Below are 72,089 nucleotides of genomic sequence, written 5' to 3'. Positions count from 1 at the left end.
GGCGCGCGTGGCGCGCAGCACACAGTGCGATGGAAGTTCTGTTGCACGGTGAATAGAACTTCCATTGCAGGGTGTCACTGCTGCTGGGGGTGGCGCTGTTTCAAATCGAGATAAATTGAATATGATTGTTCTCAACCTGTTGAACAGTTTGCATTTATATAAACTTGATGAATTTGTCGAACTTTTCAGCAGTTTTGAACCTGAATAAATTGGCTATTAAAAGTCAACCAATCAGATGACAAGGATTTATTCAGGTGTTATATAAAACAAATAATGAATGTTTCACGTTCGTGCAATGGAAAGAATAATTTCATTCGGTGACAGATGAAATTTCCATTGCACTCGGCTTCGCCTCGTGGAATGGAACATTTCATCTGTCACGTCATGAAATTATTCTTACCATTGCACTCACAAACATTCATTATTTGTATAACATTGCATGGCCCTCTAATGCTGCATTGTGATGTGTATTTGGTGCTGGTCTTGTGTCTAACTGGAATATTTAAAGGGAGTGGTGTCCCTTGCCTGATTGTGATTACTGGCCAATGTATTGTAAAATGCCAAAAACAGCGTAGGAATTGGTCATGGAAAACCTAGTTTGTTTTCCTGGAAATGTCATGGAAAAATCGGTGAATATCATATTGAGATTTCTGTGGAACCCCGTTAAAAAATTGTAGGCATCTCTGAAAATCTTGGGCACATGAGGAAAATCAATCACATTTGATTACCTTTTCAACATTATTATTTCATTCCCTGCTCTCCCCACGCGCTTTATGATAAAATGTCTCATACTACTCCTGCATATGGTTATTACTGTGTTGCAGACATGGGCTTATAACTTATTTACAGCTTTTTGCAGGACGCATCTGCTTCAAATAAACAGCTTGATTTACTGCTACATTGTAGTTCCCATTGCATGTGCTACCAGTACTTGGTATAAAGTATTAATAAATTAATGAATAAAGCGCAGAAATTATGCAAATTGTCCGTACAAATAGGCCTAGACCCTCCTTAATGCTTTATTTAGTTCCAGAACCCATGCCCAGTGCTTTTCCTGCTACTAGCCTTATTCTACCGTATTTCACAAAGACGATGTCAGTATAACCAGTCACAAATGCATGCCAGCATTTGCTAATAAGTAGTACAACAAAAGAAGTCTCTGCACAAACTTCTCAGCAAATATAGAACAATCCCTTAAATGCTATCACTTGTATCACAAAGGCCTCCTGCCCGGTTCATACTCGGCGCGAAAGCGAAAGCAAGCGTGACTTTGTGACGTCATGGCAAATATTCGCGCTGCTAATTCGTAAAAGTTGAACATACTTCAACTCCGGCAAATTTCGCAGCGAACATTTCATGACATCAATTCGCTTTGCTTCGCTTCGCTTCGCTTCGCTTCGCTCCGCAATCGCATGAAGTATGAACCGACTTTAAGCAACGCGCTAGCTATTGTTCAGATAGTCAAGGGGGCCGCTTCATGTACAATAGTTGGTGCAATGCTTTCACCATTGATGGGGGCCTCGTGTGCATACAGTGATCATGGATTATTCTATTGGTTGGGAGTAACCTGGCATTGACGTATTTTGTGTCCATGTTTACTGTTAGATTTTAAATTTTGAAATCATACACTAGTCAGTTTTGAAGTCTGGACTCTCTGAGTCTGAATCATCGTCACTGCAGTTTTTACTTGAATCTGGATCACAAAATACGAGATCAAGCTGAACGTGAGTCCACGTTTCAGATCATTGATAAAAGTGCAGAGATGTCAGTGCACTGGGGGCTGGTCCAGCTGGCATATTTTTGTCAGCTGGGTAAACTTTGCTTCCGAGGCATCTGTAAAATAATCCAGATTATCTGGGACATCAAAACCACCCAAGGGAATTCTGCATTAATGTCTGTGTCTGGTTTTATGATGGAAAGTGTTTAAGATGTTGGAGATGGATGAGTGAGTTATAATTTTTTTTTTTGAAAGGGAGGAATATTTGGCTGGCGTTGGATAAATAAAAAGCTGCCTAATTGGCTTGAATGGCTTCGATATTTTCTTGGAAGACAGAAAAGTGAATACAAATGAGCCAAATCTATATTCAAACTGCACCTGTGCAAACAAGATTCCATGATATTTTCTTCAGGATAAATGCGGTTCTATGGGGACGGGGTAACCGAATCTGCACTCTGCAATTGTTCATGTTTTCTAAAAGAATGTGGGAACTTTCGTTCGCACAAAAGTTGGGCCATACAAAATACCGCGAACGGTTTGTCCGGATAGGAAAATCGTCATTTCTTGATGTGCGTATGCATGCACAGCTAGAATAATGAACCGTCTTATTGTTTCTGTTAGTTTTGAACGACTCTCATTAAAACTCCTGATCCAGTGCATTTAGTTCTAAGAGGTGTTACTTGCCCTTTTTGTTTTTGTTTTTTGTTTTGGGTGTGTTTAACACAAGTACTGTTTCGGTTGTTGTAATGGAGTCAATCACAAGTATGGTCATATAAGGGGGGAAGAACAACATTTGACAAATGAATACCATTGCGTAACTGGCTGTGCATCCGAACCGAGTACCCGACCGTTGTTGTCAGGAACCGGTTCCAGATTATGGGATCTGGAAAACGTAACCAACTTTACAAATAACTAAGTAACTTCTCAGACAATGAAAAAGAAAGGTTTTGGATGTCATTTGTGCTGAATTTTCAAAATGAAAACCAGGCAACATGGGAAAACAAACCATGTTTCGCGTTTATGACGCTCGCGAAAGTTGCAGTTTACACCGTAAAGCTACTAGCTCACTGTACACACTTGTATCCAGGGTGACCGTTTTAGCTGATTTTCGGCTAACTTTGACAGAAAATTTGTAAAAAAAAAACGAGTTTGACAGAAAATTTGACAGAATGAATTTTTTGGGCAGATTTCTGGCAGATTTCTGCAAAAATGGTTATTTGACAGAAAAACAGCAAATTTGAACAAAAAAAGTGTACATTTGTTTTAAAAAAGCTTCAATCCTTTCAAACAAACCCATGCATAAAGGGGCAGGTTGGCTGGTCTAGGTGCTGAGGTTTACTGGGAAACGGACTTCGTCGTGGCCGGATCCGCGTTTTGCCCGAAATTTACCAATATCATAACATTTTTATGTGACTATAGATTGTTTATAATGTAATTTGAACCTTAATTAAGGCAATACTACCAATCTGCATGTGAGTTTAAGTGTTTATAGTGTATTTCGAATAATTCTGGGGAATTTGGCAGATTTTTGATAAATCTGACAGATTTTTGATGTGCATTTAGCAGAATTTGGCTCTGACCTTACGGTCACCTTGCTTGTATCTTGCTGTAATGACACACTGATACTAACCGTAAAGGCACGCCCACTACCATTGCCACCGATCATAATCATTGCAATAGCTTTTCACTTGATCTGGGAACAAAATGATTGCAGGCTTGTGATGACTTTGTTACAACTCTGGTTCACATCATACCATTATTTTTGTTTTCATAGGACTCAACTGAGTATAGTGACCAAGGGACTAGCATGCAGACAAAGTCCATGCTGTAGCCAAGTCTGGGGCCAGCAGGGCAGAAAGTCAGCACACAGCATTACAGGGGATAAAGGTGCTAAGTCCCTAAATTTTGAAATTGACGGTAAATTGTGGCAGTTTTGCAAACCCTTACCGACTCCTAATAGAACGCATACCCACTAGAACGCACCCCCACCCTAAGCTTTTGTAGCACCTCCCCACTAATGCAGCTTTGGTTCGCTAAAAAAAAAGCACAGGCAGAGGTTTTGGGGAAGATTCCCTACCAACTTTTAGAAATGTATTATTTTGACATGCTCAAACCTCCCCACCCCCCCCCCCCAAAAAAATTTAAAAAAATAAAAGCGACTATAGATGTACCAGCTGTATGCGTAAAATGTACAGAGAAAACATGGACCACATGCAAATTAATATAGTGTCTTCGGGGATTAGCCCCCCCCCCCCCCCCCAATTCCAAACGCAAAGTTGTCAGGTGGAAAATATTTCCAGTGGGAAAACTTTCAAAATTTGAAATCTTAAAAAAATATTCTGTGCCACTGAAATGCCAAACTGTAGTACGGCAGATAGGTGATGGGATTGTGCCTGTGATGATACAAGCATGGCATTTGGCACACAGTCAGAGTATGTCATGAGAAAGATAGTTTGGCTATTCATAAGGCCATTGCAGAATGGTCCTTTGAAAGAGTTGAATAACAGGCAATGGCAGCCATTTTGAAAATTTTGAAAATTGTTAGTTATTCTACCTATATTTTTGCAAAGGACAAAACTGCGATAGCCAAATATCTTTCTCAAGACGTACTCTGACTGTGGGCCAAATGCCTTGCTTGTATCATCAAAGGCACATGTCCCCCAAATAGTTCCCCTATCTGCCCCACTAAACCGTCTGCAGCCTTGTGTGACAGCTGTCAAAGTTTCATGCAACATGCATTGTCACTGTTGTCCATTTTTACAGAAAGGCTTTTACCGGCCTTCCTTTTTCCATATAGCATATTTTTTGTATACATTTCTAGCTTGTCAACCCGGGTTTTTTTCCATGAAAGAGTCATTAACCAGCAGCATTATTGGGGCCAAATCTTGTGCCATGCATTATTTGCAGTAACAATTTGTTTGAAGTGCCGCTCATTTCTCTGCATTAACGAGCATGGTGTTTTGAAGGGCCTGTCCCTCGTTAACGAGACAGGATTTCACTGGGAGTTGTGTACCATGCAATTTAGCGGGAGCGACGTACTGAAAATACTTAAGTGGTTCCTTGAATTGATGATGATCGCCGTTTCTGCGAGGGACTTTCCCTAATTTGTGGGAAAGGGTGGACCATTTTTGATTAATTCTAGAAATTGTTGCATGGGCTGTTCTGTTTTTGTTCAGTTACAAAAGAAATGGCTCTTTTTGGGCGGGGTTTTTAACAGTTCATAAAAAAAGTGTCTTCTGTTAAAACGATAATATTTTGGCTTTTCTGCAAGCTTGTTATATGTGTTATATACTCAGTACTAATGTAGTGCGAGTCCCCTTTTCTCTTCTGCCTGTGATGTAAAAAAAAAAATGAACTCTGTGCACAAAGTAGTTGAACTACTCAAACGCACCCAATATAACCATTGTGGGGGTACTTTTGCACTCATACTCGACTACTACATGTCCATGTACCTGCATAAACTCACACTCGGGCTCATCACAAATACAACTTCAGCAAATAACAAGTTGGCTTGCTTGTTTCTAAAATATATATTTTTTTAGAAAAAAACGATCCTGACTTCACATCACATCACGAAGAACAAAGGATGCCAAAGACGTTTGGGATTCTTTCATGTTTGGTCGACAGAGTTAGCGTGAATAGATTTTTGGCTGCTGCTTATATTTGTTTCAAGTGCATGGAATTGCAAAAAAAACCTTATTAAAGACACCTTCATTGTGAAGTATTAGTTTTAGAAGCTCATATGTACATGTAGTACACATGTAGTCATGTACATATATGTATGCACAATTGTGTGTACGTGTTCTACATAAGCGTCAAGGACCGAAACACAAAGGGAGAACAACAGATCTCTTCAGTCCTCGGGAGTTGGGTCTTTTGTTGGCAGAGTTGTAATGACTCGAGTCAATGACTCGACTCGAGTCCGACTCGAGTCACATTTTTTGGCGACTCGACTCGACTCGAGTCCCGACGGGTAAATGACTCGACTCGACTCGAGTCACTGCGAGCAAATGACTCGACTCGACTCGAGTCCCTCATCAGAATGACTCGACTCGACTCGAGGAAGGCTAATAAGACTCGAGTCCCAAAATAAAAGCAAAACTTACTTGCGAAAAATATTTGCAATGACTTACGCTGCGCCGTTCGCGTTGCCAGTTTTTGTTCACGTCACGTTAATGTTTGCGAATAATGTACGTTTATATACAGCGGCAGTCTGTTTCCTTCCTCCATAATGAAACAACAAACATACACCGTGTCGCGGACTCCCACCTTGTGGTTCTATAGCATGTAATGCTAAACCCGGAACCAGACTTAAAACGCATTTCTCAATCCGTGGTTTCATCATTGGTTTCGGGCGATTTTGAAGTTCTTGGTGGAACGCTGGCTAGATTCATGTCCCGATTTCACACAAAAAAATGGATACGGACGGGCCCACCTTTAAATAATCAGAAACAGTTTTGTATAATGCAATTAGGTTTTAACGTTGTCAGCGATCAGCGAACAACAAAATCTAGACCCGAAGCCAAACCGGTTATAAGACCGAAGTTTCACATCTTCTTATCTGTGACGTGAGCTAGCAATGGAAACTGTTGGTTGGGTACCATACAGCATACTTTATGTCTTTGGATTTCCGTAATAGACTGGTGCCTTGTATTCTTTCTCTCTTGTGTTTGTTGCTTTTTATTGTAATTTAGTGTTCAAATATTTGTGACTCGAATTGACTCGAGCTAAATACTTGACTCGACTCGACTCGACTCGACCACACTCTGTGACTCGACTCGACTCGACTCGACCTTGTTGACCTAATGACTCGACTCGACTCGAGTCACTTCTTTAAAATGACTCGACTCGACTCGAGTCACAAAAAACAGTGACTCGTTACAACTCTGTTTGTTGGAAACGGTCCTCCGTAGTAAGTTTGTGTGCTTAGTCTAGGGAAGAGTGTTATATTACAGGGACAAAGGGAAACACAAAGCATTGTCCTCGAGTATAGTAAAACAAAAGTGTATGAATAGGTTTATCGTGTAAATCGAGGACACACGCGTGACACGTGCAACATCATCGATGAATAAGCCATTTGCGAGTAACCTATACCCCGTGGGATTTACATTTGAAAAACGTCTGGTACAATGACTTGCTCAGAATGCTTGGCACATTTTAACTTTGAATTCTCCAGACCAAAGACACTGTTGCTAATCACAAGATTCGGGGCAAGCTCTTGCATAGTTACGTAAGAGACGCTCAGCACCAATACATCGTTCACAATGGGTGAGAATGGCACAAAGACACCAGACCATGCCGGAGCTGGGGGTTGCTAGCATAAGGCTTGCCCCGAATCACGTGATATAGTAACAGTCTCTTTGGTCGGGAGAATGCTAGGTTAAAACGTGCAAAGCATTGTATTAAGTCAGCGTTCCAGATTTTATTCAAATTTAACTCGCAAATGGCTTATTGAGGACAGGAACCAAATCGAGGACTCCTTGGTTAGAAAACATGTACAAAACCAATGAGAGCTGTTGTGAAAAAGTTAGAGTATAAACAAAGGAAAAGGGAAGAGGAACAATAGAAAATCCTTAATTTAAACCATAAACAAACGTGCTAGTACATGCTTGTGTGTTAAATTTATTACCCGGTTGCATATAGTGTCAATTATGTATCCTCATCAGAGTCTTGCTGCACATAATTCATGTCATATGCATGGCCTGTTCCTGCTGTCGTTACTGTCACGCCACCCTGTAATAGATTCTTTTTTACTTCCATCGCGATACATGTATCCTTAATTACATAAAGCAATTCCCAGAATGGACTAATTAAGTTGTTGTGCGGGACTGTCCCCAATTACAGCCTTTTTTCTTCCATTCACTTAGTCGGTAATTGGATCATTTATTGTAAGGCGACATGTGTGTACAAAATGTGCAGTATGGCCCTGAAGCAAATTTACGCTTTGGGCATTAAATTGTGTTACAGTAAACGCAAAGGAAAAACAGTGTTCTCTTCTGGTGAACGGGGCATGGGCGTCGCACGACCTAAAGCCAATTACACGCCGAAAAGGGAATCAAAACAAAAAAAAACAAAAGGAAAAAGAGGTGCAAGCCATATTGCTGTTAATTTGATGGGGATGGGGGGGGGGGGGGAGGGCAAATGTTCCCCTGCCCACACTCGGAAAAATGATAAATTGAGAAGATATGTTGGAAAAGGTAAGGACTTTTGGGGAAAATGTGCTTTGCCCCCCCCCCCCTCCCCCTGGAAAAAAATCTTGGCGACGCCCATGTAAAGGGACATTACGGCCTGAAATCCCCCAAAATTTCATGTTTTGGAATGTTTACTTATCCTATTTCAAAGGTCTGGGTGAAAGGGAACAGACCCAATGTCTTACCGTTCCCAAGAAAAGAAAAAAAACCTTGTTGTTTACATCGGACGCAACGGACAGTTTGTAGAATACCCTTAAACTTACTATTTCAAGTCGTGTCTATTCAATGCACCGTACACGTTGTGTGTGTGTGGTACATAATAAACACGGCATCAATACACAAATGATGTTTCTTTACTCGTCCGCAGAATGTGAACCAGTGTGCCGCTGGATCACAACTAGCCTTCAGCGTGCTCAATTTTTCCGAGACCAAATTTTGACCCCCGAAATTCACTATCGCATGGTTCTCGCAAGAATAGCACAGAATGCCCAAATTTTAAAGAATGGTTGCGTAGATGTTTATATTTTACTTTTAACTGCTTGTCGGGGTGCTTCCCGATCTTTAACGATCTTTCACCGAGCAAACAGAATCATCCCGAGGCAGTCAAGAACCATCCCCGATTTACTCAAGAATTGCTCTTCGTGGCGATTCGGCTTAAAATCGGGAATGTGTGAACCTATAGCCTTACACGCTGTCATATAAATCACACAATGAAGGGCTTGGGCGCAGCAATGCAACTGTTCTTCGAAGAGCTGAGTTGAGGGTGGAGCACAAGTGTTTTGAATACAGAATAGCCAAATGAGGCTTATGATGCTGTGGACATGGTTGAGTATCAACAAAAATTATTCCTGAGAGCTCGCAGAGTCCTACATCCTGATTTTGTCCTCTAAAAGTCCTACTTTTGTCCCTTTTTTTTGGGGGGGGGGGGATTTTGATCCAACCGTTCTACTTTTTCACCTGGGTTTGTCTGAAATCCTGTGATTTAATTATGTTTGAATTGGTCAAGGTTGGGGATGGTGATTTTTCCACATCGAAAGCACCTGCTGCCAGCTGCTATCAATTATGCAAAATATTTTCGTCCCTCTGGTCAACTGTCAGCTGTATTGGTTCAAAGACACTGGCAAATATATTGTGATAACTATTTAATTGCAAAGGCAGAATTAGGATTCAGTGCCGGGCATTGGCATTTCAACATTCTATAGACATGCACGATGGAAGAGACGGTGGATTGCCATAGAGATTGGAAATTCTGGTCGGATATTGGGCGACCGTTGGCAAATATTTGTCCAAACAACAGCAAAGGATGCGCTCCATCAAATCTTGTTACGAAGCACATTCTGTGAACTGAAAGATTGCGTCCTGATTTGCATGGGACAATTTGTATTCCTCCATGATGGGACAGTGCATGTATGCATTGTGCTGTTCAATGTGTCTCATTCTCCAATTACTATCTGTCCATGGCGCGTTCCATTGGATCCAATATGGACCCAAGTCCATTTTTCTCTAGAGGGGGACTGAATGGTTTTTTTTGTAACAATTAAAAGCTCAATTTTGTCTCCCCCAAAAGTCTAGGGGGGGGGGGGGGGGGGTTGCAAGGCACAGGCCTCCAGTTGTGACCTGCCCACCAGACCCCTCCCTCCCCCCCCCCCCCAATGCTGCCATACTAGACAAATCTCGGGGTTGATGCGGGGTTGAAAACCTGCGGCATTTCACACTTGAAAATGTTCAACCCTGCGCCAACCCTGCATCAACCCTGAGATTGATTTCACCCCAGGTTGAACTCAACCCTGCTTCAGACCAGGTTTGAGATTTTTAACCGGGGTTGAAGATCTCGCCAAGGTTCAAAACAGTAGTAACCGAGCGAAAAATTAGCTTGGTTTGCACAAAATAAGTGTGAAACGTTGAGGATTGAACATGGGGTTGAAAACTAAAAAAACTCAACCCAGGGCCGCCCTGGGTTTATTCAGGGTTGAGTTCCCGGGTTGAGAGGCTGTTGTGTGAAAAGGCCTAAAGTTATGCCACTGTGCGGAAAACTCCAAAGTTTGCACATTTAGCAGGTATTACATGTTACGTGTATCTCTGAAACATGTTACTCCAGGTCAATGGCCATTCGTGTACTGTGGAATCTTTCTTTCCAATCGCCTTTTGCTGTTCATCAAGCTTTCACCACATAGCTTATGTATCCATCTTCCTGAGCCCACAACATTCATTAAAAAAAAACTAGAAAAAGACAGAGTCAATTTCCTGTAATCATGTAGTTAATCTGACATAAAATGTTCAGGAGTCTAATGTTACCTTAATTTGACACTTTTGAAAGCTTTTCTGATCCGTTCCAGATGGACTGTTTTACGATTGATGATTGATTAGCTGCAATACGATGAATGTCGAAATTACCGGACTAATCTTGCAGATGGATTCATTAGGTCTCTCTTGATTCTTTGAATTTCTCCCCCCGTTGTTTGTTTGTATACATGTACGTGCTTATTATGACCAATTTTATTTCCCCTTTTTTGGAATTATTTGAGTTGTGAAGATTTAAGGTTTTAATCTGTACTTCTAGGAAGTGGGGTCCGCTCATAAGTCCGACGCCTCATAGGTCCGACGCCTCATAAGTCCGACAAAATCGCATCCCCAACCAAATAAAGGTCCATAAGTCCGACGTCTCATAAGTGCGACGCCTCATAAGTCCGTCGCCTCATAGCTCCGATGCCTCGTAGGTCAGACAAATTAAAAGCCTCATTTTTCTGACGTCGGACTAATGAGGCGTCGGACTTATGAGGCGTCAGACCTAGGCGTCAGACCTATGAGGCGGAATAAATAAATGTTATGCCTCATAAGTCTGACGCCTCATAAGTCCGAAATTTCGGACTTATGAGGCGTCGGACTTCTGATACGGCCCCTAGGAAGTTACCAACTTTTCTTTCTTTTAATTCCCTTTGTCTTTAAATTTCAGAAACTATTACCTTAACTGTTTTTCTTTTAGTGAGTTTCATTGCTAATCCTGGCACCTCATAAGATCAGTGCTGATCCACTAAAAAGATATAAAGAATATCGGAACACATTTCAGGGACAAAAAAATCCCTGATTTAAATCCACTAGTACCGACACTGCAGGGACAAAAAAAATCCCTAATTAAAAGTACACTGCATAGGGATATCAGTTATCACATTTTGCAACACGTGTGCCAACTTTGAGATGAGCTAGAAACCAAACCAAAATTATTATACCCCCAATTTTTGGATATTTTGTAGAAAACATGTTTGGGGTTTAATTTTCATCCAAGTCCGTTTCAAGGTCACTTGATCCACAAGGTTAAATTCAAGGTCAAAGTAAAGGTGCAAAGGTCATTATACATGTACTTCAAATAACCCCGACATGAAAAATAATGAGAGGTTTTGTTGCTTGGCCTAGGGCTGTCGGTGTTCGAATAATTTAGTATTCAAATTTTATTCGGTCAAGCGCACTTTCGAATAATCGTCGATTATTCAAAAGTACGCTTGACCGAATATTCAAATATTTGAAACTCGCCGATCAAGTTTTACACACGCCAGCTGCAGCTGCCTTCCTCGCTGGTCAAAAGTTGCATACAAAGTGTGCTGTTCAAATTTAAATGCGGCGATGGTTATAATGGGCCATCAGTACTAGATAACTGTTAAAGGGAAGATACAACATTTGCAAACATCACAAAACGAAATGATCAAATAATCACGAAAAACCTTGCTGGATTGTTAGGGAATGACAGTCTAAAGCATCCTGTAAAAGCGTGGCCCCCTGGTGTGCTGACACTTTCAAGAAAAATTGTATTTTTCCAACGCTGGTCAGCTGACCAGCGTTGGAGAAAACTGGCTTTTTTCAAAAACTGCTACCTTTTCCTAATTAGTTATTCCGCATTTTCTTTACATTTGATTACACACTTGTGAAGGGGTACAAGCCTTCTAGACTGATTCTCTGACCTTATAATTCCCCAAAGTCTATAATTGCTCCGATTCATCTTAAGTGGGGTCAGGGAACCAGACTACAAGAACATGATACGTATAGGTTTCCTTGGTTTTTCCAGCATCTACAAGCCCAAAACGTGAAGCAAGTCATTTTAAAAATGTTTGCTATAACTGTCTCCAAATACATTCATATCTGAAAATTGCAGCAAAAGCAAATGTTGTACATTCCCTTTTATAAGAGACTTTAACCAGCTGAAAGAATGGGACCAATAAATAGGTGTCAGACAAAAAAGATAACGTAGTGGCATATGACAATAAAAAAAATGATTAAAGTAACATCACAGTCGTGTGTGCACGTGCATCATTTTGAATATTCCACCTGGCAAATGCTATTTGAATATTCGGTTGGAGATCGAATATTTGAATATTCGGTATATTGGGGACAGCCCTAGCTTGGTCATAATGATGTTAAATTTGTCCTGATTGCAGCTTACTTTGTAAATCTGATTAATTGGCATAACTGTCATAGTTTGTTACATGTATACCAAGCATATTTTATAAAACTGATAAAAGTCCTTCAACCTCCAATACAGGAAAGGTCACATAACTGCCGACCTTCACAGTTAGGCATAGCTGCTAATTGCAGGAGCCTAAATATAAATATATATATATGTGATATGGACACCAGTCTGTCACTGGCCCCCAGCTGTGAGGCACGCACCCCCCTGATTGGTTGGATTGAAAGGACTTGGGTTGTGTGTAGGCCAGCTGTTTAAGGCAGGAGCATTTCTGGTATGTGACAGCTAAGTGTTTCTGGGTAATTAGCGTCTTAAGACAACATCGAGGCCAGAACTCCGCATCACGGAGGTTGAACTTAGGGTCAGACATTGGGCATTAAAGGCATATATCCCATTTGCATTATCTTTAAAGTAACTTAACAAATTATTATTAAAACCTGGCTTACTTGGATTAAAGATCATCTTGTACCATGGGCATCAATCCTGGGGGTGGGGGGGGGGGGGGGGAGAGACAGGGGGACATGTTCCCCCCCCACACCTTTTTGAAGGATGGGGGACACAATATCAAATGTCCCCCCTCCCCCCCTCCCCGGATTTTTGAACTCGTGTCTCATACAGGACCCTATGTATCACATGTATCTTTTGCTAAGAAAATATTGGTTAAAGTGGTAAGAAATTGCCTCAGATTGTACCACAGCATTTAGAATCCAACATTTTCCAGGGCCCTTATTAGCGGGCCCTGAACCCTACGCCTTTAGCTGAGAATATAATAACTTATCCAGTGATTTCAACCTCGAAAATGATATCTAAATTTGTCTCTTTTGCTAAGAAAATATTGGTCAATAGAGTGGTCAGAAATTGCCTCAGATTGCACCAAAGAGCATCTGGTTTTAGAATCAATTTTTTCGGGGCCCTTAAAAGCAAAAATTCTTATCTTTTGCTAAGAAAATATTGGTTAAAGCGTGGAGGAAAGTGGTCAGAAATTGCCTCAGATCATACCACAGAGAATCTAGAATCCAAATGTTTTTTTTTTCGGGGCCCTTAAGCGGTCCCCGAACCCCACACCGTAAGGGCTTCGTGCTTGACGCTCGCATCAGTTCTGATCAAGGTATGTCCCCCCCTCCCCCCACTTTTGAAAGCGATTGATGCCCCAGTCTGGTACTAAACATCCCATGAAATCATTCCGTCTGGCAATGGCTTGCTGTCGTTTAGAAGAAATCAAGAAATGTAGGTGATTTCCGCCGATCAGCCAATTGACTGATTTTCGGAAATAAACATTCTATCTATAGACAACATTGTATTTTGTGATCAAAAGGCAGCCTTTTGATCACAAAATACGTCTCAGGCGTTAGGCGTCTCAGTAATGGATCACCGGTCATTGACATAAGTTCCGCATGGACACATTTCATGTCTTACAGCGCTAGCTAATGAAAAAATGGAACATTAGGTCTGATTTACGGGCCAGTGATAACGCGGCTATGCCAGCAAACTGTGTAATTCATTTTGCAAGTGTTTACCCCATCAAAATTGATTACTCAAGTCAAGGCATTATTACAAAACATGCGTATTGAACTCCAGAAATGTCAACTTAAGGCCAAAAAAAAAAGTCTCCGGTTTCTGGTATGGAGCTTGCCCAAAAAGTGATGCGGCGACGCGGCTTTTTTTTTTTTTTTACCTGATTTTTTTGCTTCAAATGTGTGCTGATGACTGCAAATGGTGCCCGACTAAACTTAGTGCAAATATATGGGAGTCCAGAGAGGCCACATAAAGCTTATTCTCGAGCATAACCCAATCTAAAAACACGTTAAAATTGTGCAGCAGCAGTATTCCAGTCAAACCAGTGAGTTTGGCGGTTTTGGGACATCATCTTTCATTAAAAAAAAAACTTTTTTATTTTGCCGACGCGCATGGCTACGGCGACGCGCGCGCATACCAGAAACCGGAGACTTTTTTTTTTTGACCTAAGCTGTACAGCTGCATTTCTGGGATTGGCCTTTTCATCACTTTGGCTGGGGATGGTTGAGTTATCAGTGGCATAATCCGTGTCAAAAAGTGGGGGGGGGGGAACCAAAATTCAAAAATAGCCGGCTATGGACATCCAAAAGTTTTTTGGGGGGTGGGGGGTGAGGGTGGGTAGGGCGCTAGGGGCGCTGTTCATGATACAGATGTACATACATACTAACGTGCCATAACATCCAAACGGCACATTTAAAGTTTCATACTTTTCCTCTGTTTTCAGTGCTTTTTAATACATTTTGGTTGTTGAAACGTTCCAAACATACCTCAAAATCTGATTTTTTTTCCCTACAAGAAAGTGGGGGGGGGGGGATAATCAAATGGCCCTCCCTCCTTATCAACAAAAGGAGGGATATATATGCCCCCCCCCCCCCATCCAAATTTATGCCCCTGTGAGTCATTCTATAAATGTAGGGTTCACAGTGTTACATTTTTTGGGTCCCTGTTACCCTGGTGCTTTGTTATGTACCATTCAAGTATCATTAAGAATGACTTCATTCTTAATGATACTTGAAGGTAGTTTGGGCAGTAAAAAAGGTGGACCCAAAATTTTAAGAGAGACCCAGTTACTTTAACTAAATTCACATCCTGTCTGTAACATTTCTTTTCATCTGATATTTCTCTCAGTAATTCTACCCAAAGCTCATTGAATGCCATTCCTCTGAAACGACTGATCCGTTTGAAGATGTGAGTTAAAGTCACTCATGATTTTTGAATGTAATAAAATTGAGACTTTTGTGTGTCAATTTTATTTGCAGAATTCGCGTCTCCAGCTCCGCTGCGTCGGGCTCGTATTTTCCAGGGCGCCTTCCAAGGGGCTCATCTATCTGGCAGTAAGACAAGTAGCATGAGTAGCATCCTGAAACCCTCACCGGTTCCCCGCAGGCCGGTACCCGGCAGCAACAACGCCACAGCCGCCACCAACGCCTCGGAGGACAAAACAAACCACAACACTATCTGGCTCCGAAAGTTGGCCAGCAACGGAAACGCCGTCAATCATTTCCAGGACGATTCAAGCGACGAGGAGGAAGTGTTCGCCTCGGACGCGTTACTGAGACGGAGCAACAGCGAAGCCGACAAGGACGGGTTGGAGAGGCGGCATTTTGAGCTCGCGCCCAGGCCTGGGGGCCGACTCCGATACCGCTCAGATCCCGGCAAGAGCCAATCAAGACAGCCGCTTTCGAACAGACTCAAACAACGGGAGCCTGCACAGCAGGTCATCACTGACCAACACTGGGAGCCGGACGCAAAGGCAAGGAGAGCACTGCTCGGACAGTCAACAATAGTATGACCCATGAAACAGCGCCCTCAGTTGATTTTACGTTACAAGCTGCAGGCAGCATTGCTTATTTTGTTTACATCTTGCCTTTTTAAAGAAAAGCTTTTTAATTGACTCTGGTAGTATTTAATAGAACTAAATGATCATTTTTAACATTATTTATTCTTTAAATTGACAAATGAAATGGAAGTAATCATCTTTTAAAAAAACTTCTTAAAGCCTTGGTCACAAAGTAAAAATCAACCAAGAGATATTAAATGTCCTGATTTGGGCGATCCAGGCAATAATTCAATGTCGATAGTTTTCTACAATATTATTATTATTATTATTATTAATCATTTCTGGTAATGAAACCAAGGATTCCTCAAAAGCGCTCTAGGCACTGTAGCTCGCAAGCCTGAAGAAACCTGTGGAGAGAAGACAATTAGAAGAAGTTACAGTTTTAGAGGTGGGAGGAAAAGCCCAGGAGAATATTCTGGGGAAAACCCACGGAATCAGGCAGGGACTGAAAACCCAATCCACAAATTGGCCCAGGCGGAATTCGAACCCGGGTCACAGTGGTGGAAGGTGACGAAAGTACCGCTACGCCAACTCCCCTTCAACAGTAGGGGGCTTGGGGCTCCCCTCCCCAAGAAAAGAGGGAAATAAAAACCATATGTAAAGGAAAATTCATTGAAGAGAGCACCCAAAGTGATATTGAAATTTAACCATCGCATGGTATTTCATTTTGTAGGATAACGTGCCCCTACTGTAGATAATGGAGAATTTAATGCATTGTACATGTATGCACACAGGCGTGGATCCGGGATGGGGGGGGGGGGGGGGGGGGGTGGGGGTTAGGGGTTGCCCCCCCCCCCCCCCCCCCCCCCCCCCCCCCCCCCCCCCCCCCCCCCCCCCCCCCTCCTGGCCCTCCTGTGTTCCTCCCTTCGGAAAAATAAAAAACTTTCGATCTCAGGCTGTACTCAGTGGTCATACATGGGTCATATGGCTGGTTGCCACAGGCGCCTTTACATGCCTGCGGCTCGACCACGTTATAGCCGCATCCTACGTACGCAATTCAGCTTCTCAGCTGCGAGTGAGGATGAGTAGCCTCACAATTTATTATTACTTTAACTGTGGTAGTTTGTGTACCAAGACCATTCTCATAAAACCAAATTTAAAAAGTGAATATACATGTATCTTTGTTTTCCAGTGGTACTTTTTTACTTGTGCCAAACCCTAACTACCAAACCAACATGAATGTTGCGAAGTATTATTAATATTATGTAAACAATTGTTTTCAAAGTGACAAGTTCAAGATAGTAACTTTGATCTGTTTGTAACTTAACAGAGGCATAAGGAGGGGGGGGGGGCGACTGCCCTTTTCCATTCAAGAGCCCTTTTTTCACCAGCGTTTACCCCCCAATATTTGAAGAGTAGATTTCTTTTGTTAAACAAATGCAATATTTTTTTAAAGTGCCTTTTTATGAAAAAAAAATCCCTTATTTTAAAACAGCCTTTAACGAGTGCCTTTTTTTGGGCAACTGTGCCGCCCTGAAAAGTGCCATCTATTGTCCGATAGTGTGCATGATCATCCGGTTTGAACAGCGCCCTCATTTGAAGATAGTTTAGCCCCCCCCCCCCCGCCCCGTCTACATTTCAGCACGGATATGCGAGTGCCCTTTTCATGAACCCTCCCCCAATAAAAAACAACCTTGCTACGCCTCTGCTAAAACCCACTGTCCTGAAGCCAACAATGATACAGTACTTAATTGGCAATATATTTAGTGCAATGTGCATTTACAAAATGTTGTAATATTTTAAATAAATACCAAACAAAAGCAGGTGTAACATTCTATATAACTTATAGGTTGGACAACATAACTATTGTTTTCTTGTGAAAGATGATGACTCATTACCAAAATTTTCTGTCACTGCTTCTAAAACCTCCATGTTGAGTATTAGAAGATAAAAGATTATTATGAAACTGTTATGGAAATGTGGGAAAAGTGATGTCTTCTTAAAAGAACACTTCCAGCATCACAGACATTAACAATCACACAATGTTGTTTGTACTTTTTGAGTGCAGTGATTAAACCTGGAGGGTTTTTTTCTCTTGAAATCTTAGACATGCATATCCATCATCTAGTAATGGTCAAGTAGATTACTGACTTGGAGTTTTGGATCATTTCTCTGAATTATTAATTAGATATCACGGTTAACTGGCTCTGTCACATACATTACATGTTTCTTCTTAAGAGTAATGATCAGTATTTGCCTTCAATTCTAAGTCCCTATATGAAGAAAATCTTTATCCGAGGAAAAGGAAAATTAACAATCGTGATCATTCATGAGCAATGCCTTTGATACAGGTCAATAAAAATATGTTTACATAAGGACATTTACTTTGTAAAACTCCAGCATATTTTAACTGAAATTCATTGTCAACCCCCCCCCCCCTTTCAAATGTATCAATGTGTTATTGTTCATAATTCTCATAATCTTATTTTTTACGTCTTATGTCATGACCAGTGCTTGGATTCTAGCCCTATTTACACTGTTCAAGAAAATTTATCTTTAAACTTTTCCTTCAAAGAAATTTGACCAAGTAAATATGTTGGTGAGTAACGTATAGAAATATTTTGTGAACTGTAAATGATACACTGTACTCTACATTTTGTGTATATTTGTACATAATGTAAAACACTTTCTGATTATTCCTTCAATCTAAATTATTGGAAAATGTATTAAATCTATTGCCATGCCTGATATATAAAAAACAAAATCAATCATCAAAGCTGATTTTTTATTGTCAATCTCTTCCTTGTTTTTTCTTCCCACTTTGAAAGATGGCTTTGGTTTTCTTTTTCTTTTTAAATATAAATGTAACCATTTTGGGAAATTCATTGGTTAATTGGAATCAAGTTCAACGTTCATGCGTGGACACAAAAATTCTTCCTAAAACCTTGTTGGCGCTCGCAAACCGCAACTTCTGAAAAGTTTTGAATGGACATATTCCACCACTAGATGGCGCCATTTCAATTCGATGTCATGCATGCAGGATTGAGTCCTCTACTTCGGACTAGCCATGCTCCCGAAAGTCTGTTGAGGTGGTCCCTTTGTATACGACGAGGAAGGAAACCCCCAGCTGTAGATGTTGGTAGAAAACTTTCAAACGCAACTGGCCCCGCCGGGAATTGCACCAGGGGCACAGCGGTGTTGGTACAGGTCATGAAATCACCTGGCGTTAATTTTTTTCCAAAGTGAAATAGACTAGTCGAGATGGTATCTTTAAATATGACATGCATGGTGTTAATCAACTGAGGGGATTATGAATTAAAAAAAAATCCACATTTGCAATTACTTGTTTGCCCATTGTTTAAGTATTACACAGCCTTATTTGGGCCTAGGCGAGCACGTGGCCTACTCGCTACTCGCGATCGATCGCGGGCGAAAAGTTTGCCCGAGTCATCTTGCTTGCCGCATGAGGGCGATAGATAACCAAAGATTCGTCCTAAACCCAACCTCGTTTCCATGGTGTCGAGTAGTACGCTCCTACCATTGCCTGCTCTTTCAGAAAATAACCCCTGGAGACGAGGTTGGTTTTGAAACACGACCATCACTTCGCAGTGAAGACCATAACATTAATTTTAAATAATGAAACTGCACAAAAACAACATTCCAAAGGAAATCCAGAGATGCTATAGAATGGGTTTTGTCTTTTCATTCCGAAAAACGTGACTTCAAAGAAATTTAAAAAAGATGCACATTGAAATTTTTAATGAAACATCAGTTTGTATTTTAATGAAACATCAGTACTTCAAAGTACTGTTTCCTTATTTGATGGTTATTCAAAAATGAAGTTTGAGGTGAATAGCTTTAATAAGATTAATTTCAGAATACATATCATTAAGAAATATGAAGTGCATAGTTTTAGTTTCATAATGAAGGTGGTATATTTCGTGGACTTAAGTCTGTCCTATTCCGATCATAATATCCCTGAATCCAAAAAAGTACAGCCAATGATAAAATGAAATCGAGATGTAATTCATTCACTCTGGTCATTCCATTCTTAGTTAATTCTTAAATTGTTTTATTAGTTCAACCTTATACATTTTGTTGCTGAGGCATTATTTTTCTGTTTAGTTGGATCAAGTTAATCCCCACTGAGAACAGCGCGTATGATATTAATATTCCATCAATGAAGCGTTGAATTAGCAAATACAAATTGGCTTATGTTTGCCATCAGTTGTTGTCATACATATTATTTTGATTATTCATAGTTTATTATTATTTCATTAGAATGACACATGGCAGCCAGGGGGCTGAATTACGGTAATGTTACAACCGAGAAAGCACTCCGAGAGCGCAAACCTCCACCTAGGCCAAATAATTCCCCGCCATATTGTCAGTACACCCAAAAGAAATCACATAAATGGTGGAGAATCCTAAAAAAAATCCTGGATCCAGACCCAGATCCGGATCACTTCAAAAATGTAATCGATTTGTACTTATACCAAGGACCACCTTTTTTTCATGCAAATGCGTCCATAACTTTTTGAGTTATCTTGTTTAGACAAACCAACCAACCAACCAACAAACAAACAAACCAAATCCGATGAAAACATAACTTCCTTTGGCGGAGGTAATAATTCTAGTTATTAAAATGCAGACACGTTAAAACAAAATCTACAAAGTAAATACTGCCATAATCAGACTAGTGTAATACGTAAAAACATCAGAAAATGTAACTTAAAAATATAATAAGGGAAATGCGTGGGGGTCGGGGGGGGGGGAGCTAGGTAAATGTCGGGGCTAGGAATAAGGTTGGAGGGCCGAATGGGTGAGTAAGAGAGATGGTATTAGGATTAGGAAGTGAATAAGAAATGGTGAGTTTAAAATCATAAAATACATTAAATGAAATCTTGAATAACATCTAAAACATAAAATGATGCTTGAGGTAGAAAGTCTTATTTTAAAATTCTTGTGAGTGAGGGGATCTCTGATTTGCTAAATCTTTGAGCGGGACATTTTTGGGATAACCAGCGCATGACCACTACTCGACCACAATTCTTTACAATTTATTTTATCTAGAGGCAGCATATCTCGACATATTGCTGATGACATGAGCTTTTCCCCCCAAATTTGTACAGAAGGGTTTGGCGTCTGATTTCTAGCGTGGGGATATCAAACCTGTCGATGGCGTCATCATAATTAACATATTCAAGACTCCGCACTTGTTCTATTTCATGACTTTGCTTCACTGTTATTGAGGTATGCCAGACTTGACTTGTATATTCTAGAATGGGTCTAACACAACATTTAAATTCGCCAATATGTCAGGTTAAGGAATCTTGGCCTTTTTTTTTTTTTTTTTTTTTTTTAGGATACCTGCAGGGTATATAGGCCTAACTTTAAAGACAATGTTATTAACACATTATGGACCACTAGGTCATTCTGTACCGTGATACCAAGCAATTGCATATAGGAAACTTTTTTAAACCTACAGATTCCAGTGAAAAAGACGGTCCTTCAACTTTTCTATTTAGAAAATTACATGCACACCATTTCACATTATAGTTAATTATGCCCGTAGCCAGCCTTCCACCCCGCCGCCCGACCCAGTTTTGTAGTTTTTTAGCTCGCTGCAATTAACTTGACGCAAGAGGGCGCTTATTCAGAGACCGTAAAAAAAAAAAATAGTCAGGTGCCAAAGTCAAATGTATTTACGCAACTTCTTCATATGGATACCAGACATGTCCTTTTATGGTTACGTTTCAGACACACCTCCAGACCATTCCAGTTCGCAATGAAAAATGGGGGGAAGTATTTTGAATGTATTTGCTTTGACTTCTTTTTTGGGGGACAATTCAATGGAATGTGATAATGAATATTGTATCAGTAAATCTTAAATTATTACAACATAAACATGACTTGCCAAATATAGCTGAAAGATTCTTTATATATGATTGTATTTTAAAGGCTTCCCTAAAATTGAATGGAAGGTCTCTAATCGTCATTGTCAACAAGACGAGCCTTTCTTGTGTAAACAAGAAAATCGCGCTACATATTATCGATGGCTTCTTCACTGTAACCGCACGCGCCGCACGTACTGTATGTGTCGTATCCGCGTATGGCCTGGAGAAAATCCGGCATACTGTATCACATGATTACGTAAATGATCACAGAGACGAATTTGAGAAGTTGATGCGAACGTAGTCAAGATGGCCAATCACTTCGTGTATCGAAATTTATTATTCGCAAGGTACAGTTGTCGTTCTTCCCAACGAATTAACCCATCGAAAGTGTGTTGTTCTCGCCTGAAAACGACATCAGCGGCAACAAAAATCTCCCTTGAAAATGGCGACGGACCGGGAAATTCCGCAGAGCGCGCACAAGAAGTGACCAACAACAACAGCCCCAGTCACGCCAGTGTGCTTGGCCTTGACGGGACAGCGAACACGATGGAGTCACCACCGGCCAGTGTATCCGGTGACATAAGGGCTGGACTAGGGAGGTTAGATCTCGTCTTCGGTGACTGCAAGGAAGCGTACCGGAGCAAGACCACCGTGGAGGTCGCACGGGCTTTCTTGGTTTTCAAGTTGTGCCAGTTGAATTTTTTGGTGACCCACAATAAAGAGGTACGCACTGAATATGTCTTTAAACTTGGCATACATGATAAAGAGTGAAGGACACAAAGGAGTAAAATTAAGATTAAGAATAAGAGTAAGGTAGTGAGAAAATGGCATAAAACTGACATCACAAAAGACAGGAATGCCCTAATTATGCGCCTATCAATTGTTTCCCCCACCCTTCCCCTCCCGGGCTGCCCCACCCAAGACGTGGGGATTGTCACTTTTGAAGTGACAAAATCCCCACCCCTCGGGCACAATTTAAGTGACAATCCCCGACCATGCCCTGACTTACATACATGGGGCGCACTAGTGATTGCCTTTCCATTAGTACGCCAACGTTAACAATGTAATTTGAATGACCCAAAACCCCACCCTGGGGAATGAAAAATGTGACCAAATCCCGACATCGGACCTGGGGCAGCGCGGGGTGGGAGGGGTGGGGGCAACATTTGATAGGCGCATTACAGTCTGTGCACAATGCCAATTATGATAATTATAAAATAATAAGGAAAGATTTCCATATACGAAATTTACTAATTTTCCTCTGTATTGACTAACAAGCCCCCCAGATAGCAATTTCATGTCATCAAAGTCAATTTGAGCAGTGAGAAAATACAAGCATTTTCTTAGAAAACACTTAGAATTTTTCAGTCCAATCGCATAGGGTTTGTACACAGGGTGTTGAGTGAACTTCGTATACGGAAATCTTTCCAAATTGAGTTACCCAGCCCTAAATTTTATCATTGGGTTGACAACCCAATGATAAAATTTAGGGCTGGGTAACTCCAGCTAGGTCAGATGGTGTATAAAAGTAAAGATAATCAGTCACTGTAACACATTCACTACTTACATATCTCAGTTGCGTATTTTTTTTTACATTATCTCACAGTCACAGATTTGTCAAGTGAGTAAATAGTGGTATCAATCTTGTTTTTGTTACAAAAGATAACACATTTAAAGTTAGAACCCTTGTTTTGGCAAAATTGCTCTAATTCTGATAAACACCAGCTCAAGTGTGTCATATGTTGAAAGCGGATGTTTACTTTGTGTGATAATAGAGATATAAACAGAATGCTTATAAAAAAAATACGTGCGTAGGATGTATTTTACGAAAAAATGCAACTGCTGAATGCTGATGATGCAATCGGTTGGCAGCCATCCAAGCATATCAACAGAATAATGATTCTGCTTGGCAATGGTGACTTTTGGAATTCCTGTGTGCATTAGGCGAAGTAAAAAAAACCATGTTTCTCGTCCCCACCCGCTTCCTTTTTGGAGGCCGCCTGGATTTTTTTATTAATTTTTATTTTTGAAAAATGCAGTAAAAAATCACTGAAAAAGTCCACAAATTCAAAACTGTTCATTGTAGACCAATACAACTCTAAATGACACTGTAAATATGTTCAGTTCTCTTGTCCAACTTGTCTTTCATTTCAAAAGTGTCTTTGAACAGTGGAAACACCAACGGTTGCAGGAAATTTTAAAATGGCGGCCATTTTGAAAAAAAATAAAAAATAAAAAATAAAAAGTCCCTCTTCCTCCTTTTTTTTCAAAAACCCTGACGAGAAACATGTTTTTTTTTTATTCGACCTTAATTCACGGAAGAAGGAATATTTACCCACTATTAGATTTTGGCACACACCAAGGGGTCTGTAAGGTCCAAAAATTAGCTGTTGGACTTCAGACTCGCATTATGTTTGTTTGTTCCGTTCTCTGTATCCCCCCATAGATCATGAAATTCTCCAGGAAGATTCTTGGCAAGCGTCTGTTTGAGCTCGCCATGGACGCCACGTTCTACGGTCACTTCGTCGCCGGCCGTGACCAGGCCTCCATCAAGCCCACCATTGACAGGCTAGCTCAGTTTGGCGTGGGATCCATCCTGGATTACAGCGTGGAAGAGGATATGCCCCACAGTGAGGCCGTGGAGGCAGAGATGGAGTAAGAATTCCCCCACTTGGATACCCCCTCCCACCCCAGGCCCCCCTAGACCCCAGCCCCCTAACCATCCCTGGAATAAGATAACTCCCTACTCCCATACCAATCCCCCGACCTAGCCCCTCTCCCTCACCACAGCTTCCCACCCTACCCCCACACCTACTCCACCCATACACCTACACCACCCCTAACCCACACCTACTCCATCCCTACCCGCACACCTACCCCACCCCTACCCACATCCCCTTCCCACATCCCCTTAACCCACACCTACTCCATCCCTACCCGCACACTTACCCCACCCCTACCCACATCCCCCTAACCCACACCTACTCCATCCCTACCCCCAGACCTACTCCACCCCTACACCTATACCACCCCTAACCCACACCTACTCCACCCCTACCCGCACACCTACCCCACCCCTACCCACATCCCTACCCACATCCCCCTAACCCACACCTACTCCATCCCTACCCGCACACTTACCCCACCCCTACCCACATCCCCCTAACCCACACCTACTCCATCCCTACCCCCAGACCTACTCCACCCCTACACCTATACCACCCCTAACCCACACCTACTCCATCCCTACCCGCACACTTACCCCACCCCTACCCACATCCCCCTAACCCACACCTACTCCATCGTTACCCCCAGACCTACTCCACCCCTACACCTATACCACCCCTAACCCACACCTACTCCACCCCTACCCGCACACCTACCCCACCCCTACCCACATCCCCCTAATCCACACCTACTCCATCCCTACCCGCACACTTACCCCACCCCTACCCACATCCCCCTAACCCACACCTACTCCACCCCTACAGAAACTGTAGATTAGGCAGTTTGGGAGTCTTTAATAACTTTTGTTGTCATCAACATCATCTTTAGCCAGCCTTGATGTGTTCATATTTTTTGCAACATTTTCTCCTTTATCATTTAAATCATCATACACAAACAAAACACACTATACTCATTAATTTGGGATTGTGCGAGCTGTAGCAACCGGCTTCTTTAATTAGCCTACACTTGTTTCTTCAACTTCTCCAATGCACATCATTAGTATTGATAACTTTGCACAATATACATCAAGATACATTATATATATCAACATCACAAACTGTAAATTCGACCCATTGCTTCTGTTGATCGCCAGATACGAAAAACCACAAACCTTTTTTTGAAAAAGTGGAAACGTATGCACCGACCACCGCTCTCAAGCTAGCTAAGCAATGATAATGGGAGGTTCTTAAAACAACGTATTTTGAGATTGAAATTACTTTAACCTTTACTATAACATATAAATTAAATAAATTACTCGTGTTGCGTTGCTGCTGGCAAGCGTGAAGTGACGCGTTTCTCCGCTAGCATCACAAAGCACTCCCTATTCATAATTCTTGCTCTGACCATCCAACCATACAATCATTAGCATATCAGTGAAAATTCGATGCATTCTTATTCACTCTGGACTCAACCGAATACATCAACATTTTTTTTTTTAGAATTTCACAACTTGGTGCTTATTTGCTTCTCAATATTTCCAATGTTTTCTTCATTTCTTGCCAGGTCTTGTGTATCACATGCTGAAACAGAAAAAGAAGGTAAATTATGAAGTAAATGGTTTTATTTGTAGTCGTAAGTATCCAATATAAACCTTATGCTTTTAAAGGTAGAATATTATCATATGTCTTAACCGCTAGGCCATTCCTAGCCTAGCGGTTAAGAACACTGGACTCATGCTCTGGTGTTTCAGAGGCAACAGTGGCGTGGGTTGGAGCCCAGGCCCAGACACTTGTGCCCTTAAGCAAGGCACTTAACCATTATAGCTTCGTCCTTCAGATGGGACGTTAAGCTGGAGGTCCCATGTGTTGTATAGGGCCTAACGCACGTAAAAGAACGCAGTAACACTTATCGCTAAGAGAAAGGGTTTGCCCCGGTGTTTCTGGCCTCCTAGTTATACTCCCTTGTGGAAGTCCTTATAGGAGAAGAACCAACCAAGTACCAAGTAAGTCAAACCAGTGAGTTTGGCGGTTTTGAGACATCATCTGTCATTGAAAAAAAAACTTTTTCAGTTTGACGACGCGCATGGCTACGGCGACGCACGCGCATACCAGAAACCGGAGACTTTTTTGGGGGGCCTAATAGTAAGTAGAGTCAAAATATTCATGTTAAACATGTTCTATGTATTTTATTAAAGCGAAATACAAGAAAAAGTTAGCTTTTTGAGGTGAGAAAAAAATAAATAATTTTTTTTTTTTTAAAGGATGCGGCTTCAAAAATGGATGCGGGCGGGGATGATCAACTGGTTTTTACTTGGCCTTACTAGGTTAAAATAAAGAACACCCTCAGAGATACTGAATTGCATTTAAGGTCTGTTCTGAGAAAAACAAATAAATTGATGTTGGTAACAAATTAAAAGCATGTTTCTTTTTAAAATTTATTAGTAATATTTGAAATCAAAAAGCGTGATCCATTTTATGTTCACAATTTCAGCCCCCAAAACTTTTTTTTTCCTCCAAATATTTGTTACAGAAACCCACCTGAAGCAGTTCAAAGCCTACCGGGAGTTTGCAGACAGAAGGACCGACGTGGAAAGCGCACGGACGTACTTCTACGAAGACGAGGAAAAATGCGACGACAACCTGAAGACCCTGCTGGACTGTGTGGATGTGGCTGGTGAGTTGCGAGGGTCAAGGTGGTGGATGAGGGTGATTTGACCTATGACCCCTTATCACCCATGACCTCTAAAAGTCCATGTATGCGGGCGCACTTTTGACCAAAACTGAATGACAGGCAACAGCCGTACCAATGCACATTATCAAAATTTGATGCAAGCTAGTGAGGGCGCAATTTATCACAACCCATGACGTCATGCAAAACGAGGCTTTCGTGAACAATGGCAGCGAAAGACGTCCGAATTCAACTCGAAATTACAAGATAACTAGACCTCTGAAGGTGCAGAATTTCATGTTTTGTTGATATTAAGCAGTCGTAGACGGCATTGTGTGAGTATAAAGTGACAAAATAGTTGCGATTTCAAATTGCTGTTCGGCTCCCCGAGCAACGGACTTTCTGTGCACAGACCACATGTGGGATGTAGTCCAGTATTAGGCCCCCCCCCAAAAAAGTCGGTCTCTGGTCAGCGCGCGCGTCGATTTTAATCATGCGCGTCGATCTTTTTTTTTTCCAAAATGTTCCGCGGTAGCTCCAACAGCGCCATCTATTTCCGCACCTCCTCAATTTTTTTTTTACCAAAGAGCACCAAGGAATGGGAAATTGCACCAAGGCAAATGATCGAAAGCACCAAGGCAAATTATGGAGGACACCAATGTACATGAGGACACCAAAAAAGCAAAATAGTACCTACCTTGTCTGTACAATCCAAGCTTGGGAAAAAAAAAAAAGGCGAAAAAAAAAAAAAAGCCGCGTGGACGCGTCAATTCCGGAACTTTGGTCTGACCAGAGACCGAATTTTTTTTTTTTTGGCCTTACCGTCACATTAATGGGACCAACTGTCAACCTGTTTGGAATTGGTAGCAACACTTGAAATTGCTCTCATGGGTAAATAGGCAATTCATTACCCTCAAAAACAGAGCTGTGAGAATTTCTCGATTCAATCTTGATAGGTTGGGCAATGACAGGCTCCAAAATGATCTAGATTGGTAATATTAACTGTCCATTTTAACTTGTATGCCATGACTTATTCCCCTCGAAATGACTGCGTACGTTATGCCAAATATGAAACTGGCTGTCAGGTCTCTTTGAGTATGCTAAAGCATTAAATGCTAATACGTTTATCCACGTGTTCATTGATGACAGGTGTTTGCACTGTTATGTACACAGCTTCACACGTATACGTTTACTTTCAGAAGATAGGCGATTAGTGAACCAGACATTTTATCCAAACGGAAATGGAATCAATTAAGTGTAATATATTGTGCAGTTTGCAAAAATTAATTATTGAATTCTAATTTTGAAGCATACACGTAACTTGCATGTGATTTTAAAAAATATCGTTCCAATACAAGTTTCAGAGTGTGTCATTTTCAAACTGTTTTATCTGGTTCCTACAAAAAAAAAGGTTGTACACAAACTAAAACAATATTCTGGAAGCCGAGGAGCAACTGAGTGCAGATTTTTATTTCTTCTCTCTCCTCTAAGTTTCATTTCTCTTTCAAGGTTTTCAGCAGAGCTTACGACACCAGCTTTAAAACACCAGCATAATTTCAGCCACAAACAGTGTGTTACTAGCGTCTGGCTGTACATGTGATCTGCACACCGTGCCCTCTGGAGACATGCACACAATAGGGAACAAAAGATTGTTTACGTCTCCACAGGGCAATTTTTATAGATGAATACGTCTCCATGAGGTTTTCACGAAGTAGATATATGGATTTAACTCAAAAATTAGGAATTTCCAAGGCATGTTGATTTTTCGCAAATGGTGGAGTTTCAGAAAAGGGATATTAAGTCCGAATTTCAGCCAAGGAAATTGATTGTGGTTAAAATAAGAGCATTTTGAAACTGTACTTTCAAACTCGAAAGCTCAAGTACATGAGAACGAAGAAATGTCTCCACAAGGATACAAATTTCAGTAGGTACATGTATTTGCTGTAGACATGCACTATTACCCGCACCACCAGTCAATAAACGTGGGTATAATGGTTCCGTATATTGAGTTGCAGGTTATTCAAACTACACTATAATTACGCTGGTACTCTTTGTATTTCTCCCCTCCGTGACCAAACATCAGGCTTTTCATATGTGCCTGCCACATTGAGTTTATTGAAGAGATTTGTGAGTGCACAAACTGTGCAGGCATGACACTATCGTGTCTTGAAAAGGAGCCAATGCCTTTTTTTTCTTGCAGACAAAGTTGATCCAGGGGTGACATACAAACTGGTTTAGGCCCCCCCCCCCCCCCCAAAGTCTCTGGTGTCTGGTATGCGCACACGTCGCCATAGCCATGCGCGTCCAAAACTGCCAAACTCACTGGTTTGACTGGAATCCTGCTGCTGCACAATTTTAACATGTTTTTAGATGGGGTTATGATCGAGTATAAGCTTTATGTGGCCTCTCTGGACTCCAGTATATTTTGCACTGAATTTAGTCTGGCACCATTAGCAGTCATCAGCTGACATTTGAAGAGACAAAAAGATGCGTCGCCGCACCACTTTTGGGGCAAGCCCATGCCAGAAACTGGAGACTTTTATTTTTTGGGCATTATAGGATCATTTGCATTTATCTCAAAAGTAATCTAGCAACTGGATTGTTAGAAAGCTTATTTGGATTAAAGATCAATCAGATTATTCCGTCTGGCTTGCTGTCATTTAAGAAGAAATCAAGACATGTAGGTGATTTCCAATGATCAGTCAATTGACTAATTGTTTGGAAATAAATAATGCTACTACAGACACAACCATGTTAACCAAAAGATTGTGCATGGTTTTCCACTATTTTCTTGAAAAGTGTAATATCCACTGAGCTGAAACTGCATCAGGTTAGCTTTTTAAAATTATATTAATTTGGACAAATTCCTGAAAATGAAATGATCGTACACCTTTAAACAAATGGAATAACTACTCTACCGCACCATTATTCAATCAATCACATCTAAGCCTATAATTGGCAGTCTTCTGCTGTTTGTTGAAGATACAAATAAATAATACATAAAATATATTAAAATAACTAAGCCTCTGGAAAATAAAATTTTTAAAAAGGGTTTAGTCAATTTTAAAAAGTTTCATAGACATCATTAATGAGGTACAATGTACCTGTATTTATATCAACATCAGTGTATTTTTAAAGATGGGAATCAGCAGTCTGTCTTTAATAAATGTTTATTTGATTATATTTTTGTAATGCTTTTGGGAGTCATGAACATATGGAACAATAAATAGGCAGTATGCTACATGTAATTTTGTTTATTGCATTTATGTAGATGAGGCAGATGTTCACATTTGAAAATATTAGTATTCCCTGTCCAGATACCCTGTTATTTGCTGAAGTAGCATTCCTTTTAAAAAGGAAATATCTTTTGTGTTTTGGGAGAATTTATTTGTTTTAGCGTTGACAAACTTATTCACTTGAGCTGTGGCCCTAACAAAGGAATCATCTAAAATTCAACACCAGTTGATTTTCAGTTGTTTGATGGATTTTAGAACACCGCACTTAACGATGGTTCAATTTTGTTCAAGTATAGAAGAAAATATTATTAGAATTTATTGATTACTCTGTGGCACTGTGAAGAAATATTAATATATTCTCTGTTAAGTATAAAACTATTAGGGGTGCACACCTGTAAATAGGCCTAAACCCATCCGCCGAGCTCATGAATAAAAGTTATACAAATGTACCCTCAAAATATGCTATATTAGAGTTCTGAGAGCCATAACATTGGGGTATTGAAGAGATATGGCAATGAACCTCTGGCCCGGACTCGGGGCTTCCAATTCTGAACAGTTTAGATACAATTTGGCTCGAAAATGGCGCTATTTTGCCATGTTGTGGAGGGATCGTTTTTCAAGATGGCTACCGTTCTGCTTTGGGGAAAATAGGGGTCGTCTTCTTTGGGCGAGAATTTCTTGAAAAGTCAATGGTCAACCCACCAAAAAATTAAAAGAAATTTAAAGATGACATGTCGATCATCATTTTTCTGTGCAGCTTAAATACCTGTGAGAGTTCTGAGTATTTTTAAAAGAATTTGGAAGTATGGGCATTTAGCACTAGTGGCTATGGGAATTTTTTTGCACTGTTGCACCCTTAGGGAAACTATTCAACAGTACTTGCGCTGTTATGTACAAACATAGTCTTATCATGAACAAATAGATAAATAAGGTGATCAGACATTACACTATACTATCGCATGCTCTGAAAGATAAACACAGTCCCCTGAGCAGCATATCTTTGAACAGTATACAGTTACCACAATCTGTTTATTCAGAACCCTTTCTACAGGCAAATTACTGGAAAACCGATTGCATTTTCTTTTGTAGTCAACATAACTTCCGACTAAGAAATAATCTGTACTTTTGAAAAAAGGAAAACAAGCACAAAACAACAGTTTGAACATACTGTAGCGCGGCCTTCTTCAGGTCCTTGTCCAAATTGTCGCCAAACGCAAAACAAACAGGACGTTACAAATTGAGCTTAGTTTCAGTAAAACTTACTGTCCTGAATCCTCCAATTTTAATATGATTTTGCATCAACTTTTTTCGGTTGCAAACTTTTTCTGGCAGCTGGAGTCACTCAACTGCACTTGTCAGAACACCTTCTACTGCAAAAACTGACTTATTACAAATTCTAACACTGTATTTATATAGGATGAGTAAAAAAAAATGGGAACCCAAACCCCCCAAAATATATTTCATATTTAAAAAAATATTTAGCACCACAAATAATAAAGACGTGAAAGCCAATTCCAGAAACTACTTTAGATGTAAAAAATACCGAAATTGCTCAATCCGTTCAAAGAATATCACCATTTAAACGCAATGACACTAAAGCCTGTTTCGTCCAAAAAAAACCCAAAAAACAATTAATTGTGTATTCTGACTGTTTGAAGAAAATGACACATAATACTTGTTTCAACAACCTTCAACAACTGTAGTACACAATATCTTTATTAACCAAAAATCTACTTTTTTTTTAAAAGATGGGCCTACAAAAGGAAATTGTTGAATATCTTTAATTTTAACTGAGGTTTTATTGCTGGTGATGTTTGAAGACAATTGTGACGACGATTCTTGAAATCGCATGTTTGGACTAAAGAGGTTTTAGGGTAATTGTGTTTACATGGTGATAAACTTTGACCGGATTGAGCAACTTTAGTAACTTTTTCATTTAAAAGTAGTTTATGAAATTGGCTTTCCAGTCATTATTATATTTGGTGCTACATATTTTTTTTTGAGGTTTGGGTTCCGCTTTTTTTGACTCACCCTGTATACTGACACAACAAAAACCTAGCTCACCGCCAATTATCTGGCATGTGCTCCAATCCCATCCTTTCCACGCATTTTCTAAAAAGTGGCCTTTTTAGAGGGGGGGGGGGGGGAAGAGAGGTGCTTGGTGTTCAACCAGCTGGGCCCCAACACTGCTTCTAGGGCTTTCGTTACAATACTTATGCTATTTTGAATTTCAATTTATTTAACGTTCATCAGTAAAATTACTTTTTAAAATTTTGTTTGCAGAAATCTATCTATGCAAAGGCAGACGACTCAAATGCAAAACTGTAATGTCATGGCATCTTTGGCCATGTCAAGCACTATACATCTACATTTTTTTTACAACCGTTTCTGCTTCTGCTGAATATGCAAGCACCACCAGATGGTGGTTATAACGCATAGGTCAGTGTGGCGGAGGTGATTAAATTTTGTAATGAGCTTTTTTGACCAGCTCATCCATATTTATTTGTCCAGTTTCTCCTTGAATGATTTGATGTCAGGTTGAGCTCTAACGTCTGGTGGGAGGATGTTCCATCCACGAGTTGTCCGGGGGTAGAATGAGTACTGGTAACAGTTTTTGTTGAATGGTGGGGTTTCTAAGATGTGAGGCCCGGTTTGCAGTCTGGTGGATTTTATGATGCTCTGGCGACAGTTGACATTTGATGGAGTGATATTATGGACTTCCTTAAAGATGTAAATTAAGCGAAGTTTAGTGCGGCGTCTTTCGAGAGGTTCCCATCGGCGGTTTGCCAGCATATGTTTGTTACACTTGAGTTCCTGCTGTAGTCATTTTGAACAAAGCGAGCAGCTCGGCGTTGGATTTTCTCAAGAGATGCCTTGGTGTTGTTGTGATGAGGATCCCATATTGATGCACAGTACTCAAACGTCGGTCTGATGAGGGTTTCGTAGGCTAAACCGTTAACCCACATAGTTGCAACTGCCAAAGACTTGTGATTCATTATTGGCCTGATGGAGGCCCATATTGCTAGAGGTGGGCCAATTGAAAGTGTTGTGGAGCTAAGCATAAATCAGCTTAGAAACTATAGTCTCACGGTTTTAATACCATGCATGTCACTTTTGGCTGTTACTGTTATTGCTATTAAGCAAATATTGACCATGGTTAGCCGTTTCTGTGTCTGACCATGCCATGAAATTGGCCCCTGGGCTGATTCATGCATCATGCATAACGGTGGCTAATATTTCCACAAACTGTATTGTTATTCCTATCCAGGTGCTACATCTAGTGATGGGTTTGCAGCTGTTAAATTCACTGCCCTGGGCAGACCACAGATGCTGGTAAATATTACCTTTCCCTTTCATGAAGTAGAACCTGGGGGGGGGGGGGCAGACCTGTGGGTCAGAGTCGTAGGTCAGAGCTCTGTAAATAACTAAAAAATACTTTGGGAGGCTAAGGCCAAAAAAAAAATAAGTCGGTCTCTGGTCAGCGCGCGCGCGATTTTAATCATGCGCGTCAATCTTTTTTTTTCCAAATTTTTTTTTACCAAAGAGCACCAAGGAATGGGAAATTGCACCAAGGCAAATGATCGAAAGCACCAGGGCAAATTATGGAGGACACCAATGTACATGAGGACACCAAAAAAGCAAAATAGTACCCACCTTGTCTGTACAATCCAAGCTTGAAGAAAAAAGAAAGAAAAGCCAAAAAAAAAAAAAAGCCGCATGGCCGCGTCAATTCCGGAACTTTGGTCTGACCAGAGACCGAATATTTTTTTTTTTGGCCTAAGGCCAAAAAAACCCCAAATCTCCGGTTTCTGGTATGGAGCTTGCCCCAAAAGAAGTGCGGCAACACAGGTTTTTGGTTTTACCCTACTTTTTTTTCTCTTCATATGTCGGCTTATGTTGCAGATGACGCTTCGATCCCCTTAAAACTCTCAAATATCCTTCAGAGTGCAGCTTGAGGTGACCTCAGTAAGGCCATAAGGCTTGAAAAGTATATTGAGCTAATTAAAAAGCGTTTACAGAACCATTCCAGATACAGAACCATCGCTCCGTCATCTGGCTTCCAGATACACAATTACAAAATTACAACACCGTCCGCAAATGGTGCCCGACTAAATTTAGTGCAAAATATAATTATGGGAGCCCAGAGACGCCACATAAAGCTTATACTCGATCGTAATCCCATCTAAAAATACATTTAAATTGTGCAGCAGCAGGACTCCAGTCAAATCAGTGAGTTCGGCGGTTTTGAGACATCATCTTACATTAAAAAAAAAACTTGGCTACAGTGACGCGCGCGCATACCGGAAACGGGAGACTTTCTTTTTTGGCCTAATCATCCTTTCTTGCAGCTGTGAAGCTGAAATGCAAAGGATGCAGCTACAACATGGTCGAGCCGTAGGCATGTCAAGGCACCTTTGGCAGCCAGTCACATTGACCAATAAGGCCAAATAAAAACAAACAAACATGTTTAGCATCCCTGCCCGCTTCCTTTTTGGAGGCTGCCTCTTTTTTTCTTTTTTTTTAAACGAAAAAAGGATAAATTTTTAACAGTGACATCATTTCGGCCTTTGGTGTGTTGCATCTAGCCCATATAAATCTGGTATGTCATTTCCTGAGTCCAAGTGTCGGCCATTTAAAAAAAAAAGAACTGGCGGCTATCTTGAAAAATAGCCCGGCCGGTCCTTTTGGAGAAAAAAAAAAGGGAATCCTTCTTTTTTTTTTCAAATAGGCAGGAGGCTAAACATGTTTTTTTATATGGCCTAATGACCATAGACCACAGCCTGAGATCAAAAGTGTTTGATGTTTGTAATTGTATATTTACTCTCCAAGTGTTACGTAATAGCGAGCGAGGTCACTGGACTTATCCTTTCTCAAAGTGGATTATATTCACTGAGCTGAAAGTTCAACAAGTTAGTTCTTATGCACCCTTCTTAAGAATTTTGAGCAAATGTACTCGTGAACATTGAAGGTCTGTGAGAGATTTTGACTCATTGTGAGATTTAGACCGGGCGAGTTATTTGGTTGATTTTTGTCTCTTAAAAAAATTATCAAAATTAAAAAGCTTAAAATTCTTGCCTTAAACACTTTAATTTTTATAAAGTTAATTTTAATTCTTTCCTTTCCTTATTTCCAGCTGAATTTGTCTGAGGTCCTCGTCCGCACCCGCCATGTTTTCGTCCAGATGGCCCACGCAAACAGCGCCCTCATTGACCTACAACTCACCAAGGAACAGTTCCAGTCGGAGCTGGAGGCGTTGGGGCTCACGTCGCGGGACGATACGAATGAATGGTTTACTTGGATGGACTTTGACAAGGATGGGTCAGTATACAAATATTGAGTGGCTCAGCGTGGAATGGGAGGAATATTATCGCAAGGTAAAATCTGGACTTTTCCATTTCACGAGGCGAAGCCGAGTGAACTGGAAAAGTCCAGATTTTACCGAGCGATAATATTCCTCCCATTTCACAATTTAAAGCCACTCAATATTTGTTTTATATAACTGACATATAGATCCTTGTCATTTGATATATTTGAACTTTTATTTCAATACAAAACTGGAGGAAAATGTATTTCTCTATTCCAAACCACCCCTTCACGAAAATGTTTGAACCCAGCATGCATTTGCAGACAGATACCGCGTCATGAAACAAAAATGATCCTAACTGTTCAATAGTATTTCCCATTCCCCATGGGCGGATAGTACTTTTTGAGCCGCGGCGTGAATGGGAGCAATAACGAATGTGACGTGATGTGAGTTCCACCAATCAAAATAATAGTTGTTATTGCTGTTGGTGTAGCCCAGTAGTTTGCGACGGATCACAAGGACATCACATGTTATCCAGTCTCAGTCAACTCACAAGCTATTCGAACGAGTTGTGTCAAAGGCATTCCTTTGTTATTGTTTCTCCCCTAGACTTAATAATAAAAAGAATAGAGGGTATATATAAAGCGCACGTATCCACCAGGACTGGTGCTCAAGGCGCTACATCATTCTTACCACTGCTCATTGGTCCCATGAAACATTCCTGACACCATCTCAGCTCCCTTGGGAGTACAGCTCGATGCAGCCATTTCGGCGCAAAGCAGCTAAATCAATCACACTAACCATCTCTGCCCTCACATGTACCCGTTTACTCCTGGGTGGAGAGAAGAAATGTGTGACAAAGTGCCTTGCCCAAGGACACACGCACCATGACCCCGGCTGGACTCGAACCCACAACCTGCAGCTTTACCTGCAGACCACGAATCCAATGCCCTTAACCACGAGGCCACATTACTCCACTTGGCCCAAGTCTGTGCCTGTACTTGCATAGCGCATACATACATGTACACGTCCGTACAGTACTGTGAGCTGCATGCGCTAAGCACTGCTGCATGCACGGTCAAGATATGAGCTGTGTGTAGCGTGTGCCCTCATGAGTCAAATCCAGACCAACATGTTAAAAACGTGCATCGGCCTGCATATTATTTATCTGAAGACACTATATTTCAAATAGACATTATTCAGTGCAAGTCAAAAACAACTAAACACTTTTACAATTGCCCATTGTTTTAGTGTGTAGCAATATAGATAAGATGTACTTTTAGAGTAACTCTTCCTGCTTCTTTTGGTGCCTGTTTTACTTGCTTAGTTTTCGTGCATGACGGCACAGGAGACAATGAAGGGGGTCAGGTGAAGTCTGACTTGCACCAACTGGTCAGGGCTGGATAAGAAAGAGATAATTAAAAAGAACACTGCCTTGGTCATGGATTGCAAAATCAATACGCCATTTGGGAGTTAAATTTGAATAAAATCTGGAACGCTGTCTTAATCCAATGCTTTGCATGTTTTAACTTAGCATTCTCCCGACCAAAGAGGCTGTTACTATATCACATGATTCGGGGCAAGCCTTATGCTAGCAACCGCCAGCTCCGGCATGGTCTGGTGTCTTTGTGTCAGCCTCACCCATTGTGAACAATGTATTGATGCTGAGGGTCTCTTACGTAACTATGCAAGAGCTTGCCCCCAATCATGTGATTAGCAACAGTGTCTTTGGTCTTGAGAATTCAAAGTTAAAATGTGCCAAGCATACTGAGCAAGTCAGTGTACCAGATGTTCTTCAAATTTGAATCCCGAAGGGTATAGGTCAATCGCAACAGGCTTATTCAGATCTGTGGATCTTGCTTTTAATCCATTTCTTCATCTGATCTGATTTCAGTCGTATTGACCTCCTGGACTGGGACAGACTCATGGAACCTGAGATCAAACTCACCAAAATCTTCAAAGTTCCACAAATCCAGGTCATTGGAAACTTGCCTAGTTAAATGGGATCACAGTATATTACTCCAAATTGCTTCCGTTGTTCTTTTCAAGTCTCTCATGTTTTGCTTCATTTTTTCGTTAAAATTTAATTCAATACAATTTCATATTTATAAAAGTATTTTTCATAAATACCAAGACAGTTTATCAGTTAGTATTGGTCGAGAGCCCGTCACATGGGTGGTTTTATACTGTTGATAAAACACTGACCGGTTTTAAACACTGAATTTGTGCACCGCTGAGTTCTGCGCCACATGACGCAGTACGCGCCGCACATGCACCAATCTCCATAAAAGGAGATTTTTTTAGCACTTCACGTGCGAGGCACATATCATAGACATGGACAGAGGGGTGTTTCACAAATGAAGTAAAAATTGTTGAACAAAATCATTGGAAACTTGTGAATTTTTGACTTGTTTTGGCTTTTTTGACCAAAAACTAATTTTAAATGTGAATGAATATGTGCTTGGCTAGTATTAAACAAGTACATTTAAAACTGGGCTGGGCCTGGTTGCTGATAATGGCCCTCGCCTTTGGCTCAGCTCAGGCCATTATCAGCGGCCTTCTGTTGATTTCACGAAACCTTATGCAACAATTTATTGCGTAAGTTGCGCAACATTTCACGCTGCGCAACATTTCACTTATGACACATTTCACGAAAGTCAGAGCTATAGATTAAGGCCTAACTTGCGCAATCATTTTAGGTGGCGTCAGTTGTGGCGTAGCAACTAAACATGACGTATTTTACCAGCAAATCGGCACTGTCATAGAGCCCGTTATTGCACAAATTAACAAGGTTGATACAAGACACTCACAACTTTATGTTTGAAGTAAATGAATTCTATTTTACCCGTAACATAATTTTTAGAGTTGCCGAACGATTTCGAAGAAAGTCCGACAAAATAATTTTCAAAATGGCGGGCTGAGGTGATCCAATGACTGTTTCGCTTTAAGAACAAATTCACACACAAACAGCCATCGTAAATGCTGCTTTTATCCTCGTCCAAGATGTTTAAATTATTTAAAACCTTGCGCAACTACGCCAAGTTTCATGAAATCGATCGTAAGTTTATTGCGCAGCAAATTTGTTGCGTAAGTCTTACGCATGGCGCAAGCTACGCACTTTTTCGTAAAATCGGCTGCAGGCCCCTAGTCATTTCTGCTCGGGCAACTATCAGCATCCAAGCCCCTAGATGGTTATAAAATGCACCTGTTTAATACTGGCCAAGCACATAGTTTATTCTTATATGAAAGAGTGGTTGCTTGTTTAAGTTTTTGATACTTGGTGTGCTGCTTCTCACGTGAGATGCACGTGCCACAGAAACACCCACACTTTTCCCAAGCAGGGCACGTCTTTCCGCACTCACAATAATTTCCAGTTGTCAGCTGTGTGGTGTAATGATATAACTTGATGTCCTTTGTGCACAGCGAGGGCATCTTGAGCCGCTGCAGTTGAGCCTCACGGAGGAGGAAGAGAGTCAGATGAAGAGGATGCTGTCTCGCATCAATACACTGGCCAAGGTATGATCGGTGTGGTAGGCGAAGTAATTGGGAAGGATCACAAGTCCGTCAAAAGCTAGCTGGTCTCAAGTCAATTCACAAGCTGGTCAAATGCACTGATTCAAAGACATTCCGTAGTTGGGTCATTCCACAGGGTTGGGAAGCAGTGCATGTTACATCCATATATTTGGTTATATTATTAAAAGTATCAATGCATTCTAAACAATTGCTCAACATCATATTTGTCTTAGGGTGTTTCAATACTTGAGAAAGTTTGAAATCATTTGAATGTACTTTGACAAAATATGAGCAAAAATGTATTAATTCGGACGTAACATTGACACCATGTCAATGTTACATCCAAATATTCTTTTTTTGCAATTTTTTACACGTATGTCAAATATTACCCAAACTGACATTGCATATTTACAACTGGACACCTAAGCACCAAGAAAAGCTTTTGTTTTGGTATAGTCAGGGTTCAAATATAGCAGAAACAATACCTCAAGTGTGGATGGTGTCAAAATCACTCAATGAAAGTGTGACATTTGGGGTTGACACTGTGTCAATGTTACGTCCACAACCAAGCTATCATTTCTGCTCCATTTGATACCTGATTACCATAACAAAAGCTTTTCTTATTGTGTTGCATGTATAGTAAGAAAAACATAAAGTGATTTTGGGTAATGTTTCACAGAAATTTTAAAAAAGGTACAAATGTCATATTTGGACTTAACATTGACACGGTGTAAATGTTACGTCCGAAATGACATGTTTTGCTCATATTTTTGGCAAAATACATTCAAATGATTTAAAACTTTCTGCAGTGGTCAAACACCCAACAACAAATATTATGTAGAGCAACTGCTAGCAAGGCATTCATGCTTTTCTTCTTATGGTCATATGTCACACATTGTTCTCCAACTAGGTGGAATGACCCAGTTAGTTTTCATCTATTGGTATAAGTGATTGGACCACTGATCTCTATATAAAGACTGAATAGTGGATGCCCATACACCAGTCACACAGTTCAATTTGCATTTTGATTAGTTCACCCCTGATCTTCCAAAAAAGGACGCCGATATACGAACGTTGTATGCGTACATGCATTTACGATCTTCCATGGCCACATTTGTTTAGTCGACCATTTTTGCCTTACGCTGATTGGCTACATAATGAAATAAGATGATCCGGATGCGCACACAACGTCGTAACTTCACACAGGTCGACTGCTACATGTAAATTCCCGACAGTCGGAAACACGTTCCATCGTGGCGCATTTTTCTACTCTTGCAACTGTTGCTATATTTTTTAGCGTCAACTGATGCGGATCATCTTAATATCGTTCAGAGATGCCACTTTTCAGGTTTGAACCGAATTCAGGGTTTTTTTTAAAAATGTGACAAATTGAAAGTGCTAGATTTGGTCTGAAACATCCAGAAAACACATTTTTGAAAGGGGGTAAGGGTAGTTTCAGGTTTTTTAGTAGTGTTGCAGGCTTTTTATTGATATATTGGTGGCATCTCTGATCGTAGCAGTTACACTCGGGTCACACAAAAATTGGCGCTTGATATATGTTCTCGACGGTCGTAGCTCATGGGCAGCTTGATCCTGAAAGTTAGTCACCGACCGTCGTGTCGTCGCAAGGTCCACCCGAGAGCAGCCTATAGTTTCATGTCTTGGGGAAAATATGATTAATTTTAATTTTGTATGTTAATATAAACGGTTTTTTCCAAAAGTTTTTGTACTCTTTGAGTGGCCCATTAGAAATACCCACTGTTCCCATTGGAAACGCTGGGGAATACTAGAATTTCCCAAAAGAGTTTTGTTCTCCATTGTATGTGTGCATTCACTTGTTAACGATCTAGCAGCATAGCTTGCCATTGGGATTTTTGCCGACCCAAAGGGCCAGCCTTCAGGGCCCAGTTTCATGGCTCTGCTTACCGTGAGCAGAAAATCCCTGCTTAGTGTAGCAGAAAATTCTGTGGTTTCGGTAACAGAGATGAAACTTTTCCGATTTTAATCGGAAAACCGACTTTTTGAATTTTCCAACGAAATTTCCGATTTTTTTACAGTGTGTCCCACAAAATTTGATTTTGTAAGGATTTTTCTCACAAAATGTTATTTTATTTCAATCATAATTTCGAAGAAAAGTTGATGAAAAGTCGATGGAAATGGCACGTTAAAATCATCGCGAACGTAGTTTTAATCTCTTTCACCAGTCGTTATTGGAGTGTTTCAACGGTAGAAACACGGGGCATAACACTGATCGGACCTTCTCCGGCTGGACAAAAGGTTAAAACATTGACAGGCGACATGAAAAAATCACTGTGTCGCACGTGCGTGCGAATATGCAATGGTACCAGCGTAGCGTACCGTACCACTGCACCGTACACCGCGCCGTCCGCTAGCACATGGCCGGTCGGAACGGGTAGCCTTGTGAACGATCTAGTGGATAAAATCATTATGTTGTGCGATTTTCGGAGGTTTCAAATTTAGTTATACTAAATGCAATGCTTTAGAAATCGTGATGATTATCTCGAGGATAGCGAAGAGAGCATTAGCGAAACATTTCACTGGCATTTGTTGGAAGAGAAAGACGATAATACCTGATTTTCCCCACATATGAATGCAAGTGGAGTAGTGGAGTTGTGTGGTTGAATGGACATGATCAGATGATTGAAGCACCATGAACGGTGCCCTTGTCTTTCGGACTTTTCCCTAGACTTTCTCAAGTAAGAAGTGAACTTCTTTATTGATGACTCCATTACTCTAACAGTAATTCGGGCATTTTATGCAATGAAAACACTGACCATTGTTTTCATTGTTAAATTGTGTTTGAATCGAAAATAAAGCAGGAGTAGTTGTCTGGAAATTGGGCATGAAGTGAATTGTACATGCATGTACATGTGTGTAATGCAGCGCGGCCCAGATTTCAGACACATATTTTTCTTCGGCATATTTTCCGATTTTTTTGCCATATGCCAGTTTCATCTCTGCGGTAAGTGTATTTCACGGGTTAACGAGGAATTTTGGCTTCTGCCTGTGCGTACATCACGTAACTAAGGATTCTGTGCTCATAGGGTTAGAACAGATTTTTTTTCAGCTAGCGCGGTTAGCACAGAATGGTGTTCGTAAGCACGGAATGCTGTGGTTAGTAGAGCCATGAAATTAGGCCCTGTCTCTGACTGACATTCTGACTGAGTACAAAAAATACCCTTTCATGTCCAGCCTGACTGGGCCAGCCTACTCTTGTTGTAGACTTTGACTGTCGCCCCTGATTTGTCTAATTCCTCAGAGGGCGAGGGACAAAGGCGTAAGGTTGATGATCGACGCCGAGCAAAGCTACTTCCAGCCGGCAATCAACAGACTCGCCATGGAACTCATGCGCAAGTTCAACAAGGAGCGGCCCATCATATTCAACACGTACCAGTGCTACCTTAAGGTAGGCGTGACAATGAACCCTTATTGTCTGTCAATCAAGCGTTGTTGGTCAACTGAGTAGCTGGTCAAACTTGGTCACAGGCACTACTAGAAATATACATAAACCAGAGGCAATCGCGGGTTTTGGCCAAATCTGGATTGATCCCATAGTCTGAACTAGGCCTCAGTATTTCCCACTGGGAAAGTCTTGAGAGTGACGTAACTAGAAGGGGGGAGGGGTAAAGGCCCTTTCACCGCTCCTGTCACCGCTTTCGCGTACTTGGAATTGGGGCAAAGTCAAAAATGAGCTCCTTGTCATTTAAAACCCATTGAGGCCCCTTCCGGAAAATGAGCACCCCCCCCATCCCACTGGGATAGTCTTGAGAGTGACGTAACTAGAAGGGGGGAGGGGTAAAGGCCCTTTCACCGCTCCTGTCACCGCTTTTGCGTACTTGGAATTGGGGCAAAGTCAAAAATGAGCTCCTTGTCATTTAAAACCCATTGAGGCCCCTTCCGGAAAATGAGCACCCCCCCCATCCCACTGGGATAGTCTTGAGAGTGACGTAACTAGAAGGGGGGAGGGGTAAAGGCCCTTTCACTGCTCCTGTCACCGCTTTTGCGTACTTGGAATTGGGGCAAAGTCAAAAATGAGCTCCTTGTCGTTTACAACCCATTGAGGCCCCTTCCGAAAATGAGCTTCAACCCCCCCCCCCAAGCTGTTTCAAAATTCGATCAAAGTTACGCCAATAGAGTATGACAGCCAGCATGTTATTGTTCTTAGTGGCGATATAGCAGCCCCCCCCCCCCCCCCTCTACTGCCACAGGCAACATGACCAAACTTGCCAGGGATTGTGACCGGCTGCATTAGCAGAAGAAAATGCAAATCCAGGCTTGGACCAAGAGTAACACTGCAGCAGCAATGGCGATCTACAGCAGCAATGGCAAAAGAAATGCAACAAAATAGGATGTTACACATGTAACATCCTATTACATGGTGCCCGGATGTGCTGTATTCTCGTAAAATCTCAAAAAAATTTTAGGTAAACTTACACGCTCTATTGTCCACCTACCTTCAAGCAAATGCTACCCACCTTACTTAGTGCAGGGACAGGGTTGTATGCAAGCCTTAACTTTGAGACTTGGGCAACTCTCCTTTCATCTCCAACAGCAAACCTTCAACAACCTGAACATAGACATCGAACTCGCCCACCGAGAAGGTTTCCATTTCGGCGCTAAGCTCGTCCGCGGTGCATACATGGACCAGGAACGCAAGCGTGCGAAGGAAATCGGTTACGAGGATCCCATCAACCCAGACTATGAAGCCACCAGCGCTATGTACCACCGATGTCTGGACTTTGTGCTTCAGACGATTCAGAGCCGGGGGAAGGTGAACATCATGGTGGCATCGCACAACGAGAAGACCATCCGCTTTGCTGTTGAAAGGTGAGCTTTTTAACCCTTTTATCCTGTACTACACTGTAGGCCTGGGGGAGTAGTGGATTTTTCTACTCAAGAAATCACAAAGAAATTACGCGTGAGTAGTCGAGTATTCGTGAGTATTTAACTGAATTCCCACAAAAGTAGACAAATTACGTACGTGAGTAAGACGTGAAGTAACTTACAAGCAAATAATGTGCAAGTCACACCACATTCTCAGCACTGAGATATCCTTACTGTGCTACATTTTGGGTCATTTAGTTGAATTTTTGTTTTGGACGAATGGAATCCTAGGGAGAGAGAGGTGGAGGGAGTGATTCCCTGTTTGCAGGGGACGTATTAAGCCATGAACCCTAAATTGCTACCTAGAAGTACCTGCTTCTAGACGAGTACTCGAGTAGACAAAATACCACGAGTAGAACAATGAGTAGCATAAACTACTCGCGAGTACTTGAGTAATCGAGTTACTCGCCCACCGGTACTACACTGTATTACATTGTATTTAATCAATGATTAACCACTGCAACCACTTAGTGCTGGGGTTGTTTATTGCGATGCGGCGAGTACAGGCAGGACAGGTTTAGGCGGCACAAGGACTAATACGGGTGTGCATCCGAACCGGGTAGTCAAGTACCTGACCGCAGATGTCAGGAACCGGTTCCAGATTATGAAATCGAGTGCCTGTAACCAACTTTACATATTACTTAGTAACTTCTCACACCAAGAACAAGAAAGGTCTCCAATGTCATTTGTGGAGAATTTTCAAAATGAAAACTAGGCTAAAACAAACAGATTTATGTTGTGATGCAGGCCTAGTGAGCTCACTGTACACTTTTGTATCTTGCTGTATCTTGCTGTATCGACGCATTGATGTGGAAGTGTTATCATGCGGACCTTTATGGACAATCTGTACAGCAACTTCTGAGATTCAAATTTTGAGGTTGTTTCCATAACGGGTACCCGGGCACCCATTTTTTTTTCAGTCAGGTACCCGATTCCCGTACTACCCGTAAGTTCTTGGTTCTTGGTTGGTTCTTCGATCTCCTAAATACTCCACGTGGGAGTTTATACAGGAGGCCATGAACACTGGGGCAAACCCCTTCTCTTAGCGATAAGTGTTTACTGGGTTCTTTTACGTGCATTTATGCAACACATGGGACCTACGGCTTAACGAAGCAATAATGGTTAAGTGCCTTGCTTAAGAGCACAAGTGTCTGCCGGCAGGCTCGAACCCACGTCACTGTTGCCTCTGAAACACCAGAACATGAGTCCGGTGCTAGGCCATGACACTCCATGTGTAAGTGCCCACCCCTTGGGACTAATGTTTTACTATAAACTTGTTACAAAGTTTGAAGAATTTTTTCCCCATTTCCCCCACAGAATGGAGGAATTGAACATCAAGCCTGAGGATCGTCTGGTCTACTTTGGCCAGCTGCTGGGCATGTGTGACCAAGTCTCCTTCCCACTGGGTAAACTCTGTCTGTCCACATTGTGTGTTTGTCATTCAACAGTATATTGTAGGCAAAGCCATCACAGGTCCGGTCAAAAGTCAGTCACTTTCACAAGACCAGTCTCAAGTAACTGGGGCTGAAAAAAAACACCAAAGGAAAACTTTTGTCACAGTTCATTTGAGTAGCTTGAGGCTTAACTTGAGACTAAAGGACTTGCAGAGATGCCAACCATTACTCTTTTGGAGTAATTATTAGGATTTTGAGGCATGTTACTACCCTTGAAAATTCCAGCTGTCCTATACGCCAACATTGTGGTTACTCTGACAAGTACTGTGGTTACTCTTAAACTTGACTGTTGTCCTATGTATTTACATTAGCATTACTCTTTGCAGGAAGAATCATTACTATTTTGTAGTCTGTAAAGTTGGCATCTCTGGACTTGTTATGGACTAGACTACAACACTGCTCCTCGGTTGTTCAGATTTTGGAAGGTCCAACTTACCCCCCAAATCTTCATCGCAGTTGTTCCTGATAATCAGCTTTATGGCAGACCAAGCAGCATATTATTAAAGACAAACCAAGCAAGCTTGTGAAGTTTTCTTCGCAAGCTCCAGGACAACATTAAATATGGACTGGCTGTACAGGAGGAAAATGATCAGATTGCTACTGTACTTCCAGCACTCACCCTAAGATGACCATTGCCCTTGATTATTTGTATCCTCTTGGGAACAGGCAGTTAGAAACATTCTATTTCCCACTTTATTTTGTTACCGTTAATTACGGTTCTTTGGGTACCTGACCTTTCCAGGAATAGGTACCCAGTTCCAAAATCACCTGTAAAAAACATCTACACAGTCTCTATTATTTTACGAGCATGAGAATGTTCCTTTTTCAACTGGAATTCCTGGGTTTTTTTCTTTCAAGTGTTGTGGTCTTTTGAATTTAATTTAAATGTGAATTAAAACTTGGGGGTTGAGGACTGTCAGGGGGTCGAGAAAAATTGTCTGAATCGGCAGAAGGAGCTTTAGGAATAGTTAAGAAATGCTCGTCAAAATGCGAATTTTTGAATGAGTTGACTCCTTCAACCTGTACTTTCATAACTTTCGACATCTGGCAAGACTTGCATGCTCTTTTGGAGGGCTTCTTGAAAAAAAAAAAGTGTGTACAATGTAAATGTCAATGTAAATTGGGACCACCGTAAAACAGGTAGACGGCAGTGCTTCTAATGAAAAAGGAACATCCGAAAATATTAGGTGTTCTGCTTCGTCCAATCCAGAATAAGATTCCTGTCTTTTTAAGACCCATTCTCATGCCTGTTTTTATCAGCATTGTACTGTATTATTAAGTAATTACAATCGAGTCTCGTTAATACAAACTCGTTCTGACCTAACCAAATTGTTTGTTATATCAGAATTTTGTATTAAGAGGAACATCAGTCCCATTCATTGTGCACATAAATGCACAGTCGGGACTAAGGCTTTATGTTTGTTATAACCAGAATTTTGTATTAACAGAGTTTGTACTAACGAGATTCGACTGTACTGAATGTGGTTTCTCACAGGACAAGGAGGGTATGCCGTCTACAAGTACGTCCCCTACGGCCCAGTGGAAGACGTCCTACCATACCTCTCCCGCCGAGCTCTGGAGAACCGAGGCATGCTGAAGGGCGTCAAGAAGGAACGCCGACTCCTGTGGCAGGAGCTGACACGCAGGATTCGGCACGGTCAGGTGCTGTATAGCCCAACACATGCTTGATGTGTTACGGATATAACCCTTTCAAGTAAATGATGTTTAAAGGGAATATACAACATTTGCAAACATCGAAAAATAAAACTACCAAGTTTTTACGAAATACCTTACTAGGATGTTGGTAAATGACAGTCTAAAGCATCCTGTAAAAATTATGGCACCTGGTGTGAAGTCATTTTCAAGAAAATTGTATTTTTGTATACATTTCCAACGGTGGTCGGCCGACCACCGTTGGAAAAACCTAACTATTTTTCAACTTCTGCTCCAACTTTACACTTTTTTCAGTCCAAATGTTGTTTGCTATTGGTTACATGTTCATGAACGGATGCAGGCCAGCTAGACTGGTTCCCTTACCTTACAATTTTCTGGCATTTATAAATTGATCCATTTTATCTTTAGTGGAGTCAAGGAGCCAGACTACTTGAACATTTTTGTTTTTCTTAGTTTTTCCAGCATTTTCGAACACAAAACTTCAAACATGTCAGTGTAACAATATTTGATCTATTATACTCACCCCTCAAATAGTTCCGATTTCTGAAAATTACAGCAAAAGCCAATGATGTATATTCCCTTTTTAACTGACAATTTTCAGCTTAAAACATTTTTTCAAGGAGCCTTTCTGAATCCTCCAAAATTAGCTACCATCCTAGCATCTGCAGCATTGAATTAAGCATAATTTCATTTCTTAGATTTCACGGGGGGGGGGGGGGGGGGGGGGGGGGGGGGGGGGGGGGGGGGGGGGGGGGGAATTGGGGCGTCACGTCCCGTGTACTAGTTGATTAGCTTCACATCGACTGTCCTCAGTGCAGCAAATTCCTCTAAAACCCCTTGATGGAATGTGGAGGAACTTGGAGCCACTTTTGTCTGTAAATGCTTTTAGAAAAACAAATGAAAATGCTTTAAAAAACTCAGTGAAATCTACAGTTCACTATTTTTGATATCTGGCGATCAGTAAGGAAAGGCTGGTGTATACAAATACACCAGCGGGGCATAGCGAGAATGATTTGCATAGGGTGTTTGAAAGGGGGGGGGTTGGACACTATCTGACTATTGGAGGGTATTGTTCAAAGCGGATGATGTTGGATACTATCGGATAATAGGTGGTGATTTTCGTCGCGGTTTATCAGACCCGCAATTTTGGTGGTTCTTTTGCCAACAGACTCTAAAATGCCAACTGAGAGAAATAATTCCCCCCCCCCCCACTCTCAATTTCCTACGTCCCTGATATACATTTGTTAGATTGATGGCGAACGTCATCACAATCAGTTGTTGGCGTTATGAAATTCACTTCAATATTGCTTTCGCGTTAAGTATCAACCAACCTTACTTTTTTTTTCAAGATGAGTTTAGCGAAAGAATGGTGTGTGTGAACAGCAAAATCAATATTGAATTTTCTTTAAAGATGTATACTGTACCTCTATTAACTCTGCATGCCAAAGTTTTTTAAACAATATTCTATATTAGCGATTTTTCCTTGAAGTGGTTACTTCATGTTTGCAATACTCTTTCTAACTATATTTATTGCGTGGTATTGTAAAGTGTGTCTTTCCTTGTTAACGTATGAAAACAAATCAGATGTACATTTATGATGTGAAGTATTTTAAGAGAATCAGGGTCATGAAGTACTACTTGAGGTATATTCTTTTATTCAATAGTGTCATATTAAGGCTTATTTTCATTTGACCAGCATTCATTTTATAATAGCAATAGCTACTCCGTTTCTTTCAGAGAAATTTAGAAAAAATATTAAGCTGTAGTTTCCAAATGTGACGTGAACATTATGTGGCCAAGGGGAACGAAACGATGTCCGGTAGAAGGAACCCACGGTGAGATACACTCTGGCCACCAGCTCCATATATACAGGGTGAGTAAAAAAAAAACCTCGAAACCCAAATGTTGGGACCTTTGTTTTAGGAAAGTTCTGCGTGTAGCATTTTAAAATCTAGGATATGAAAGCCCAATTCTTAAGCTTTTTTTTTAGGACAAGAATCATTCAAATCACTCATGTACTTTTCAAGTTACGGAATTTTAAACACAACCACCGTTTTTCAGGTTCTGTCAACGAATCGCAAAAAAAGGTGTGCATTCTTTCGACAAAACGAAATCAATTCAAACACATCCCTATGTGATTTGTTTTTGTTTTGCTGAAAGAACACTGAACTTTGTTGTGATCCGTGGACAGAACCTTAAAACGGTGGTTGTGTTTAAAATTCCGTAACTTGAAAAGTACTTAAGTGATTTGAATGATTCTTGTACTGAAAGGAAGCTTATGAATTGAGCTTTCATATCCTAGATGTTGAAAGTGCTAAATGCAGAACTTCAATAAGACAATAGTCCCGATATTTGGGTTTCGGTTTTTTTTTACTCTCCCTGTATATGAGAACATCTGGCTTGTGGAAGGCCTCACGTTGGAGTACAGGGTGCATTGCTACGTACTTAAAAATGCTCAGGTGTTTAAAGCCACTTTGTGTGTATTGCCTGATACTGATTCTAATAATTTTTACACATAAGTTTGCTCCACGAAATTTAACCAGGTTGTATCAAAATTAGAAGTTGATTATTACTGTTTGAGCTACTCCCTTTGAATTTTTGATAGCGGTTGAAAATAATGACAAGGTATATATATATAAGTTCACCAAATATTTATATATTTTTTAGTAGATGTCCTTATAAACTTTCAATTCACCCATGTGTACTGTACAGTTTTGTCCTCAATGAAGTTGTCGTTGAATCAATTTATAAAAATGTATTGAGATTCTCATCACTGTCATCATGTTTAAACAAACACTTTGCATGCTTGATGTGCATTTGGTGAAAATCTAATTCGTGTGACATAATTATACCAGACAAATGATATACAGAGTTAATTTTCTTAGAGTTGTCGTTGATTTCAAGGTACCTAGCTGGCTACATGGCAGTTTTTAGGAGAGAACTGCAGTGTTACATGTTCCTTCAGTGTGTGTATTAATTAAAATGCATATGAATATATTAACAACAAATTAGTGTTTAACATAATTATTTGCGACCGGTATTAGACAATTGTATTTTTCTTGAGAGATATTGCTAGTAGCTGGTCGACTTTGTCGTATGCCAAATTTAGGAAAGGATTACTGTCATTAACGTTGTGAATGCCTTTTGGTGTGTACAACTGAGATGGGTATGAAGAATAAATGCAAGATTTTATCATTCACAAATAATATGAGTATTTGAAGACTGTTAAGCAATTTTTGTAAGGTATTCTGGTTGTTTCCTGTGCATGCCGATATATATTTTTGTACGCTGTAGAAACATTAAATTATTCATAAGATGAATTTTTCATCAGGGTAATGTATCACTGCATATTAGATTTTGCCATTCACGACGTATAAACCAGCCAACCGATCCTGCAAGCTCGCGATGGCCCAATAGTAAGATGTCTGCCCTAGAAAGCAGGAGGTCATAGGTTCGAGTCCCACCCGTGTGAGTTTTGCCTTAGTTCACTCTGGAGGTAATACACTGAGTATACAGTGTTTGTACATCGGTGAAGGGCAAAACTTGAATGATTAAATTGTTATTTGGGATAGTATGCATTTGCTTGAATTATGTGCTATACTATACATATATATATAATATTCACAAGTATGGCCAAAAAAATAAGTCTCCGGTTTCTGGTATAGAGCTTGCCCAAAAAGTGGTGCGGCGACGCGGCTTTTTTGTTTTATTTAACCTGGTTTTTTTTGCTTCAAAATGTCGGCTGATGACTGCAAATGGTGCCCGACTAAACTTCGTGCACATATATGGGAGTCCAGAGAGGCCACATAAAGATTATTCTCGACCATAACCCCATCTAAAAACACGTTAAAATTGTGCAGCATTCCAGTCAAACCAGTGAGTTTGGCGGTTTGAGACATCATCTTTCATTGAAATTTTGTTTTTTTTTTCATTTTGCCGACGCGCATGGCTACGGCGATGCGCGCGCATACCAGAAACCGGAGACTTTTTGGGGGGCCTTAGCGTAAGAATCATTCAAATCACTCATGTATGATCATGCACATGTGTACACACTTTAAACACAGCCAGCGGAAAAAAAGGGGAAAAGAACATGAAAGAAAATGAGGGGCAAATCGATGTCCACATAATATGACATACTGTTAATGTGGGTATCGATTTTTCCACGGTGATTTCTCCGTTCCGCTCGGGTGAATGTTTTGCCCCCTCTAAAAAAATCAATGTCACTATTTATGACTCTAATATAAACTAATTTTATTTAATCACAATCAATTGCATTTATTCGGCACACTGATGAATATATAAGTAGCATTTACACAATTCATTTGCAAATAAAACAAGTGTCTATTCCAGCCCTACTGTTCAGACCACTGTGCACAAAATGTTGTGACATGCAATAGTGAACGTTCATGAACAGTTGTGCCAATTTTGTTCAACATCAGTTTTGAACTGTTTTCAAGATCAAGCGTCTACTTTATAATAGTATCGGACCTAATTAGCATCTTATAAAGTACCAGTACAGTAAACTTGTAGAAAAGTATGATTATATCAACTGTGGATTATTCCTGATATATATTCCCTTTTAAGTAGGACAAAAACAACCTTTGTTATTCGGAGTGTATTTTAAATAAGATTTATTTATTCAGATCTGTCTTTCCCTTTGTACATGTTGTGCTGACACAATGTCATGATGGGTAATAATTAAATATTTATCATTTCATTGAAACATAATTACTTGTATTGTCATTGTCTTAAAGATGGGGTTGCCTAACGAATTAATATTTTTAAATATATTTATGCTTTTGTTTTAAAAATCATGTTTCATTGTACCGTGGAGATATAAAAATGGGTTTCATTTCTACATGATTGCACATGTTGTATGTGGACCATTGACACGTACATCTTTTGGCAAGGATGCACCCTTTTTTTAGTTTCTGTACAGCTTTTGCTTGTTCACGGTTGAACACCTTCCTTTAACCCTAAGGATCCCCAACCAGCCAAACTTCAACACCAGGGTTTGTTGGAATCTGTTAGGATGAGTACTGCACTAGTCAACTGTACGTGGGATAAGGCATACCACAAATAAATTGTTTATGTGCACAGTTTACCACATGGCGTTAGGATTTGCAAGGATGAGGAAGGTTCCTAGTAAATCACCCTTGGGAGTTAGGGTTAATCAGTTCTACAGTACACAGTTACATGCCAACGAACCATATTTTATGTACCTTTCTGAAATCACATTTAAAATTTATATTTGAATGAATTCAATGCATTTTTTTAAAATTTAATTTCGGGTTTTTTTGGCTTTTATTGAAGGGAAAGGTTAAGGGTCTGTAGACTGGATTGAGCTTGTATTTGTGTAAAGTTTGGATGGAATTGGGCCCTAAAATTGCACTATTTCCCAATGGAGTGGAGGGATCACGTTTTAAAAATGACAACGGACCTCAGTTGTTTTATAACTGATTTATCACCTAAAAAACTAACCAGAACAAGTGAAAGATTAATAAGCTTTAGTGTGATGTGTCTCGAGAAAACCTTGGAGCGTTCCAAGTATTTACCTGTCAGGGCATATTATTATTGGGGTGTATTAAGAGCATTGATTTTCTAGTCTGCACCGTTGGGCAGGAGGTGGGTAAATAATGTGTATCCCTCCCGTTCCCAATCCCGAATTGTACATACATGGACTTTTGTTCTGTATAGGAAGTCTGTAGTCTGTCATTAGCTTAAATATTAGCAAACACCAAAACGATGGCTACCTAGCTAGTCTAGTGTGGCTCCTCATTGCTGCTTCGCTTAAAAAGACGCAGCTAGAATCTTCGCCACATAGACACTAAAGTAGAAAGGAAACCATACTGAGTAATTTTTTAAAAATCTAAAACAGCAACATTAACTAGCAGGAGCGGGCTAGCTCTGCCTTCTGCACGTACAAATCGCGTCGGTGCACAGAGTATTCAGTCACAGCCTGTGTTTATAATGTAGTGACCAACGGATAACGTATCGCCAACCGATAACGTAATAATTTACCGATACCGTATCACTAACCGATGATGTAACAAAAATAGACTGATTATGCATGGATTTGACTACTACATAAATCGGTCAATTTTGTTTGTAACTTTAGCTGGATGCCGCACTTTGCATTCGCTTGTACCCCCCCCCCCCCGCCCTGCAAACAGGACGCTGGCGGGAGGGGCTGATGAATTTACGCTCTGATTGGATATATTTTGCGTGACCTGTGACCTGCAAGTCGTCACGGCCACGACCCTGCAAGGTTTCAAACGTCCGTTAAGAGTGAGTCATCACTCTTTTATTCCAATTATTCATAAATGCTTTTGTAAAAGCGTGATAATGTAGGAAAATCTGTAAAATGTATCTGTGTTGTAAATTTGAAATTCCCATCACTTGCTCAGGCTCCGTTTCGAATTCACGAAGTGAATGATTGCACATTGTGCGACGCTCTTAATTTGTCCACATGGTCCGAATGCGCAGTGAACAAGAAATCACATCCGGTATGGAATGTCTGCATTTCTATGGGAAAGTTTTCGGATAGTATTTGCGCGCATTGGCTAACTGCGGTCTTAAACAGCTGCAGCCAGATGCTTTATACATAGGTCATGATAAGTTACCCAGAATTCCATCCCCTCTTTTCTTTACAAGATTTCGTGAAAGGCTCATCAGCGTGAGTCCCAGCGCCCTCAACCTCGTCCCCAGGGTTTCGAGCAGTACGCACCCACCACTACCTGCTTTTGGAAACGAGGTTGGAAATAAAGTAAGCACTTGGGACGAGGTTGCAGCGCCCTGTTTGCAGGGGGGAGGGGTAGGAGAGAAGGGTTCAATACGCAGTCAGGTTTCGAAATGCAGGTAATTTTTAGTGTTTTCATGGAGATACTGTTGTTGTATTTAACTATTCAAAGTCTTAAAGAAACGTTTTCAAGTGTTTTCATATGGATAAATATGTTGTAATATTTAACTATGCAAAGTCTGAAAGAAACAAATGTGCCATTTTGTCTTGTGACAACCATGATTTCAGAGGACAGTGAAATTTGGGCATATACATTTGTACGAGTTAAGACCTCCATAATACAAGCCTTTCCATTAGCCATTGCATTTTGTGCTTGCGCACACAGGCCTTTTACAAATAGACGTGACACACAGAGACATCATTCAGACAAATATCAGACAGACAGACAGCACACACATATAGGATTATCGGTTAGCGATACATGTACATATTCTTGTTGTTACATTATCGGTTGGTGATACGTTATTCGTTGGTTACTACATTATTGTAACAGCCTGCAACCTTTTCTACAGCTGAAACATGAAATTGGCGAGAAGCATCGATACAGCAGCGAGCGCGACGCTCGTGCCAACCTGGCCGGCCGAATTGCAGGAGTCCCCAGTGCAGCAGTAGGTGAATGTGCCCGATGGGTTCTCCACCACAGGCTCCCCACACGAAGCGTTCACTGGAGTGTTGCAGCTTCGCATCACCGTCGACCCCGTCACTATTTTCTAAAAAGGGTTCAAAACAGATGGGGGAAGAATGTGAGCATTATCGGAGAAGGACAGAAGTTTTGTGGAATTATTCGGGAATTATTTTGGGAGTTATTTCGAGGAACATAAGGACGTTTTTTTCAAATACTGTTTTGGATTACAAAGTAAAAAGGAAGTCTGGTACAGCTGTGACCCATAGGGGTGCATACCTGCAAATAAACTCCCATAGACACTAGTGCTAAATGCCCGTACTTCAAAATTCTTTTAAAAATACTCAAAACTCTCACAGGTATTCAAGCTGCACAGAAAAATGATGATCAATGTGTCATCTTTCATTTTCTTTTCAATTTATGGTGGGTTGACCATTGACTTTTCGAGATATTTTCACGCAAAGAAGACGACCCCTGTTTTCCCCAAAGCGGAAAAGTAGCCATCTTGAAAAACGATCCCTCCACAACATGGCAAAATAGCGCCACTTTCGAGCCCAATAGCATCCAAAATGCTCAGAATTGGAAGCCCCAAGTCCGGGCTAGAGGTTCACTACCATATCTCTTCAATTCCCCAATTTTACGGCGCTCAGAACTCTCTAATATAGAATATTTTGAGGGTATAACTTTTATTCATGAGCTTGGCGGATCGATTTACAGGTGTGTACCCTATAATAGCAGGCAACTTTTAAATTTTAACACAAAATCACATTCAGGACAAGCAGAATATCTCCAAAGTCAATATTTTGAAAAAAAAAATGAAAGAAAAATATTATCCGAGGTAGATATTAAGCCCGAAAATAGTGATTGTTTTGCCCCTGCTAAGCTGTAGACCGCCCCCAGCGACAATAAATTGAGTTCCAGCTACTTTTAAGCTCAAAATGCCCCCCCCCCCTTTTCAAGTATCAATTGTTGTAATCGGGTGATAGCCTACTGCTCCCTTATGATTTGGAAGCATCCGTTACGGCAAAAAACCCTTGTTGATACCTTTAAAACACTTTTTCCCCCTCCCCGTAGGTTCCGCCCACTGAAAAGACCACTGCCGCGGCACAGCGCATGCGCGAAACGGCCATCTTTGTGATTCCTTATATATAGGGTGCATACCTGCAAATAAACTCCCATAGACACTAGTGCTAAATGCCCGTACTTCAAAATTCTTTTAAAAATACTCAAAACTCTCACAGGTATTCAAGCTGCACAGAAAAATGATGATCAATGTGTCATCTTTCATTTTCTTTTCAATTTATGGTGGGTTGACCATTGACTTTTCGAGATATTTTCACGCAAAGAAGACGACCCCTGTTTTCCCCAAAGCGGAAAAGTAGCCATCTTGAAAAACGATCCCTCCACAACATGGCAAAATAGCGCCACTTTCGAGCCCAATAGCATCCAAAATGCTCAGAATTGGAAGCCCCAAGTCCGGGCTAGAGGTTCACTACCATATCTCTTCAATTCCCCAATTTTACGGCGCTCAGAACTCTCTAATATAGAATATTTTGAGGGTATAACTTTTATTCATGAGCTTGGCGGATCGATTTACAGGTGTGTACCCATAGAGCGACCTGGTCAACCTCGTTCCCGTGGTGTCGAGCAGTACACCCAAACCTGCTCTCTCATTGGTAGGTTGCGATCTATCTTACCACGCAGGTAGTGGATCTGCTACCGGCGCCAGCTGAGCATCCCTTTCGGTATTTATCTTGCATGGATGCGTCGAATGGATCGGCGCAGTCTTCCTCTCCGGTCGTCCCTGTGTTACACTGAAAGCATTGGATGGATGCGGATCGCTGGCACTCACTCAGTGCCACCACTGCGATCAATGAGTAACAGAATTAGGTTAATGCAGCTATGGGTTCAAGACTACGTGACCCACGCGAATTTCTCGAATCCGAAGGTGGGTTGCTCCAAAGCCATGAGTATAACAATGATAATCATCAAGAGTATTGTTGTTATTTTGTCAACCAACTTTAAAGCATTTGAAAGTACGGCCGTCGTTGAGCTACCACAATAGCCTAGTGGAAAGCGTGGTGAGCTATGGATACGAAGGTCCCTGGTTCGAATCAACGTCGTCGTTGAAACAGTTTGGTTAACATAACCAACCGATTGGTTTGACACCCATTAATTTGTTGCTGGTTATTTCAACCAATAATTGGTTATGTTAACCAATTGGTTTTAGAGAGATGCTCATTTCTTCTCTCAATTTATCTTTGAGATTATTTTATTTGAAGAGAAAACGGAGAACGAGAACCTATTGTCTTGTAACGATGCAGAGGAAATCTAAATTTTTGCAAGCCACCTACGGACAAAAAAAAAATCACATGCCCCTCTCTAGGAGGGACCCACTTAATTTGCATTTTAATCCATAAACCTCCGGCCCCTTACAGTGGCCTTTAGTTTTGTTTAACAGTTGTGTACAATGCGCTGACACTGTCCTTTGTTGTCACATAGTTTTTACATAGTTCCTATTGGGAACCGGTCAGGCAGAGTGTTTATATAAAAGTCAGGAGAGCTAGGTTTAGGTGTGGTCATATCCAACTGGCAGCGGGTCGGAGGAGCTCACATGGGGGTCCTTGGTTTTCTCCGCTTGTACAGATAAGTCTCTGCTACAATGGATCGATCCAGTAAGCACCGCCCCATGGTGTTCTGACCAATCACAGCCGTGATTTATGTCCGATATGCGTGCACAAAAGTCCGACATGCGTGCACGCGCGTATGATGCGCGCAGCAGGAAAATGCAGTGTAGCATTGGCATAGGAGAGGAGCACGTGTTAATTTGCCCACGTTCGCAGTGGGAAGGGCTTACTGGATCGGTCCATTGTTCTCCCTCACCCATTTTAGTTTGGCTCTATATACTTTTGGGTGGGGGATGATGCACGTTTATGCAGCAACCTAGCACTATGGAAGCCAAACCAAGGGAAGCGAAACGTGGGACGACCAATGACCACCGACCACGACACCCAGCTACAACCAAGGGAAATTCATAGCTGGTTGCATGATAGCAAGACGATCTTGGAGAGCCATCACTAATGTCAGACAGCCTGAAGTCGCCAGAGTAAGTAAGTAAGCAGCATCTCGCTGTGCTGATATCCGCTCTGCTCAGGCATTTTATAAACCTGTTAAATTATTCCTATCATTGTGTTACATTACCGGGTATTTCTTTATAACCACAGACTCTATTCGTTTGTGTAATTAGTGATATCTGGCCATCACTTGTCACCCTGTGCACAAACCCTATAGACTGGTCTGAACATTTCGAAGTGCTTTCCTAGTAAATACTTCAATATTTTCCCTGCAAATTTATATATCACCGCTCTGATGCCTGATAGGTCACTGAAGGGAAACATTAGTGATGGCCAGATATGGGAATCTTTCCTTGTAATTATTAAAGGGAATATACATCATTTGCTTTTGCTGTAATTTTCAGAAAAGGATGGAATTGGGGGGTTGGAAATATATAGCAAATATAGTTATACTGACTTTTTGGAGGTTTTGGGTTCGAAAATGCTATAAAAACCAAGAAAAACAATCATTTTCTTGTAGTCTGGTTCCCTGACTCCATATAAGAAGAAACAGAGCAGTTTACATACATTGGGGAATTGTAAGGTCAGGGAACCAGTCTAGCTGGCTTGTACCCGTTCATAGGTGTGTCATCGATTGCAAACAAGTGCGATGGTAAATTGGGGCCAGTATTTGGAAAAAAAGCCAGTTTTTCCAACGCTGGTCGGCCGACCAGCGTTGGAAATTGATACAAAAATACCACTTTTCTTGAAAATGACAGAATACCAGGTGCCATGATTTTACAGGATGCTTTACACTGTCATTAACTAACAGTCCAGCAAGGTATTTCAAAATGATTTGGTAGTTTTATTTTTTTGATGTTTGCAAATGTTGTATTTTCCCTTTAATTTATTAAATTTACATTGTCTAGAGGGTCCTCTGGATTTCCTGAACGAGCATTACGTTCATTGTGTGGACTTCCAATCAAAAGATGTCCACATCTAAATAAACCAGGTAGCAGCGGCTTTGTGTGGACTTGCCCACGTCCACACAATGTTTCCCCCTCTCTGGATCAGTGGATGACAGGTTTAGCATTTTTGGGTTACGTTTATCAGTCGCAAAATAAAGAGAAACACTCAAGGGAATCATAGAAAAAATGGATGGAAAGAATCTTCACGGTGTGAGTAAAATGAGATTTTTCACAGGTTTTTCTTAAACACACGAAAACAAAAGAATGTCCACACTAGGTATGTAACGTAAACATGTCTGTGTTGCCGTGTGTATTTGTTTGAGTGTCCCACTGTCAGCTATAATTACATTACCGCTCGGTCCGTTAAATGGAGAACAAGTCACAGGAAGCCTTATAAAGCTGGACTCAAAGCGTATTTAGTATTACTTTCTACTACAGTATAAACAAATAAGGAATGTTAATGAGTGCAATGGTAAGAATAATTTCATGAGGTGACAGATGGAATGTTCCATTCCACGAGGCGAAGCCCAGTGGAATGGATCTGTCACCGAATGAAATCATTCTTGCCATTGCACGAATGTGAAACATTCAATATTTGTGTTATACCACACCTGAATAAATCCTCGTCATCTGATTGGTTAGAGCCACCCGGTGTAACCGTGCACTGGAACTTCTATTTACCGTGAAATAGAAGTTCTATTTTTGCGGTTCGGCAGGGCCGTGTGTTGGGACGAATAATTCAATGATGACGGTGTGATCAACGACCCTTATGACGGAGATTCGTATATAAAACATATGATCAAGTAAAAAAAAAAAGACTTACCTCCCATCAAAACAAGAAAGATTTTGGCAATCTCCATTTTCATTCGCTTTCCTTGTCACGCGTTGAGACCTATATTCAGAAATGATCACAAGTCGTCATAATCCGTTATGAATAAACATGCAATTTTCATATTTAAGTTCAGTATCCCCATGCATGATTTTTCTAATTTTCGATTTTTTCCCCGACGAAGTTTCAAAAAATATATACGATGTCCTAGAACTAATAATTTTATAAAAACATCTAGATGCAATGATTGCGATAAAAAAAACACCGAGCTTTGTATGTTACGCTTGATTCACGCTGTAGCTGAATCAAGTCTTGGCTCGATTGACGCTGGAAAATGCCAACTGGAGCGAAAATCCCGATGTCCCGTAAGATTTCGTCGATCGTACCACGATCTGACCTATCTCAGTTTTTGTCATTTCGAGAAAAACGCGTTTGAAGTTGGGCCTATTTTGCATCCACCCTTTCACCCAGAACACTAATTTTTGTTGACTCAGTTTTTATATACATGTATAATAAAGTTGGATAGTTGAATTATGATTTTAAATTGTTTCTAAGGCAAAAACTCATCATTACCAGGTGAAAAATAGGCGCCAAATCCATACGTCACTTCGTGAAAATTTCATTTTCATATTTCATGCGCGCGAACGGCGACCTATCTTGATAGGTCACTTCTATTCGTGAAACGAACAATTTCGATTTCTCTGTGGCTGATAGTGACTTATGTCATTATGCGCATGCGCGCGCCCGTCCTCTTCACGTTAAGTCATATGGAGGTTCGTTGCAATCTGTTGTTTTTTATATTAATATTATTGTTGATAGAGATTAATAAGCTCTTACAAATTAAAACGCTGCTATAGTGAAGGAAATTAGAAAATGAATTCATATATATACAGGGTGCATAGAAACTTGTTGAATACATTGTGTACACTTCCTAGTAATAATTCTTGAACGAATTCATTGTAAATGTGTACTTTTATTCCATTATTTTTTTATTCTTATCTGTAAAAAAAATCGAGAAATAAAATCCGTGGACAAAACAGGTATTTTGTTTAAACAAGACTCACAAGCTCAAGTTACACTGAAACAGAACGATAAACGTACATGTACACTCTCATAATCTTCAAATCTTTGTTTTCTATTTTTTTTATTCTTCAAAGTGTACTTACTCATTATTTAAACATATTATTCCCTGAAAAAAGCAATTTTCTGCAGATACTTTCTAAGCCTCCCCCTTAAACAAAATAATGATATATCTCAATGACATACATTAAAAAAAAAATCGGCTGCATTTTAATTAACAATGCTCAAAACGTCAAAACTGAATATAAATAGGATGTTTAGTCGCGTTAATACAATGAAGATTTTGTTTTTTGAGAGTCGACTATCAGAACAGGCCATATTTAAGGGCCACTCAAGGGATAGAAAAGTAAATCTAAGAAACAACTTAATTATGTAGAAAGACAAGTACTGCCTTGATGTTTGAACTGGGACTGACCATAATCAAAAGGAAAACATGATGCAGGTCTGATGTAAAGAGTTCAACAGAGAGGCAGTGCAAAGAGTTGTTCTCAGCAATCTTTCAAATTTAAAAATAAGGACTTTACTTGAAAAGTTTTTAGCAATGAATTTCCTTGATTTGTTCTCAATTACTGTTTTTAGTTTTTAGTTTTACTTCAAACTATAGGTGCATAAATGAAATAGTGCGAGAACTGACAATAAAAGAGGTATCTCTTAATATTTCAAGATAAGTCTCGCATTAGTGAAGGATGTAGATCAAAGGTGATAACAGTGACGGCTAAGGAACAGCTCCTGGTTCAAAGACTGTGGAGTTACAAGCACAAAACATCGAAAATCTGGAGAAATGCACACAAAAAGGAATAGAAATACATTCACTCAACATGTTATCGGCAATCAGTAGTCGCCCTTTGTTTTAAGGCTGAGCATTTTCCTAGTACATTCCGAGGCAGACTGTGGCAGGTGGTTCATGCATTCAGTGATCAATACTTTTTTATTGAATTTAAATTTAGAATCTACATGAACATTTATTTGAATTTTTTTCTTTTAATATAGTCGACATGGAAAAATCAATATAAAACAATTACAGTTTGTTTAAAGGGAATTATTGATAAATCATTCAGAATGTGTTTAATGTCTGGTGTCACTGTCCTTGCAGTCTGTGTCTTTTTTTTAAAGATTTTCACATGTTTTGTATATTAACTAAAACAAATCATGGCAACTGAATTTAACTTTTTTGCAGTTCACCTCATTTATATTCTTTTTGTTTTCTGCATTGACTTTAGAATTGTAACAAGACTGGAGTACTAAAGCAACATTTAAAAAGAGAGAAACGAAGCACAAAACGTAAAAACGAAGAACAGACGCAATGCTCTTTTTGATCTGAGCCGGGCAGTATAAAACCAAAATAATAAGCAGCAAAAGTATGAAAGGTTAAATAATAACCTTTATGTTAAAAAAAATTGCTTACATTCATGCTCCAGGAATCGATCACTTTCCTTTCAACGAAGCGTTTTCAAAACTTCATTCAATTATGTAGACGAATGGTGCTTTGTATAAAGATTTGGCTGCAATTAACTACTGAGACATTCACATTCTGTAACACAAACAAACCAAACCAATCACGAATCATAATGTTAAAAAAGCAAATTAGTTTGGCCCTTTTGTTTAATAAACATTTTCCCGAAAGGACAGTCAGTGAATCATCGTAAATATCAACCGAGATGTCATTTAAAAGCATTAGTTCGGAATCGAACCCCACTCAAGTGTTATTCTGACTGATTATGACTACCCACTACCGTCTACACTACAGTACGCCAATTAGCTAATTAGTGTAGGATTTTGTGCTATCATACACACGAGTCTCTGCAAAACATGTATTTAGACAAAGCCCAACACGAACATATTGCAATACGAGTATCAAAATACAAAAGGAATATACTTACAGACGTTTACAGAATCAGAAACTCGGTTGAAACTTGCTAGTTTCGTTCAGCCATCAAACGACATGTGTACACCGCCATTGTTTCTGATAACGCTAAAGACTGGCCCCTAGTAACTCAATTTCATAAGAAAGTGATAGGGACCATATTAAGTCCAGGTACCAGACTCTATAAGTCACTTCGTGGAAAACTGACAGCGTTGTTTACGCGTTTCACGAAGTGACCTATCTCGATGCGTCAGTTTGTGAAATGATAGTTTTGCATTTTGTAGCGATAGGTCAACTTTTTAATTAGCTGAAATAGCTTAATTAGCTAATTAGGCCACTTATGAATTTGAAATTTTTAGAAAATAAAGATTTCATCATGCATAACCAGAATATGCTAAAAACCCAAATTCGTCAAGTACGATCGGCGATTTGTGAAATAACACTCATTACACAATCTCGATTCATTACTTTAGGTCTTTGGTCCTCTCATTACTTGTCTCTGTGTTGACTCCAACACCCTTCGCCAACCCCCTTGATCCGCCATGGGCAGGCTTTTATTCACCGCAAGAGCTTTATCTATTGTAGATTTATTGTAGATTTGCTTGGTAACTGTCCATGTTTGGCATCCATAAGTAATCATTGTTGGAAGTATGCATTGGTCGAAAACCCTTTTCTTCAATGATATTAGTAGTCTCTTTCACAGATGATTTCTTGATATCTTCCGAATAGATCCCATCCTGCCTTCATTCTTGTGAGTATTCTTCTTTAGTTGTGTCTTGCATCTTTAGGGTTTGACCAAGGTATTTGCATTTCTTTGCTTGTTCCATTATTTCATTATCAATTTTGACATTGACTCGAGAATCATTAATTGTCATAAATGTTGTATTTCCGTTGCATGTTGAACCCAAATCGGTTGCATTCTTGGTGCAGCTTGTTCAGTAGACTTTCTAGGCTTTTGATGGTGAGTCTGAGAACTTTTTATAGCCACATCATCATCAGCGAATCTAAGGTTTTATAGTGATTCTCCATCGATGTTGATTCCCTCCTCTTCCAGCTCTGCTAAATACTATTGCGTTATTTCGCAAAAAGTATTGCGTTATTTCGCAAAAGTGTCATATTGCGTTATTTCGCAATACAAATATAATTTTGCTTTTTATGGTACGAACGGGCTTCCGTCGTATCAGCACTTGCACTGGTGCCAGCGTACTCTGTGAGGGTGTTTGTACACGTTCCCCACCCCCCCCCCCCAATAAACCATTATATCGACATGAATAAACTACGTTTCAAATGAGTTACTCCAAAATATTACCCAGTCCCATGCGTAAGTCTAAGCATAGCGTTCATTCAAATAGAAGTAAACGTGTACATTCATAATCATATAGGTTTTCCGCGATTCGAGGAATTTGTCCTTGTGGAAATAGCCATGGGCGTGTGACAATATTATGCATGTTTGGCGCTGGCGTACTAAACTAAACTACTATATGCCTAATGTTGTGGCATTAAACACACGTCCACATTTGCCAATGCCAATATTAGGGAATGATAAATATAAATAGGGAGCTGTCTGAAGTAAGCCTTTACATCATAATCCTATGGGGAAAAAATACAATTTTGTAGGTGTATTGACGTATAGGCCAACTATAGACAAATCGACAGAGCAAGCCTTACCGTCTTTCCAGTGGTATGTTTACACTGTGCAGATACCGTCTATAGTGGTAGAAAATGGCACCTACTTCCTGGACTGTCTGATCATTGTGCAGTCGAGTCGCGCGTACAACTTCAACTTGCATTTCAGTATTGTTATTATTGTTGCATGCAATGAATATGCAGAGCGTCACGGTTTATTAAAGGAAGGTGAAGGTCTGGTTTGGGCATTTCCTCCACAGTTTGGCACGGTATTCCGGCAACCGTGTCAATGGATCTGCGTGGAATGTACCACACATTGACGGTGTAGGGGGAGCCGGTTGCGCTCCCGGCAGGCGCCTTGTTTTAGGGCAAGAATTCGCCCTTTGCGGGTCTAATTATGCGTCACGCGTCTCAAGAGGCGATCAAAATTAAAAGATCGTTAACAGTCGAATATAATTAATAAGCAATCGTACTTCATGAAAACCCGAATCACTGAAAACAGTTTCGTACTTATTGCGCAATGGGGCGCGGCCTGGGGTACACAAATCGCTGTTTTGTTAGAGTGAAATGTAAGACATTATGGCCTATATTGATTTTTTTTGGGACCCATATCCTTGTAATACTGCTTGTAAACTTTCACGATCTTCGTACGACACTGGTTACTCATTTTGGTAAAGCCGAATAAAAAAAATGTTTCTCGTCTGGGTTTTTGAAAAAAAGGAGGAAGAGGGTCTATTTCTTTTTAAAAAATTCAAGATGGCTGCGCCATTTTAAAATTTCCTGCAACCGTTGGTGTTTCCACTGTTCAAAGACACTTTTAAAATGAAAGTTGGACAAGAGAACTGCATGAACATATTTACAGTGTCATTTAGATTTGTATTAGTCTGCAATGAACAGTATTTATTTTCCGATGAATTTATGGACTTTTTCGGTGTTTTTTACTGTATTTTTCAAAAATAAAAAATGATAAAAAAAAATCCAGGCGGCCCCCAAAAAGGAAGCAGGCGGGGACGAGAAACATTTTTATTTTTTACTTCGCCTAATGGTTGTTTTTTTAACTCCCGCCAGCAACTACCGCGAAAGAAGGCGGAGTCACACAGTGCACGGCCATTTTATGCTATCCTTGAAAATGCACCTTTGTGTCCTGTGAGTTAATCTCAATTTCAATTTTCGTTTTGCCAATTTAAATGGTATTTTGATGCATTTTTTCTTAATTGATAGTGGTGTCCTTTGGGAGGCCTTCCAATGTTTTGCTTGCAACACCGTGACGGACACTGGATGATAATGCAATTTTCTATATTCATGAGCAAAGTTGTGATGTCATTCCGGGTCGAAACCTCAATGTTACAGCTATTTCAGCACCAAAAGTTGCTCGAATTTTCGACATTTTGCTGTCATAATTTTTCTTTTCTTTGGTGATTCGAAGTGCATGGCAGTAGGCCTATATTCAATGCACAACCCATTTTTTTTCATAAATGTTCTTAATGAGCAAAGTTTGGATACACCGATCACAATTTGAACAGAAACCCCTAAACTGAACAGTGTCTTCCTGAAATGACGTCATAGCAACAGCGCCCTCAGTTGTCTGGAAAAACATAGCAACAGTTAAAGAAGTGTACTTTCCAACAAAAGTATCGAAATGGGATGTCAAATAATCTTCATACATTTGAGTGGAGTAGAAAATTGCCAAAAAAAAAAATTCCTAAGAAAAATTCATGCATGCCCCTTTAAACATATTAATTCACTGACATATTTTGTGCAAGTCTTCTGAATTTACAGAGCTATGAGACATCCCTTTGAAAACTGCACTGTTTAAAACTGTAATGTCATTTTCAAGAATTGCTCAAGAAAGATTCCATGTTTAATACGATACCACTTTGAAGGAAATAAAGCTGGAAGCTTGTTTTTATTAACAACATTTGTATTTAACTAAATATTCTAGATGTCCTCATTTACTGCATATCAGTATCAGACGGTTTCTTGCATACAATATCATAACACAATAAAGTTGTTTCCAATTCCATAAATGCAGTAAAAAAAAATGCTTTACAAAAAAGGCTGCAGCAGACGAATTTCAAAATTGATACATATAATGGCCCGCGTGCCACATCTCTTTTTGTTGAAGATGAAAACGAAAGGATCCAAATTCAAGCTTGGAGAATTGCGCAGTAAAAGCGTTGGTTTGGCTTTGAAATTCGCCTATTATAGCCCACAATGCACTTTATGCGCTGACATGCTTCATTGCACGCGGAACCAACTGGTTATTATTTTCAATCAGATTATTGCGCCCAATATCAGCCGTAGAGACCTTTTTTCAACAAATACAATAACATGTGTGTACAGACACACACGCAACAATTTGATAGGCGCATGACAACGATTAGTTGGAGTGTATAATGATGCCTGAATAAAGTGCTAAAAGTCTTGTACTATGTGTACGTACGTACGTACGTAGGCCTATACCAAAGTTGGTTCGCGTTCTTGCAGCAAAACTGAAAACAAGTCACACACATCCCTAGGGTGATTTGTTTTCGTTTTGGTGAAAGAACACTTACTGGTATCTTTTTGTAATCTGTGGACAGAACTTTAAAAAGGTGGTTGTGTTTAAAATTCCGTAACCTGACAATTAAGTGAGTTATAATTATTTGAGTGATGATTCTTGAACTAAAAGAATTGGGCTTTCATATCCTACAGTTTCAAAGTGCTACATGCAGAACTTCACACTGAAACAATGGTCCAGGCATGGGTTTCTGGGTTAGTTTTTGACACCCTGTTCTTCATCAAAACCAAGTATTTTACCAACGCGACAAAATGGTTTAAACACAATGCGAGTCAAGCATGAGACAAGAGTTAAAGCCGAACTAGAGTCGAAGCCAAGGGTTGGTAAAAACGACCAGCTATTCAGCGCCGACAGTAGAGTATTAAAAAGCAACTAACTGTAGCATATTACATGTATAATAATTCTGAGTACAAAACAAGTTCAAGTGAATATCATAATGAAAGTGAGGGAAGGATGCATGGTTAACGTATTACAGGGTGTATAAAAAAAAAGGAAAAACCAGATGTAAATGTAAACTATAAAAAAAATCTATTAACTATTTCAAATAATAAGTTAAAAGATCATGTGATACACAAATGTGTCCTCTTTCCAATGATACCTTGATTGTGTGTCTGTGGCCACGGATGACTGAGCATTCGTTGTTATTCTGTCAAGGATCAAAACCTGTACTGGGCCAAGTTTGTGCAAAATGGTAACTGGTATTCTGGGCAAGTGGAACGGCTTAATTTGAAGAAAGAAGACATCCATCTCTTTAAAACAATTTATTTAATTTTGACACACCGATTTTACGACTCCCGTGGTTGAAGCTAACCCCTCATGGCCCAAACCATTCAACGGGGCCAACACCTCTTTCCACACAAAGCTCTGCACGAAGTAGTCGATTTCAGACTTTGTACAACAAACCAGCCAGCCATGGCCACAGACACACAATCAAGGTATCATAGGAAAGAAGGCACATTGGCGTTTCACATGATCTTTAACTTATTCGAAAATATTTGTCAGTTTTTTTTATAATTTACATTTACCTCTGGGTTTCCTTTCTTTATACACCTTGTACAGTCACATCACAGGAATCCAATCAAACTTAACCCGTGGTTAAATTCATAATGAAAAAAATATGGTGGTGACATTTTACTACGGGAAACCATGAATTGGTTTCGCACAAACACTGTCTGTTTGATTATTCAGTCTTTCAATGGGGGTATGGTTCGAATTCCATGATTAAAAAAAATACAAACAAACATGTAAACTAGCTACAGGAATAGAAAAATGCTAACAAAATGCCGAAGTTTTCTGAGCCTTTATTAAAGCGGCCAGACAATCGTCGTCAAACATCTTTAGTAGAACATGCGAGTGAGTACGAGCATGGCGGCAGCCAAGACGAGGTTGAAGCCCACGGTACCGGCTGAGTTGCAGGAGTCGCCCGCACAGCAGTAAGCGCAATTGTCGCCCTGGCACTCGTACGATTTCGCACATGCATTGCCGATGCCACACGTACGGGCAACGGTCGAACCGCTTGTTACTTTCTACAAAGTGGAAGAAAGAAAAAGAAAAGTTGCTCCCGCGATATCCCGAGACTATAATTATATTGAGACTATATTGCGAGTATATTAGCCTTTCGCCAAGGCCACCGTGGCTTAGAGCTGCGATACTGCGAGCGACTGCAGCAAAGACTAATTCAGCGGGCACGAGTGGCAAGGCCACTCGCGTGTGGTCTCCCGCTCCAGTCGTTTCGCCTTTCGCCGCTTTGTCTAATGCCGGCGCAGTTTAAAAATAAGCCATGATGGACTTGGCGCAAGGCTAGACACTGCATTGAGGGTATCAGGGAAGTAAAATGAAAGAGTCCTTAGACAAACGAGACTATACCATCGAGGCGGGGATTAGAAAGGCTTGACTGTAACAGCTCATCTAAAAACAAAAATCTAGTGTCACCCCTCGACGGAGAAATATTTGCAAATAAAGTGGACTGTTCAAGAAATCTATGGCATGACAGATGAATTAAAAATTTACCAGGCATATGGAAGTCGCCGGGCAGGCCACTCTGTACCTGGACTGCGCCGACGCATCGAATGGGTCGCCGCATCCGGTGCCCGTCACGCTGCTGCAAACGAAACACTGGAAGGCCTCCCCAACGGCCACCACTAACAATGAAAAACAGACCACATAGATAAGACATAAGACATCCAAGACATTAAGATGTCTAAGATATGCATTATACATCCATATTAATAGATTTGCCGTCTTAGTTTATAACCATTGCTCACCTCCAAGGAAAACCAAAAATACTGCGACCAACTTCATCTCGACAGCGTTCTTCGCAAGGGTTTAGCGGAGCTGTTTAAAAAAAAACATAGAATGACGAAGGTTTTATTATGGCTCGTGCACGCTTTGGTTGAAACAGCTTTCGTTTTGACGGTAGTGAAAATCACGTGCAAAGAACAAGCTTACTTCTAAGATTATTGAGGGAAATTGTGTGTGGTCCATGATAAATAATGACCGAACTCTTTTACATGCCCACATGCAGTGTTCATTCTATCCACGGTTTCATTCGTTCTCTGCATATGATGTTTGTTGCCTGCATAGAAACAGCATATCCCACGCGCTGCATGGTTTCATGGGTGCCACGCCCTAATTTCTGCCCGGATTTTTTTGGAGGTTTTGGCGGTTTTCTGAGCCTTTTCGCCCTCTGTTAGTGTCGACATTGTGATCTTATTCACGTTTTGGTGTCATCTAGCGGCGACATTGTGCGCAGAAAAGAGATATTCAAACGCAATAATGAAAAACCCACCTTATATTTTCAGTCCGAAGAGGATGATGATACTGGCGCACAAGCTCGCAAAAATTAATGTGCATGCAAACGTACGAGCAGTCAAACCACGTATGGCGGGGAGGCTTGTACATACTGTTGATGTAAACTTGAACTTCGCAATATTTCACAGGTCCCTATTCAAAGGCAATTTGCATATGCACAATGGGACTGTGTTGTGTTTACTGCCTTCGATTGATTGGTGACTATTGTGGTATAGGGCCTACGCAATATCCATTGGTGTATCACAAATTAGTCCCAATTCAGTGCATTGTTAGTTCCCATGTTGGTTGTTTTGTTTCTTGGTATTATGTTTCTGTTTGTCTCTTATTTAGTGAAAGATTTTTATTGGTTTTTTTTGGCGCTCCTGTCTGTCTGTTTCCATTTTTAAGTGAAAGGTTTATAGCAACAATAGTCGCGTGTGTGTGTATGTGAATAGTCACCGTTCTCTAGAGTTCCAGTCATGTCACCATAAACACGTGACCCATAAGCATACGCTCGGTCTTTTACAGATAGAGCCGGGTAACTCTATAAACCGTTTTAGTAATACATTCATAATTATGCACGCATGCGCATAATTAGGCCTGGCGGCAAGAAGCGAAGGCTGTCCATTGAAAATTTACAGGGGAACACCATAATATTCGGTGCATTTTATCTCTATTTCTCCAGGATTAGTCGCTTTATTTAATTTAGAAAAGGCCCCTAAAATCGTCATTGGCGTTACTATGTGGACTATACAAGTGAGTCTTTTTTTGGGGGGGGGCACATAATTTTTTTTTTTTTAATTACTGTGACGACCTGCAGTCGTCCCTTATTTATGATGTCATTGTTTATAAATAGTCTTGGCTTTAAGCGCCGTGGACGGCTCCTACTGTGCATGTATTTTTGTGCGAGTCACTCCCATTTTCCACAGGTGGAAAATGAGTGCGCCCTCTCGTGACTCGACCATGCAGTGACCACGCTCCACGAAACTTGCAGCCAATCAGGGATAAGGGAAGGGTAGAACAATCCAATCACAATTCAGGGGCGGGGTTTAGGACAACTAATTGTAAGCATCCTTGATTGTAAGTGAGATATAAAGTATGTGTTGAGTTAAATAAACGAGGAGAACTGGTTTAGAGCTGAAACCATACAGACGTGTCTGTGTCTCTCTCTTGCTGTTGTAGGTTATTCAAATACATGTACATGCAGTGTAAGTGATAATTTCTAGTCTGCACTACTAAGCAGGGAGATTGGAATCGGCACTGTCACCACGCTACCCAATGACAGACCGGTGCCGATTCCAACCTAGCCTCTCGCCAAGGCCATCGTGGCTTATAGAAGCGGAGCTGCGAAATCCCGAAGCGACTGGAGCAAAGATTAAGTCAGCACGCACGAGTGGCAAAGCCACGAGGCCTTTTCGAACTTGATTTGTTGAATTATTCATAGTTTTTATGCAAATAAGAAGAGTGCTGAAAGGTTAACCAATCACAACGCGGATTTTGCCTAGTCGCTTCCATTTGTGAAAGAAGGGTGAGTAAAAAAAAAACGTAAGAGCAAATAACTAAGTTCAGATGACAAAAAGTTCATACACCCAAATCATTTCTTGAAATTCTTTTATAAATAAAATTACAACAAGATAATGTAAAGACATTGACGTGGTCACGATCTCGTGGAAAACTAGACTCGCATTTTTATTTTGTATTTTGTGCAAGCATCGGGGTGCGTCGACGCGTCCGGGTAATAGCCACGCGCGCACTAAAAGGCTGATGATTGGTTGGAATTTTGCTACCCTTTTGGGGTAGCAAAAATCGAGATTATAAAGAAAAACATAAGAAATTCTTGACAAGTTGGAAAAGGCCCTCGTGGCTTCGCCACTCGCATGAGTGGTCTCCTGTTCCAGTCGCTTCGCTCTTTCGCCGCTTTGTCTAATGCCGGCAAGTTAAGTCACGATGGCCTTGGCGAAAGGCTAATTCCAACCTGACAAGACTACAAATACCCGCTAATGAGTAACCGTTTGGATGACAGCAAAGGTCTGTTACATTACTTTAATTTCGTCTCGTGCGTAAGGGCGAAGGAAATCAGCAGGACTCCTTTGTGCAAGAGTGGACCCAAAAAACAACCACCACCGTGTGCGTGATTCAGCCCCGGTAAAGTCCGGCGCGATTCAGTTTCGCGAGTCAGCCCGAAACGGTGGACGGGTATCCCGAAGCACGCGGTTATTTTTTTCCGCTCATGCGGAAAGGAGCCCCGATGAAATTTTATCCTGTGTCCCAGAAACTCACTTAATAGGCCAGACAGTAATGCCCATGACGATTTTATGGGCTTTTCTAAATATAAAAATTGACAAATTCAGGAGAAATTGAGAGAAAATGACCTGAATATTTTGGACCCCTGTATATTTTCAATGGACCGCTTTCGCTTCTTGCCGCCAGGCCCATTTATGCGCATGCGTGCATAACTATGAATTTATAAGTAAATTTATAAGTCCATTGGTACATTAGGACGCAGGCCGCTAGCAATTTTTTTTCCATATCATACATTCGCTACTGTATAGAGAATTACGCTGGAGGGCGCTATACATGCAATAAATATTATGCTTAACTTGAACAAACCTGTTGAGCGAGTCACTGTTGAGTCTACTTGCACTGTGCATATGTACGTCATGAGTTCGAATCCCACTTGAGGTGATTATCTTGACTTCTTTTAGTAAATATCGCAGGCCGCTGAGGTCGAGCTTGGGACGATACGACTGACTTTTCAGCTGCTCCTGAGACCCAACCGTCTAGACTGGTTCCCTCTCCCATCATACGGAGACCGGTGTACTAGTTCCTATTTTAAAGCCATTGATTGGATCACATGAGTGCCTTAATTCTGGTCAAGATAAGAGCATACACTTTCAAACTCGAAAACTTTACTACACGAG

General features: G+C 40.6%; 4 protein-coding genes across 6 annotated transcripts in view; 2 read left to right on the top strand and 2 right to left on the bottom strand.

Moving 5' to 3' along the window:
* LOC119730399 (histamine H2 receptor-like) overlaps positions 1-16,000 on the top strand; it is a 56,682-nt gene extending 40,682 nt beyond the window's left edge. The window contains exons 5-6 of one of the 2 annotated variants that reach the window (XM_038203273.1): positions 3,492-3,604; positions 15,139-16,000. In XM_038203273.1, the coding sequence (XP_038059201.1) occupies positions 3,492-3,604; positions 15,139-15,671 (646 nt within the window). In that variant the 3' untranslated portion in view covers positions 15,672-16,000. The remainder of the gene's footprint in view (positions 1-3,491; positions 3,605-15,138) is intronic. The other variant, XM_038203274.1, reaches the window with a different exon arrangement.
* Positions 16,001-21,706: 5,706 nt separating this feature from the next.
* LOC119730627 (proline dehydrogenase 1, mitochondrial-like) lies at positions 21,707-47,120 on the top strand. Its single transcript, XM_038203615.1, has 12 exons — positions 21,707-22,279; positions 24,003-24,211; positions 25,787-25,821; positions 26,753-26,896; positions 33,395-33,459; positions 35,261-35,445; positions 37,326-37,407; positions 38,855-38,947; positions 42,225-42,371; positions 43,518-43,792; positions 45,167-45,255; positions 46,799-47,120. The coding sequence occupies exons 1-12, from the start codon at positions 21,863-21,865 to the stop codon at positions 46,990-46,992; spliced, it is 1,935 nt and encodes a 644-aa protein (XP_038059543.1). The 5' UTR covers positions 21,707-21,862; the 3' UTR covers positions 46,993-47,120.
* A 6,060-nt stretch (positions 47,121-53,180) lies between these two features.
* LOC119730469 lies at positions 53,181-63,989 on the bottom strand. 2 transcript variants are annotated; one of them, XM_038203388.1, is made up of 4 exons: positions 63,861-63,989; positions 59,243-59,311; positions 56,096-56,262; positions 53,181-54,486 (listed from the first exon to the last, which is right to left on the bottom strand). In XM_038203388.1, the coding sequence occupies exons 2-4, from the start codon at positions 59,283-59,285 to the stop codon at positions 54,283-54,285; spliced, it is 414 nt and encodes a 137-aa protein (XP_038059316.1). In that variant the 5' UTR covers positions 59,286-59,311; positions 63,861-63,989; the 3' UTR covers positions 53,181-54,282. The 2 variants fall into 2 exon arrangements, with proteins under 2 accessions (XP_038059316.1, XP_038059317.1); XM_038203389.1 differs by lacking the exon at positions 63,861-63,989 and adding an exon at positions 62,209-62,476.
* Positions 63,990-66,926: 2,937 nt separating this feature from the next.
* LOC119730120 lies at positions 66,927-68,598 on the bottom strand. Its single transcript, XM_038202896.1, has 2 exons — positions 68,389-68,598; positions 66,927-67,904 (listed from the first exon to the last, which is right to left on the bottom strand). The coding sequence occupies exons 1-2, from the start codon at positions 68,596-68,598 to the stop codon at positions 67,716-67,718; spliced, it is 399 nt and encodes a 132-aa protein (XP_038058824.1). The 3' UTR covers positions 66,927-67,715.
* Between the last annotated feature and the right edge of the window lie 3,491 nt (positions 68,599-72,089).

This window comes from Patiria miniata, unplaced genomic scaffold (genome assembly GCF_015706575.1).
Source record: "Patiria miniata isolate m_02_andy unplaced genomic scaffold, ASM1570657v1 HiC_scaffold_22, whole genome shotgun sequence".
In the NCBI taxonomy this organism is placed as follows: domain Eukaryota; kingdom Metazoa; phylum Echinodermata; class Asteroidea; order Valvatida; family Asterinidae; genus Patiria; species Patiria miniata.
Note: the sequence above shows the minus strand (reverse complement) of the source record. Positions and strands in the feature narration are given on the sequence as shown.

Excerpts from the sequence above, each read along its gene's own strand:
- LOC119730120 (XM_038202896.1), bottom strand. The coding sequence starts at position 68,598 with ATGTATAATGCATATCTTAGACATCTTAATGTCTTGGATGTCTTATGT. Across the intron at positions 67,905-68,388 it reads CGGCGACTTCCATATGCCTG|AAAGTAACAAGCGGTTCGAC; the intron begins GTAAATTTTTAA and ends TCCACTTTGTAG.
- LOC119730627 (XM_038203615.1), top strand. The coding sequence starts at position 21,863 with ATGGCCAATCACTTCGTGTATCGAAATTTATTATTCGCAAGGTACAGT. Across the intron at positions 25,822-26,752 it reads TGCTGAAACAGAAAAAGAAG|AAACCCACCTGAAGCAGTTC; the intron begins GTAAATTATGAA and ends TATTTGTTACAG. Across the intron at positions 43,793-45,166 it reads ATCCGCTTTGCTGTTGAAAG|AATGGAGGAATTGAACATCA; the intron begins GTGAGCTTTTTA and ends TTTCCCCCACAG.
- LOC119730469 (XM_038203388.1), bottom strand. The coding sequence starts at position 59,285 with ATGAAAATGGAGATTGCCAAAATCTTTCTTGTTTTGATGGGAG. Across the intron at positions 56,263-59,242 it reads CTTTCTTGTTTTGATGGGAG|TGGTGGCACTGAGTGAGTGC; the intron begins GTAAGTCTTTTT and ends CATTGATCGCAG. Across the intron at positions 54,487-56,095 it reads GCAGATCCACTACCTGCGTG|AAAATAGTGACGGGGTCGAC; the intron begins GTAAGATAGATC and ends AACCCTTTTTAG.